We start from the raw sequence: 70,420 nt of genomic DNA on the forward strand, positions 1-70,420 counted from the left end.
GAGAGAAAAGTTCCTCAACAACCCACCTCACTATCACTGTCATCAGACAGAAGTGAGCTTCGCTGGCTCATCAAGTTGCATCAGACTCCTTTCACAAAGTCTCCTCCAGAGTCAATAGATGGAGACACGTAATAACAGTTGAGGTAAACAGTGGACTGGCAGCTAGTAGTGAGATGTTATACACTATAACTTTAAAAGGCACAGAACAAACCACTGCATGAACATGTGACTGAATTTGTTTAACATGTGGAAAGCAACAGAAGTGGAAAGTAATTAAGTACAAATACTTTGTTTCTGTACTTAGGTAGAATTTTCAGTTTTTTCTTCTGATAACTTTGTACTTTTAGTCCCTGCACTTTTAAACAAATATCTGTACTTTCTATTCCTTACATTTTCAGACTTGCTTCTTTAAGCTGCAGGAAGGCAGATGAGACAGGAGAGAAAGAAGACAGGTTATAATTCAATTTAAGGACTGCTCGTCGACACTTGATAAACTGCAGATTTAAAGGTTACATGAAATGTCATCATTTTTATCACATATTGGATTTGTACTTGATGTGTTTTGATAAATTATGTATTTTCATTTTGTGAAACATCCTGCAAAACAAACTAAGTATATCAACTTTTTGTTATTCAAGAGTTGCATGAAAGTACTGGGTAGTTCCCAGGTTGATTCAGCAGTAACATTTTAAAAGGTGATATCATAATCTAGTGTAATACTCTCCAAAGACATCTCTGTGAATACTTTACATGGGAAATGCTTACAGCAAAGTAATGCCTCTAAAATGTCTCCACTTTCCTGGGATCCCATTTTTGATGTTCCGTAATGCTAGGAAAGCATTAAGTGAACACCCATTTTAGCAACTCGCAATTTAACCAAAAAACACCTAAGTCACAAGACATTAACCTGGAAATGTGTGTGTCTTTGTGTGTATAGACATGCACCATAATGAGTAGCGTGGGGGAAGCTAGACAACAGCTTTCTGACAAGAAGGAAGAGGCCTAGCAAAACAAATGTCAGCCACACACACACACACACACTCTCCTCATCATCCTCTCCTTCCTCATCCTCCCATCAGCCCTCTCACTTCCTTGGTTCTCCCTTCCTCCTTCCCAACATCCCCTCCTCTTCACTGTCCTGCCAAGCTGACAGCTCCAAGCTCCGTGGAAAATGAGTCTCACTCGCATTACAATCGCGCGGGACAGATTCCATTAGCACTATCTGAAATTGAGCACGGGGAGCAGGGAGCGGGCGGCAGCGGCGCACGCCCCTTATCAGAGGGAGAGGGTGAGCTCCTCTGACGTCACTAATCCACTGGGTGGGATTGAGCAGACACACACACACACACACACACAGCATACAAGACAATTTGGGGAAGACAGGATTCTCACACGCACATTTTTTTTATATACTAAAAGACACCAGGCACAAACAGGTAGAGGAACAAATCCACACACATGCATGCACAAACACTAAAAAACCCACACACATGCAGGCGTGTGGCAAATAAAAGGAAAAACAGACATTAAAAAATTTGTACTGCAAATGCAACACCAGAGGAGCTTCAGTGTGTCTCTGCATTGACTTTACAAGCTCCTGGAACTTATATTTAATGGCGTAATGAAAAGCTGACATACATGATGAAATTGGAAGAAAACAAGCAACACATCAGCTCTCCGCCTCTGCGCTTGTGTGTGTGAGAGAGTGTGTGTCAGTGGTTTCCTGAGGAGTGCTGGCAGGTCTGTTTGGTGGTGCTGCTGGTGGGATTTGTAGCACGTCAGTCTCTTGGTCTAAGACGAAACTGAGCCTCTCTCACACTCACTGTGCGATCCCCACCTCTGCTGCCCGCTTCTTGTCCCGTCTTCCCCTCTCCACTTATTCATACAAATGCAAACACATTCCACATATACATGAACACACACGTGCATCTGCAGGAACGCCCCACACATACCCCCCAGTGTCCTCATCCCCGCAGTTATTAACCCTTGACACATAAATCCAAGGGTATGTGGGTGTGAGATATTAGCCCTGTGTGTGTGTGTGTGTGTGTGTGTGTGGGAGGGAGGGAGGATGGGGTTAATCTTTATGTAGTGGGGATCTTTCACACAAGATCACTCAATTTAAATAGAGTGGGAACACTTTGATGTCTCCAGCCCTCCCTTCTTCCTTCGTTCTCCAACTCTCATTCACCCCTCTAATTTGCTTCATGTTGCCCCCCTCTGTGCCCCTGCGATAAGGTGTAATGAGAAATGTTTTCGAAATGGCTCTCACCTACCATGCGACACTAATTGAGCATGTGCTTGATACAGCCAAAAAGGAGAGCGCTCATCTCTGACCGTTGACGTTGCTGAGGAGAAGAAAATGAGAAAAGGAGCATTTAGTTTTCCACAGTTTCCCCAGCCATGAGGCAACTGAATAAAACAAAATTGATGCACATGTTTGCATTAACCCTGCCCCCTCAAAGACACAAAGCAATGAGAGCCCGTACCATCTTCATTAGTTGTCATTTACAGGGAATTACAGAGATGCCTCCTCGGGGCTGTTATTGGTCACGCAGCCTGTATCAGGCAGGAAGAGAAGGAACTTTGGGAATATGTGAAAACAGAGAAATGTTTGGCCTATGTTCATTTAGCAGCAGAGGGAAGGTGCTACAGGAGCACTTAACACATTAAAAAAACAACATAACGTAAAATACAACAAATATTCAACAGCAAATTGAGCAGAACGCAAACTAAAAGATGAAAAAAGCTTGTGTGAATGTAAATAACTACATTTCTGTGCACCATGCTCACTTACAGCAGATTCACTCTTTGGCAACATTAGCTAGCTCCTGTAAAAATATGTAGCAGGATCTTTTTGGCATATTTGCACCAAAAAACTGATACTTTAAGAGATTTTAGTTAAAGTGGTCTGCAAGAAACCCTGTGATATTTAAATCATAGACAATATCAGACAACACTTTGTTTCCTAATTAAAAAACAGAACATTGCTACATTTAAACAAGAGGGCAAAGCTTTGACAATTAGAGGCTAAGCTAGCTCTGTTAGCTAAGTGCATCCATTTTTCACATACCAGTAAATTTATCATTTGAACAAAAAGGTGAGCATGGCATTAGCAGTATAATTATAACATATTTTTTCTTTGCTAAATAATTACCTAAGAAACATGTTTCTCATGTAGTACAGTCAACTTCTGCTCTTGTTCTAAACTTTAGAACAAGTACTTTAGAATCTAAAGTGCAGGTTAAACCATTTAGTAGCTCTTTAGTATACATTTTGTTGACACTGGTTGGCTGTGGTGCATGAATTAAAGAGAATTAAAGTCCACCGAGATGTCCAGGAGATCTATAAATAGTCATATCTAGGATATGTTAATCTTGTCGCTAAAATCTGACCAATAGAACAAGGGAGTCAAACTCACTTTAATTAATGGGCCGCATATGGCCTAATATAAGTAGGTGAGCTGGCCTAGTTTGTATGCAATTGCATAATAACCTGCCTTTCTATAACTGTAAAGAAATAAACACAGGTAAGTTTAATAATCCATCTATTTAAAAACGGCCTAATGTATTTTTGATCAACCTTATTTATATAAACCTAATGAATTTAAGGGGATTTTAAATGACTTGGATGCAGTTACTTCAGGCTGCAAATGTTGTGCCTGAATATTGTTACACTTGTTTCTAGCATTACTTTTACTAAAGTACTTATTCTTTATTGACAATGAAGCTTATAAATGTATGGTTGTTTCTGTGGGTTATTTGTAGTTTTATTGCTTGTTTGCACTGATGTACATGCTACTAATTTATGCAACTCCAACAATTGTACTGCTGTCTCTCTTGGCCAGGACACTCCTGTAAAAGACATTTTAATTCTCAAGAGTCTTATTTTTTCCTGGTTAAAAAAAATATATATAAAAAATAAGTAAAAATATAACATTTTCATTGCACATCACAGTGTAATAACAAAAAGAGTTTTTGGAACTAAACAACTTTTACTCTTTGTTACATAACAATTTTAGCTCTACGGACAGTTTTAAGTGTCCACACATACATTTTCACCCTTCCACTCGGCCGAATTGGACCCTTCAGTGGGGACACGGGATATGAGCGATATTGACAGCGAGGGATTTCTAGGTAATATGTAAAGGGTTATAGTGAATGCGTTATGACCATTGACTGTAGCATTGCTTTACAGGTAGTGTCATGACACATTTTGTTTAGATTCCCTTCTCTGTCATATGTTCATCCACCCACATCCAGTCTGGGCCTCCCTCTCTCACACTGTGATGTGTGAGGATTGCGCCCGTGGTGGTAGAGCGGGAGACCGCTTGGTGAGACAAAAACTGTGTGGATTACCAATCCACTGCCACAGCGTCACCTCCCTAACAGGATAACACAGCATAATAAACTCCATAAAATAATCAAACTTATTACAACTCTTAACCCCTGTTTAATACAGTCAGCTCAGCTTACGTGTGCTGGTATTCACCACTAGTCGAGCCACAAAAGAGAATAGTCTTATAAGACCAGAGAACACAGGACAGCATATTGTGATGCCTTAATATTGGCTTTAATTGGATTTGTAAATTATGTGGCTAAATTAGCACTTTTCGTTGCTTGGGGACTTAGTGAAATGTGTAGCAGGAAAGGAGAAAAAAAAAAGGTGAAAGTCTTAGAGTTAATTAATCATCTGTGGCTCCAGATTAATTAAAGTTTCCCAGTGTTTGTAGTTAATGGGGAGATTGATGGAACAATGGTTTGAACGCCCCCTGCCTCCTCGAGAGCAGAGAGCTGAGTCCACAGAGACGTACTTCAGAGCCTTTGATTATCACACATCCTCCACACACACACATACGCGCACATGCATGAAAACACACACAAACACACACACACACACATACACATATATATAAATACACAGAGACCAGAGAGTCCCCTTCAAACTTCCTAGTCACAGATATCATTACTCCCATTGAGGGATTCACATTAATTAGCTGGGATCAAAACCTACAAATCCCCCCACTGAGAATTCCTCTGTTCTCCTAAACTATAACTCCATCATTTATGCCACATCCCCTGACACACAACCACATACAGAATACAGCCAGATATCCCTGTTAGTGGGCCAGGGGTAAAAACAAGCTGTTGGGCACCCTTTTGCTGTCCCTATCCTTCCTTGTCCCGGTGCCCAAGTTCAGCCGTTTTAAACTTATTAGCCCATTCAAATCCAATGCAAGTTTAACCTGTACCATACACATTACCAGCAAACAGCTTTCTCCACCTAATAGCCAGCTCAGTACGCATTTAATGTATTCAAAGGTTGTAGTTTAGCAAAAATAAGAGGCAGTAGACTTAACTATGGAGAGAAAAGCATTATGGGAATCCTGCAGAGGCTAAGGAGGATGCATGTGAGTGCAGTCTAGGAAGCAGTGCATTGCCCAGTGATAACGATGCTATGTTTAGGATACTTGCTGGTTGAAAGGTTAGCTACATGAAAAGTATCTGCAAGCAATATGTTTGCATACTGGCAGACTGTATGTTTGTGTGTGTATCTTTTATATACAATCTGTGGCTGTTTCACATATTTTTGATACTGCCCCCAAAGTGGTACTAGACAGCTAGATAACATATTAGCACCTACATGCAGAACATACATACTACCATGCAGTACTATGCTGCGACTTTCACAGTGATCAGGTCACAATTTCAGGTCCTAACTTTCCAACATGAAATATTTTGCTTACATTTTGATAAGCACTAAGTTATGGTTAATCAAAAAAATAAAAAATGAAAGGATAAATAAATCTTGGCTACATTCAAATGATCATGTTTCGTCTAAAAGACACCATTTGACAACTTGAAGCACATGTTATGTAGCTCCTTTTTATAGCTTACCACATTTACCAGTCATAGACAGTGCAAAAGATAGATGCAGCTCCTGTGATGTCACCCATTGGTTTGTGAAGTCCTGGTCTGAAGACGAGAGTTGAGCATTTTCACCATCACAATCTTGATGTTTTGAAGCCATATACGATAGTGGCGGGTCAGAGGGCAGTTTTTTTTTTTTTTACACTTTATTTTTTATTGACAATTTTGTATAATTTTTTACAAAACACGCAGACCCCCAACATTCATAGAGCATCCAGGCTAGCAAAAAACAAAACAAAAAAACAAACAAACAAACAAACAAACAAAAAAAAAAAAAAAAAAAAAAAAAAAAAAAAAAAAAAAAAAAAAGGACATATCTCTTTATGGTACAATCAAATCAAATAGCTGAACAACAGCATTGAAACATGGTATCAGAAATTATAATATTTTTCCATTTGAGTAAAGGTCCCATTTTTTCCAGTATTTCTCAAATTTATCCGCAGCCAGTCTTAGTGAAAAAGTCAATCTCTCCATTGTGTAAATTTCCTTGATAATACCTATCCAGTCCAAGGATGACGGTGGATCCACGTTTAGCCATTTGCGAGTTATAGCTTTCTTTGCACCAGCCAATAATATCAATAAAAGATATTTGTCTGAATTCCTCAGTCCTTGTGGCAAATCACATAGATAAAACACAGTGAAATCAGGGGCCAAGTTCAAGCCCATCATGGTATTGATTTCTGTGATCACTACCAGCCAATAGGGGACAATCTTGGCACATTCCCAAAAAATATGAAAATGTCCTGCAGATACACTTCCACAGTTCCTCCAACACTGAGCCTTGTCGGGATCTTTACTTTGTTTACTCTTAGCATTCGGTGTGACAAAAAAACGCACTGTGTTTTTCCATGCAAATTCCCTCCATAGGCCTGAGCTCGAGGTCATTACCACAGCCTTACACATATTGAACCAGTTGTCGTCATGTATTATTATTTCAGCATCTTTTTCCCATCTAGTTTTGATATATGTTGTGTCATTATTCCTACTTGTTTGTAAACATTTGTATAATCTGGATATCTGTTTCTTTGGTGCATTCCCTTACAAGAGTCAAGGAAGATTTTAACCAAGCCCGTGTCCTCCTCTTCTAGGAATTTTATGTTTCTGTCGTAATGGTGCCTCAGCTGGAGGTATCTAAAGAAATCCTGTCTTTCCAAGTAAAAACTTCTCTGGAGTCGCTGGTAGTCTTTTAGTACATTTTTATCTGTAATCTTCCAGTAACCTGTTATACCCTTATGTAACCACTGTATAAATCTCTTATCCTTGTTTGCAGGTGCAAAATCTGAATCATAAGCAGGCCATCTTAAAGTCCGGGCACTTTTTTCAGTTTTCTCATATTTGAGTATCTTATGCCATATCTCTATGGGCACTTTCATTAGCGCCGGGAGCAAGTCTGCATATATATGTCTTTTAATGAGCGGTTGATCATTATATGCATTTATATGCATTACAGTGTTTTTGCGACCACATGTATCGCCCCCTGGTGGTTGCAAAAAAGAATCCAGGTTACAGGTACTTATGCACTGATCACTTTCAGACCCAAAGGTAACGTCCATCGTTTAATGATTTTATATGCTTTTTGTCACATGACCAACAGAGGTCTTACACATAGTTTGGCTTGTTTTCTTTTCATCGGTGGTAACTGTTTTGGATAAAAACTTCCAAATGAGGCTGTAGAGTGGATTACTTACTGGTTATACAGCTATAATAACAGCAACCACCTAGCTGAATGGGTCATCTGATGTGTAGACTGGGATATCATCTAGATGCCAGATCCCTCAAGCACATCTCTTACTTTGACTATTTTTTGCATCTGGTGCAAACATCGAACATTAAATGCATCACATTGATGTTCAATGGACAAAAAGAACTGGTAGTGAATTTCCTCTTTCTGCAAAGGAGTAGTGTGTTAGACAGTGATTATTAAAGAAGCTGCTGGAAATTGCCTTCTAAAAAATGTGCCTATGATTAAAATTAAGAACATATTGCAGCTCATGAGATGAAAACTGTAGTGCATGCACCCAAATTAAAACTGTGCATACTGTCTCTCGAGTTTTAGCAGTATTTGGGTTTTCTCTTTTCCTGCTCTGAAAGACTTTAAATGTAGCGTGTCGGCACGACACCCGTGAAAAAAGCGTATTCAAAAGCAGAAAGCCTCCTCCTCATGGTTGAAGTGACATAATTTCTGTACAAACTCCTGAATAACACCACTCCACGCAGGGCTTCGGGAGCCTTTCACCAGGCACCCTGAATTCTTTGCAAAGTCTTTTATATTTCTGCTTGAAATCAAGCCGCCTGTAATTTTGCCGGCATTTGCAGCTCGTTATCACATTTGCGCGGTGATGTACCGTACTCGACTGCCAAAAGTGCTCATAAAACAGATGATTATTTAAAACAGGTGATGCAACTCAAAGCAACCCTGCTCATGGTGTGGAGACCTCAGAGCTGGTAGAGGGCGCCCTCTGCTGGAGCCTTCTAGTTTCCCTTGATAAACAGAAAGGACAGCACGGCAAACTTTGAACTGGTTTATTGACATGTGTATAGCGATTGTCTGTGCACCGGACGATTACAGAAGAATATGTTATAAAATAATACAAAATAGCTGTACACAACACAGATTATAGTTAAAGGAATGCATTGTTAACTGTGAGGTTTTATGCTGTATAATACATATCAGCTACTCACTCACCTACGATGAGGCGAGCTCATAAGTTGAGGAAGTTGAGGTTTCGCCATCTGGTTATGAAGGTCAATTAATAGATATGATAACAAACAAAGTTAGGGAAGAGCTTATGATGTTACTGGTGGTATCAAACAACCTGATGCTGAGCTAAAGTACTTAGTTTGTATTTTTTTTTAACTAATACTAAAATCTAAAACTCAAAAAAAAGTTACATGATGTCCATAACCCGAAGCGAGTCATAGAATAAAGCAAAAAGAAAACTCAAACAAATATTGTACGTTAGTTCATAAACTAGAACCCAGTGGGGGTGCTGCAACTGTTCTCCATCCACATGCCAATGGTGTTACATGTTGTACTGTATATATGCATATCTATATATATATATATATCTTGTCAAAAGCAAGATTCACTGGATTTGGTGTGATTTGCAAAGGCCAGCTAATACACATGATTTCATTGCCTGTTTCACAAGACCCGTATGTGGTTGACCTGTGGTGATCTACCCAACTGTTTGCCCTCTAGAATTTGGACATAAGATGTGGCTGCTCTCACATCGAACACCTCAATCTGGAACTTTTTTTCACTCAAAGTGCCTTTTACCAGGCTTCTTCCAGCTGTGACTCTAAAATCCTTAATCCTGAGCAACAGTAACACAACCCTCATCCGCCACACTACAAATCTTATATTTAGACTTTAAAGGAGACCTATTATGCCTTTCCTCATGTTCTGTCATACACATGCTTATACAAAAGTGGATGTTGATATTAATAATGGTCGACCTTTCAAATAGAGAGGTTAAGCTTCAAACAACCACTACTACTACAACTACTTCTGTGCCCATATGATTACGGTCATCTCAGGAATTTAGCTCTAGCAATGAGACCAGGAGCCCCACTCACCCTCTGTTTAAACAGTCTTTGAGTGATGGGCAGCCAATCAGAATAAAGTTGGGGGGGGGGGGGGCAAAATGGCTTTTTTCACACAGTAAATGAACTGATGAACTGAGTGGGCTGTCAAGGTAAATAAAGATTATTCTGAACTCTGAACCATGCAAAGCTACTGAGAAGCATAAGAGGTCCCCTTCAAGTGGAAAACATGCTGACTTTCATTAGCTGTAAATTCTCCACAATGGGTCCAAATACAAAATGTAAACAAGTGTTGATGTGAACGTCTTTCTGTGATGAATTGGTGGAAAATATTGGCATAGTAGTACAAAGTGGGATTCAAGAGGTCTCATTCACAAAGATTGTGGATCTATCAAGTATGAGGATCTATTTAGGCGCTCGTTCTTTTTTTTTCTCTTGCTTTAAAGCCCCCCTCCCCCAAAAAACAACAAAAACAAAACAGAAATGCTGCAGTTTTTAACCAACCAAGGACTCGGAAGACAGCTCAAACGTTCTCAGCATGAATTGCAAGTTGGCGCTCCACCGTGCAAAGTTTTCGAGTACGTGTAGTGTACATACTGTATGTGTACGTTCAGCACATGCAAGCTAGACACAATTTTTTCACGTGAGCGTATTTCTTTCTTTTTTTTCTGTTTTTTAAATCAGTTATGTCTTTCATACTTGAGGCTATTATTGAATTTACTTGTTGAGCTAGTTCACCAAGCTACACCTAATATTCAGTTACAAAAATAGTATCACAATATAGACCATTCAATATGAGCACCAGGGAAGGCTAAATATAGCCCAAAGTATTTTGGCTACATTCATTGTCTGGGCAATGTTTTACGGTAGCAGAGTGTGTGTGAAAGTGTGTGTGTTCGTTAGACACAGTGTTGGCAATGTTTTCTCACTCACAAGCTCCCCTACATCTACCGCACGATTATATCTCGTAACATACACAACTTGCGTACACTGAGTAACAATAGTTAACTAAAACCAATTGTCAGATAGAAAAATAGTTGCTGTATTATTTTTTTAAACACTGAACATCTAAAAGAATTCCTCCCACTTCCCCAAATAAAGCCCTCCCCGTTTCCTAACAAAATAGTTTTCTTTGAAACAATAACCCAAAAAAAATGTTTTGAGGTTACACAAGGTCAAGCCTACTGACACTCCATCACACCACCAAACACCCTGTTTAACATAATTCAGAAACCAGAAGTGTGTTCAAATTAACAAAGAACAAGCTGGATAGTTTTGCAGCATTACCAGCACAGTAAAGAAATGACAGAATTAGTAATTAAATATGGATCAGGCATTAAGTCTTTCAAATCTGCAGCTTTGGTGGTATCACTCATATTCTCTGGTCTATGACCCCCAATTTGGAAATAAGTCACGGGATTGAACACGCCTCTGGTTGAGCCCTTTACCTGGAAACCATTTCAGCCACATTTGAATTGGACTGCTGACCTAACACTTGGCTAAAGATAGCATAACATCTAGCTTATCTATGGGAGTGCTATTATTGCTTCAGAGTTGGGAAGTGGAGTTCATACCCGGTTTTCATTCCAAGCCTTTGTTTATCCTCACTCTGCTTCATAATTAGGAAAAGATCTGCTGTTAAAGTACTGCAGTGTTCCCTCTGGCCCTTCAGAGCTAATCGAACAGTCTGCAGGTTACTGTCCAAAGAATTACAACACATTTACAACACTGTCATTAATGGGCAGTCTGTGCATAGATCTTACTCTACAGTGATATGTAAAGGACTCCAACAACATATGCTCCTAATACCTTAACTTTGGAAAGAGTTGTGAAGTTTTCCTTCATGGATCAGGAAGAGTGTTAAATGCTGTATGGAAGCACGAGCCACTGATCCCACATTATAATCTAGTACCTTTACCATCCGCAGTTAGCAAAGCCCACTGAGAACACAGCTAGAAATATAAAACGGTTGCTAGTTCATAAAGGAAAACCATTAATTATAATGCTGATGTCAGATAAGGTGTTTTTTTATGGAAGTTGATGCCAGAAGCATTAAGTTTTTTGTGATGAAAGTCCTGCCGCAGCCAATGAACTAATAAAAATATATATATATATATATTCCACAACAGCAGAAGTGGTCACGCTTCATGTGAAAGGGTAGAAGATGAGAAAATGGCCATTCTGTTCATAAGTGCAAAAGTTACTTGCATTTTATACAATGCATGGTGGTGAAGCCTGACGACAGTCATGTGGCTGTCATTTGATAATATAGTTAAAATGCAGCATCATAGTTTAAGCTGTGCACGTGCAGCATCACTTCTGAGAGCTGTGTCTCGCTGAAAGACGAGTAATGACTGAAATCAACTGGCACTGTATTTAGCTGGAATTAAAACCCTCTGACTCCTGCACGAGGGGGGCAGGAAATGGTTTAAAATTTAGAAAACACTTTGAATTGACAGCACTGATAATTCTGTCCCATTTTCCTGATCTTACACCAATCAGCAAGCACTAAAGGATAAACAAAGGGAAGGATTTGTCAGCACTGAGCTACATTCAGTAACAGAGAGTGTTATTGTACAGAACACACACGCTTATCATACTGATCAACATTTGAACGCATGAACGCAGCTCAGGTAGCGTCCTGTTATTGTGGTCGTTGCTGAGGAGTGGTGATTAGTCGATGGGGCCCTGGAAGATGAGCCGTGTCCAGCCGGGGGAGCTCAGGGCAGTGGAGCAGAAGGGGCAGACGGGTCTGAAGGCATGCGTCCCATGGGGCAGAGGAGTCTCGGCCCAGTACTTGGCTGTCCTCTCTGAGCAGACGTGGCCACATGGCACAAAACCGTGAGTGGGGGCTCCGGCATCCACATACACCGCAGGCTCACAGCCCAGCCACAGCGGCACGTAGGGACCCACGCTCCTGCACAGGGGACATTCTCGCCGGGTGGTGGAGCCTTCACCCTCTCCTGGTTCTTCCTCTCTCTCAGATCTCTGGCCCCAATCGTGGCGTCCGTGGACGTGGCCACAGGCGAGGTAGACCCAGGGCTGACGCTCTTCAAGGCTGAAGTTAGATAAAGTGTACCAATATTTTAAAGAACATTTTTTTTATGCATGCGTGTGTAACAAAATAGAAAAACCTGTGAAGAATTTTCTCCTAAAATTAGTAACTGGAAATAATCAGTTTTTAAATAAATAACAAGATCCTAATTTAACCATCATTGCTGCCCTGACCTGTGACTGCGTGGTAGGCTGGGGAACGCCAGTGTGCTGAGGCCTACGGGACACTGGGGCCGGGATGCGTTAAGCTCCTGACGAAGCGCCTCCAGGTGACGCAGAGTGGGAGAACGCATGAGCCCCTCACCGGTGCGCCACAGTAGAGTAGCACCACAGAGATCGACAAGCGACCCGTCACGTAGTGCGCTGCTCTCCCCCTCCGCCTGAAGGTGACGCACAGACAGACATTTGTGTGCAATAAAAGGAAAACACAGACCCCACAAGCTCACTGAAGAAATGTAAATATGGTAACCAAACCTGAGGCAACTCACCAGCGTCCCCCTGCTGGGTCCAGACCGTGTCTCCCGCAGCGCATAAACATCTCCACAGACGGAGATCTCCCTCCACAGGCCTTGCTTGGGATCCTCTGGGAAGCCCTGTGGGTGCATCACTAGCACCCCATTAGTGGTGAGGCCATCCATGTGCCCATCAGGATTTTTCCATTTGGTTGCTTTCTCCTGTGGCAGCAAAGACATTAAAACATAATATTGATATGTTTCAGAAAGTATTTTTATTGTGTCAATCATACTGTTGTTCCCAGCATGAAGAGTGCTGCTCTTGTCTTACTTTCAAATACAGGCAGTCCAAAAAACAGGGAAAAAACTTTGCAGTTAGATCTTCAGTGCATCACTTTCTACAACAGAAGTCCCACAGCACTGTGCAAAAGTCTTTGGCCACCGCACCATTTTGCAAGGAAAATGGGTGCAGCAATTTATTGAGGTGTGCAAATACACATGGAAACACATGGACAATGCACCCATTCCTTGAGTTAGGTGCTTTTCTATGCTTGAATGATTCATAGATCAGTGTTAAGTGGCGTAACATACAAAGCAACACTCTCAAAATGGTCAGGTACAAGGAATGGACTGAAAATGAGTGAAAGCTAGTCAAACACTGCAATTTTTATCAGATCATTTCATGGAAAGTTAAGCTCTCTTAAATCATCAGGATGTGTACAGTAGACAAGAAACTGGGACTCAGTTAGATTTTTCAATTACTTAAAATCTAAAATATTCTGTTATTAGAAACCTGTTGCTGGAGTATGAGTCTACTCACCCCTAAGAAGATATTTTTGGAGGAGTCAAAGCCTGCAGCATAGATGCGTGCAGTGTAAGGCGGGTTGCGCTCGCACACTATTCTGCAGGCAAAACGGGAAATGGTGCTGGGAGCAATGGAAGGATCTTCTCCTTCCTTTCCTCCTCCAGAGGTGTCTGTCACCACAAAGTCAATAGGACTCTCTGTGGAGCGTCCAATCTGCAGGGGACAGCACAGAGAAATACTATTTATTAACTGAAACAAATGTCTCATTAAAATGTTATTGGTAAGCAGAGCTATTTCTTTTAAAGCATCGGTGCTCATAGTTTTATGGCTTTGAGCTATCTGGGCAAGATGGTTCATTTTTATGTTTAAAAAAAATCTGTAAGAGCAATAGAAGAGCAGAAGCATGTGCATAAAAATAGATGTTCTTGGAGCTATGACATAAAACTCTTTATTTTTAATACTTAATGGTCCCAGTTCTGAACCAAAATAATCTACCGTCCTGTAGAAATGACTTTGATGAGATTACATAACAGTATATTTTGGGAGAAACTTGCACATGATCGCAGTTCTAGGAGTACATTTTTCTGTGAATCCTCTCATCACTCAATAAAAGAAAAAAAAAGTTGACTTTGGTTGCTTGCTGTGTTACCTGGAACATGTCTGTGTTGTTGTCATGGCAGTACTCCACCACCACGGTCTGGTTACGGGACAGTGTGAAAGAGATGCTGTGCTGCCCCCTGCTGTGCACCGCCTGCAACAACAGCAGCAACAACTTGTGGTAAAGCAGTCATTTTCTGGAAGTTTCTTTCTTTTCATTTAACCACCCATATTCTTAAGTAAAACACACAGTTATAAGAAAATAAAGTATATCTACATTTTTGTTTTTAAAGGCGTCTTTAAATTCAAACAGTTTGTGCAAAGGGACTGGCATTTATACAACACTTTTCCAGTCTTACCACTCCAAGCACTTTAAACCAAGAGTCCCCAACCCCCGGGCCATGGACCGGTACCTGCCCGTGAGTCGTTTGGTACCAGGCCACGAGAGTTGTGAAATTGATGGATTTTAGGGTTTTTGTGGGTTTTTATCGTTAACTCGGTTTTCCTGGGTCTTTTCCCAAGTGTTATGAATAAATCTTCTTTTTTTTTGCTACCGGTACTGGTTTTATTTTGTTGCGACACCTTAAAGGCCGGTCCATGAAAATATTGTTGGACATAAACTGGTCGTGGCACAAAAAAGGTTGGGGACCGCTGTTTTAGACTACAAGCCACATTTACCCATATAATCATCAACCTAACTTATGTCTTTGGATTGTGGGTAAAAGCCAGAGAACTCTGGCAGACACAGGGAGAACACACAAACTCCACCTCACCCTCATTCAGGAACCTTGTTGTGAAGCCAAAGTGCTAACCAGGGTATCATCATCCAACATTAAGAGCAGCATTTAGCAATGACGTGCTGGTCTTCTACTAAGCGCCAGACAAACAGATCAGCCGGTGGATGTTGATCTAATATAGATACTGGATGACGTGTCTGCTGATATAAAAGCCTTTCTTTGTTGTGTTGGAAATTGTTGAATAAGATGCTTGGAAGAGTCTAGACATGGTGTCATCACACAGATTCTCTTACAGAGTCTGCTCTCAGCACAGCACATGTAACAACACAGCAGAACAGATGGTGGTGTGGTGTGGGTTTCATGGTAAGTTGTTAACCAGTTTGTGTAATACAATCCCACAAATCTGATCACTCTCATGTTCAGCTTCATTAAGTACACCACTGAAATCAAATATAATACCACAGCTCTGACACAAATTCGACACTGTCAAAAATTCCCAGGTTTTGTGATAGTTCTGTGTTTTTTCAGGTCACATTAGGTGGTGGTGATGAACATGACAGCATTACTTTTAGGTGGTCCTGAATGTTTGCCTCGGTCCACAGGGATATTATTTAGTGTGGCTCTGTGGCTTATAGCAGACCCCCCAAAAACAGCAAGGATTACTGCTTTCAGTGGCAGTCTAAGACTGCTGGGCCAGGAACTTTCTAGTGGCCAGCTGAATGGTGTCAAGGACAGCCACAACACCAACTCTGCTAGTGAGCCAGGTTGGCCCTGCCACATGGTTTTGGCCCCAGTGTACTCGCCACATTGGTGCACTGTTGGTAACATTGTCACACAGCCCCTTCCATTTATGGTCCCTGTTACGGTGCAGATACCTGCTGCAATATTCTCCTGAACAACAGGTGTCACCATTCAGACAAAACTTCCACATCAGCACTCATATAGGAGAAAAAGAAGTCAAAACAAGAACCAAAGAACATGCCAAGTTTTTCTCCACAAGCTCTCATCTTTTCAGACTGTTGCAACGTCTCCCTCTGTAAACTCTGTGAATCTCTGAGCTTCTGTGCTAATGTATGATAAAAATGGCGGTACAACCAACACAATCTTACACTCGTCTCTTCAATTAAGCTGCAGCAACTGCTGCAACGGCGAATCTGAAGTTTGATGTTAATAATTTGTCATACAGTGCTTTTTGTCAAGTACTGCACAGATGTTATAATGGGATCTTAGCAGTGACTGAACTTTCAAAATAAAAGTAAGTGGCTTTTCAACTGGTATTCTGATCATAGGTGGTACTGTTAAAATAAATAAATAAACGATACCATTGGTTATTGTTCATATACTTGAAAGCCCACCCAAGCAAAGTCTCTGTGTGGGAAAAAAAATCCACCCAAAATAATATAAATTTATCAATATCTGAATTTTATACTAGCTAAAAACAGTATACAAGCAGTAATCAGTATCAATCATCTCTAGATAAAATCTTAATTCATCTCAAGTCTTTTTTACACTCAGCATCTTTCAGTACATCAAACAGCCTTATGTAGGATAGCACACAAACACAGACAGACCACATAAACCTGTCTTCATGATTAGTCATCCTTCCTCTGGCACACAACAGGGGTTACAGGAAGGAAAGTCATGTTACACAATGATGAAACTATAGCACACACACACATGCGCATGGACACGTACCTTGCTGTCCTGTGGTGTGTTGAGGATGTGCACAGCACTGGGCTTGACACCGTTGGCCTTGGCCCTTCGGTACAGAGCAAAGCGGCTCTTTCTGCGCCCACGGTCTCCGTTTGGAAGGGAGCCATTGTAGCTAGAGGAAGATAAACAAACACAAGAACATGACGAAAAATATCTACTGAAACAAACAAATGACGTTTAAGTAATTTAGTTTGGGCTGGAATACAAGTCAGGCAACATCTAGCTTTATTGAGAAAGCCTAATTGTGTTAAAAACACAGTTATCTTGTTTGCATACTTATCATAAGTCATCACTTAAATGACACTGAAGCTGCCAAGATGTCAGGAAAATAACAGCAATTAAAGTGCAAGCTCAATTAATTATGTGCATCTTTACAGCAATACTGCTGCACGCTCGTTTGAAATGAATTAGAGCAGCACATTCAGGCCACTCGTGATTCATGTTAAACTGCTGAACCTCAATGAGAAAGACAACCTGCACTTGATCTGACTCACTCGGCTTGTCCTTAAGGCCCACGTTCACTAAAGAGGAGCTCGCTCTTCATCTAACCTCTTACAATATAAAGCATCTTCAGCAAGACAGATTTATTTTCATCACACCATTGCCCAATTACATTAACCATAAAGAGTTGAGTAAGTGGTCTGGAGAGGATTCTGAATAATACTTTGAAGCTTTGTGTTCATTAATAGCAGGCAGATATGATAGGTTCTTCTTATGAGGGTGGTAAATAACATAGTCCAGCCCATGACTGTTTTATAACTCAATATAAGGCTTTTAAATGAAAATCCTTCTGACACCTTAACTAAGATATTGAATTTGTCCTCAATGTTTTCTGTAGCTGGGTCAATGTAATTTCTTTCACAGCTTGAGTTCACAAAAAAGGCAGTATGTAAGGCTTGTGACTAATGAGCAGGACATGTTTCTTATTAAAAGCATTCAGAGGAAGTCCTGCAGGCAAGAATCACAATTTTGACAATAACCATCTTCACTGGTCCCCACACTTGATGAGATGAGAAGCCATCTGGTCTGGTTTTCTTCTGACCTTTGGCCTTGCATTGTGTACAAAAGGAAGCACTGCCTACTTTTTGAGTGTCAGTAAAGTGTAGCTCTGACAAGGTGATGAATTTACAAAAGGAATGAAGAAAGATGATTTAGGTCACTTTGCAAGTGGCATGTGCTAGACGGGTGGGCTGAGTATTTCAGAAACTGTTGATCTACTTGGATGTTCCCACACAGATGTTCCCAAAAGGGAAATATCCGATGAGGGGCAGTTCTCTGGGATGAACAATGCCTTGTTGATACCAGTCACAGGAGTATGGCATAAATGTATTCAGACTGATTCAGTAACAGTAATTCAAATAAGCACTCAATACAACCAAGGTATGCAGAAGAGCATCTCTGAATGCACAACATATTAAACTTGAAGCAGTTGGAAGATCACATTGGGTGCCACTCCTGTGAGCTAAAGCCTTATTTAGACCTCAAGTGGAAATTTATGTCCTAACTTGCGTAATAATTGGGAACTCATTTCACCCCTACACCACAACCTTTCACGCCATGTAAGTCTTTCGTATTCATTGACCCAATGTGTAGTCACATTTCTCAGAGGTGCACATCAGGTTATGTAAAAGGTTGGTGCGTAGGGTTATAACAAGGTTCCAGTTATGGCGTAAGTTACAATATAAATCTGACGTATAAGTATACGGTAATTAACATGTAAGAATGGGAAACTGAGTGTATAATGTCCACAAGCTCACTGAAAGTGGAAAACAGAAGACTGGAAGATTCTACAGCGACATTTAGATGATAGGGTCAGAATCTGCCATTAACATGTTGGCAATGGATCCATCCTGCCTTGTATCGATGGTTCAGGTTAGTGGTGGTATAATTATGTGAGGGATACGTTCCTGGCCGATCAGTATCCCTGTTAAAATGCCACAATCTACCAGAATATTGCAGCTGACCATGTCCATCCCTTTATAATACAGTGTACCCATTTTCTAATGGCTGTTTCCAGCAGGATAAACAAACCATGCTAGAAAGGTAAAATCATCTCAAACTGCTTCCTTGAACTCGGAATGCACCGATCCAATATTTAGATCAGATACCACAAAAAAACTGGTCTGGTTACTGAGCTGGATATTGGTTATACTGAACTGATCTGTGGTCTGATACATTCATTTCAGTTCCCTATGGTTCTGTGTTTACTTCCTCACTAGACAGGAGCAGCTAGCAACAGAGCTAACGTAGCATGGAGGGAGCCAACAACAGAATGTCAGCAGTTTGGAGGCATTGCAACAGCTTCGGTCTCTATATTTGCAAAGTTGTTTTCTTTTACTTTGCTGCAAACTGGGCTCAAGGTGACATGACTGACAACACCTGACAATGAAGATGCTCTCAGTCTCTTCCTTCACTAGTTTACTTTCACTCTCATTATATTCTGTCACAGACCACATCTAAGAAGCTAGAAGGACACTGGATTAGTGTTACACTTGTTGGTAATCACTTATGGTAACGTGACATCTCCTGACAGCTCACAGCTGTGTGTGAGGATGAAAAGGGAAAACTGTTAATAACAGCAGTGTGCAGCAATCCAATGACTCTCACCTGAATCACTCTAATATCACTTTTGACATGAGCTCTCTGAAAATTAATTAGATGAACAACTTTAGCATATTTTACATAATTTTTCACTGTGTTTACCTCAGGCCTATTTTTATTTATTCTTTTACTATTTAATACTAACATTTCAATAAATTTGTATTCATGAAAAAATGTAAACTGTCTTTGATAGACAAGCTCACAGATTGAACCAAGAGCAAGTTGATATTGTGCATTTCAATTCCATGGATCTCAGAACATAAATTTTCTGTGGTTGACAATCCTCAGGATAGAGCGGGGAAGGAAGCTGGGATGATGATGCTGAACAGATCAAGTATGTCACCTGGAAATACTACAAACAGGGCACATTCAACTTTGATTTTTTTTTATGTGAAATCCAATTAAAGAGCATGACTCAATGCAAACCTGTACCCTTCCTGGCCTGCTCTGACAGTTCAAACTAAACTGTGACTAACAAGGAAAAGACTGGTGCAGGAATCACGGACACGCGAGCACAGAGCTTTCAGGGCTTTGGCCAAAAGTCAGAGCACATAAAATAGGGCAAAGGATAAGAGGCTGCAGGAGATAGAGAAAAGGGTAGCAGGTTGGTAGAAATGGAGGCAGAAAAACAGTCAGAAGCTATCACAAGTTTTAGGGAAATAAGTGAATAAAATGAAGGATGGGAGATGGAGAACAGGGACTGAAAGATCACGCAAAGCAGAGGATTGAGGGGGAAAGGCCAGAAGGAGAGCAGCTCTTTAAGATGCGTTTGTGGGCAGTTCAGGCCTGCATCACAAATGTGCACACATCATAAGGCACTATATGAAATATTCACTCCTTCTGCCCCCCAACACGGGGTTTATTTTCGTTGAGGGCAAGTCACCAAGGAGGCCTGCCTCTGTGAAAGTCAGCACTCAGCAAAACACTGAATGGTCGGCTAGAGAAGGGGCAGGGTGAGAGACAGAGGAATGCGAAAGAGACCATATTGAGATAAGTTATGGAGGAGAATAGAAAGGTGTGAGAAGACAAGAGGGTGTTCGCATAGGGATTAGAGGGGGTTGCTGGACGGGGCAGCATGGTACATGGTGTCCAGAATAACTAAGGTGACGAGAGATAGCAGGCAAGCAGCCTCTGCAAAGATCACATGGCCAGCAGTGAAGTAGACATTGACCACATGGGGCATGGGATCATCAAAGCTGACAGATGCAAAGCCAAACCACAGCTGCATAAAACATAGCCAGAAAATTATGAAATCTGACAGGAAGCAGTAAAAGATACAACCTGTTCTTACACTGCCTGCCTCCAGGCAAAATCACCTGCTGTATGTTTGAGAGCAATAAATCCCACAAATCCAGATGTAACATACCTATGATCACCCATATAATAAAAAAATTATTCACAATATTATTGTACCATGTACTACTACAACCAGGCTGTGGCATTGGAAGATAGTTAATCAGTTTTATCTCTTTATCCTTGTCTGTCAGCTCTTATTCAAAACCACAGACAGGTTACCAGTCTGGCAGGGCACGATCAAAACCGACACGAACAAAATGCATTTTTTTAGCCATCAAGGAGGCGCATTTCGGCACACACTGCAGAGCACACTGGTGTTCAAGTTCCACAGCCAAAAAAAGGAAAAAAATCTCAAAATAGGCATTCAGTTCTCACATCCTTACTCTGATGTGAGCGTGTAAAGGGCTGCTGTGTTCAAATGGACGTTAATCAGTATTCTGATGCAGGCGGGCTACAGCCTCCTCACTCCGTGTTCAGCTGGAGGGGAAGAGATAGGCCATTAGGTCAGTTATCTTTGGCATACACAGGAAGCTCTGCAGGGCAAAAGGGAGGCCTGTGTAAGGCTGTGTATGTATGATTGTGTATGTGTATATGTGTGTTGTAATTTCCTGGTCCTTGCAAACTGTGTATAGAGTGGAGCTGCAGGGCTGGAAATGCTGTGGAAGCTGGTGGCTGTCATCAGCACATCCTGCCCACTCCTGTACTTGTGTGCGCTGGTGATGTAGAAGGGCTTTTCTCCTCCTCCTCCTCCTCCTCCCTTCCTCCCTCACTCCCTCCCTCCCGCCCTGGCATGGACGGTCATCTGGCTGAGACGTTTTATTAAATAGTAATACCAAACGAGAGAGCGACTATGACTATGAATATAAGCAAAACGCATTTTTCAGACGATGCTGTTCTCCTCCGTGCTACTTTTAGCGAGCACCGATCCAGCAAAGTATGACATCATTGGGATTTTCAGGTCTGGGCAATCCAGCGCTGCCACTACAACCATTGATGAAAAAGCGGCTACATCCGTAGTAGCCTTATGTACTATGGCCAAGGCAGATGTTGCACCTTTACACTTAAACATGATGGAGAAACTATGCTGGGCTGTAGTTTGAGATAAAATGCCTTAAAAACTTACTTTTTAACATTACTACACAGCTACACCGGTGAGGGAAAACGACGGCAATGTAACATAAATGAGAAATAAGCTAAAATCCCTTACTACGATTGATTTAATAACCCTAAAACAACCGTAAGCGCGATATATTTTGTAAGAGCAGTGGATTAAAGCTGAACTCGAACGTCATTTGTTGGGTTATTTGTGCTGATGGAACCGCTACATATTTAAAGGTTAATTTGCCACTGGAGCTGTTCACCAAACGATATAATTTCACTCTAGCTTAAGGTTTTAAAAGACTTACCCCAAAATGACCAATTCGCCGTATTTTACCGGGTCTTTAACGGGCACATCATCACCTCCGTCTTTTTTCGGTGAATTCATCAGACTGGACTGGTCCAGATGGGGGGAAAAACGCGTCCAATTGCAATAGTGGTGAGATAAAACAATGCTAACACACTCGAAACTGTAGGGAAGTGGTTTTGGTTGTAGTCTACCAAAGTTTGGGCACTGTTGGGCAAAGTTTTTCCAGACTTCTATGTGTTTTTTTCATTGTTTTAATCCGGTGAAGGAGCATCTTTTCGTGGCTTTAATGCCAGTGTGTAGCTAGTTTGTATCGCGACAAATCTGTTCAGTAGCAGTGGGTACAACAACGGCTAACGGTAGGGAGTGGGCTGTACCATAAATTGCGGGAAGAGGGTGCCATTCACAGCATATGTCAAAAAAATTTGATAACATTTATGCCCGTTGGGAAAAACGTGCAACTTCTCGATTGAAAATACCGATAAACACTTCACGTGCGATTATTAGATAAATAAATACAGTTCAGCATTTAGAATGTAAAAGCGCCATGAACGTACACACCCGCGGAACACGAATGGATGTATCCGTGATGTGAAGCTGGCTCCCACCGATAGAATAAAATGAGCCATTTCGAAATTCACAGGAAGTACCCGCATCACCCTGCCATATAGAGGGATTCTACTGTATTTAAAGTAAAATACTACCTCACTGGATTTTTTTATTTATTTATTGGTATGGTCATAAGTGATGCTGATCTAACGGGCCATTATTCAGTCTGACGTAAGGAGGAGCTCCGGGGGGTGTGGTGGTGGAGCTAAGATGTGGGTCACCACTGCGCCCCAGACTACACCTTCCCCCCCGCTCCCTGGATTTCATGTGGGAGTCGGGAAACGGATATAGGCCGGCTGGAACCCACGCGTGCATCTCTCTCTCGCTCTTTTCTCTCACTCTGTAGTAAGGGATCATGTTGTGACCACACGAGGGCAGTGCACTTGCTAAGTACAACTTTCCAGTCAGTGAAGTCTGAAAGGTTTTTTTGTGACTAATTTTCCAGTTTAAATATCACTTCTATTTGTCTATTTACACGCACTGTCCAGTAATATGAACAGCTAAGGTTAGATATGACACCTCCACCCCCCCACCTCACACCAACACATGAAAGCAAAACCTTTGTTGCAGGGTTTTTGAACAGAAGCCAGTGACACACTGATCAGCATCGTTGTCTTCATGTGGAGCAGTCCCCTTTTTTCATGTTTTGGCTGACTGGTGTAACATGTAGTAGCTTGCAGACAGGGTTGCAAGGCGAAACGGTATAGCACTCTGCATGACTCTGCAGTGTGTGGCAGTGTCGGGCCTCTTGTTACTGGATATATGGGACGGTAGTAAAACATTTGCTTGTGCAAATTTACAGATGTTAACCTAATTGCTATGATAATACTTTCTAAAGGTAATTGACTGTGTCCTCAGTAACACATTGCAGTGATGACACTGTATGTGGGTAATGACTCATGAATCAGCTTCAGAATTAACCAAAGCAAACAGCCACACCCTTATTTCATAAGTGACTGCCCACAGCAGTCACAGAGTAACTGATCAACCAACCTGAGTAATCTTTTGTATACTGGATATCAGAAGGTTAACTTCCAACATACTTTTCTTCTGAGATACAAAGTAGAAACTGGATGGACCAGATGTGCATGCTTCTCTGTGTGTTTGTGTTTGTGCATGTTTCAGTGTGAGTTTCTTCCTTTTCCACTGTGAGATTAAGGTCACACCCTCCTCAGTCTTTCCTGCCATCTCTCCCATATTCCCTGCTTTTTTCCTTCTGCTTCTTTATTTCTGTCTGCCTGTCCTTGTTCGGCTTCAGTTTCAGTATTAAACTAGAAAATATTTTTGTACTAATCCTCACTGCTCCTTTTAATTTACATAGTTTATAGCCATAATAATCCACCAGCAGGACAAGGATCCAGTTTTTGCTGTCGGGATTATTTACTTGTCATGTCTAACCAGGAATTTAAGGAATGTTCTGAATGAATACAACCCCACTTCATGTCTGGTAATTGGCTGACTGTGTTTAATGATTATGTAGTGATCCCCATCTGAGTGTTTTATCGTTTTTACTGACGTTGCTGAACGATTGCAGCAACAGAACAGTAGGAGGGATTCATCTGCGTTTTAAAGGATACTGCAGAACAGATGGTTGTTGTCATGTAGAGAGCTGAAAAGGCACTCTATTAGTAAAGTGTCTCATTCACAGCATCATCCTGCTGCCACAAATAGAAGAGGAAACAGCAGAGGCCATGTTTCCATGACCTCATAGCCCTGTCATATTCAACGAAGACAAACTGAACTCATTTGACACATTGGACGTGGCACTTTGATTGGCAGCCACTTTGCATTGTCAGTCAGACACATTGTCATGGGCTTATCACAGCATGCAGTCTTTTTTTTATATTCACAGCTCAGAAAATGTACAGTAGAAGTCCATATTACAACATCGTTTTTGTCACCTACATTGGGACTATTTATCTGTATCACATGCGTAACAGGGTTAGCGGGCGAGTTATCCAGACACCATATTTGGTAAGCAAATTTCAGGTCAGCCTAATTGTGAACATGTGAAGTGTATTACTTCTGCTATCATTCTTCAGCTTTTGGCAGGCTGTATTTTCAAGTAAAGCAAAAAATAGAAAGGGGGTGGTAGCTGAATATTTTAGAAATGGATGTTTGTATAGAAGAAACACCAGCATGAACCATTTTGGAATAGCTCTACGTTACTGTGTTCCAAATATCAGTGACTCTCCTGTTATACACATATACCTCTAAAGTCACCAGAGCTCAATCCAGTAGAACATCTGACACTGACACCGCTGTCGGTGTTTCGAATTAGGAGCCTAACTCTCATAGCTCAGAATGTGACTTATGTTTCCATGATTTATAGCCAGAATCATGTTCTGATTTCAAAAATCTGCAGTGCCGATCTAAAAAGTAAACATGTAAGTAGAAGAATGGTAAGTAAGGGATGGGATTCAAGACAGTCAATTTGGACCACTTAGATGTGCTCCAGCCATCTGCTGCTGAGTCTTTGTCAATGTTGCCATAGTGATGTGAGCAAACAAAGAAAAGGTATTTCTGTCATTAAGCGACCCTGTCTTCCCTGTGTGTCGTAAAAACTTGTGAACTGGCGAAACAGAGCCTTAAGCATTTGGGAATAATGCACACTAAACACAATGATCCTAATGTTTAATACAACTACAGTAAATGATTTAGTTTGTAAGCTGTTAAATGCATTCATGTGTGCTGTGTGTGTCCTTTGGAACAGTCACCTACCTGTGATGCACAAGTGCACACATGCCTGCTGGGTATGCATGTATCTGTGTGAGAGAGAGAGACTGCACTGCCTTTACTTGATGAGGAGGCCATCTCCAGCACAGGGCTGACACGATAGTGCAGATGGCTCAGCATATTCTCATTCTCTATGACAGCACAAATACACACCAGGCAGGGCTGGTGATTTTGGCACCCCCCCCCCCGGAGCTAGACTAATTGCACACACAAGCAGGTTTGTTGCAAAATACTAAAAACTTACGTAATTATAAAGTGTGATATACTGTGTATGAAATAGATTTAACAAGGTGTTATACAGTCGTGCAATTTGTTTACAAATGCTTTTTTTTAAAGGCAGCTTGTTCAAAGCATTAAACTGAGTAAGACAAAGAAAGATTATATAGGATCATGTGATTAACAAGAGATAAGGAAGTCACTGAAGATCTCACAGAAACAAATCATAGCCGTAGATGGACCAAATAAACCTGCTGTGCATGTGACAGGATTAACCTTTGAAATCAGTGGGTTAGGCAATCTGCAATTCAGCATTTTAGTCTGAGAATTGTATTCAATCCCAACGTGCAAAAGGGATGAAATAAATGCAGCATTTACGACCATAAGGTTAACCTAAATGAACAGAGCAGTTGTACACATGCAAATTGCACAGTCAGCCACAACAATCAAACCACTGGCCTAATATTGCGTATGACCCCGTGTCCCTCGCCGATCTGTCGTTTCTGGTTCAATTTGTGCCTAAACCGTCGACAGTAAAATATTTGCATAGCTCTTTTCAACTCTGAATTGTACTTCAGTTGTAACAAAACTATTTTGGGAGACAAACTGTATCAGGTGCTCATCTGACACCTGATGCGTCCTTGCAACTTCACCGCGATTGTCTTGTTGCACTTCCTCTCATTTGAGTATGTGGTCCATATGTGTCATTTGACTAAAAAAGCAGAGATAACATCTGGTCACGTGTTGTGCCAACAGACCCAGCGGGCATGTGAACAGAAATTTGACACAAATGGAAGCACATCTGCCAGTGTCGGACAAAACTCAGGACCTTTGGAGTTACCCTGTGTTGCCTGTCTGTTGGACGTTTGCAACAGTTCCTTGCAGGTTGTACGTCGTGGCCTAGTGTACACATCGCATGCACGCTTGATCTAGGAGGTTTAGATGCAGGAGGCTATATTCTAAACCTGTGTAAAGCGCTTTCAGTGCTCACTTAGGGTAAAAAAAAGTGCTATATAAGAATCAGTCCATTTACCATCTGCGGCCATCAGGAAGTGATATTGCTATGTGGGGTGCGCTTTGGCCGCCACCTTGTTTAGATGCATGGTCATGCCCATCTGACAGTGATCAATGGCGCTCACTTACCTGTAAGCGGTTTTAATGTCGTGGCTGATCAGTGTACACGCTCAGTGTGTCAAGGATCTATGACACTGCACTTGTGCTCCAGCTTAAACACTGACAGGTGAGCTGAGACAGCAGCTTTCCGCACACCGACTCACGAACACCTGCCAGCAACCCGCCATACATGTACATGACCCGAGTACACAGACTAAACACACAGCTGCTGGTGTGTGAAGCTATATGCTGAGTGTCCTACATGAAAGAAGGTGGCTCTCCAGATTGGACATTAGTAAGAGCCAGTGGGTAGGCTGTGTGTGGTGAGTTTATTTTGGGATTTAGTGCTGTGTGTTATTTAGGGATGAACATTGTATTGGTGACTCCGCTTCTGTGTTTGCGTAAGTGGGAGGTTGACAACAGTCCCCAGAGAGAGAGAGGGGGACATTTAGCTTAATTGTCTCCCTCTTCAGAGTGCGACAGTGTAAATGGCAGCCTGTAACCTAGGATTATTATGTTTTATTACCACAGTTTTTAGAGGATGTGTGAAGGCGTAGTAACACTTGTTGACTGTTTTAGCACTAAAAAAGAAAAAGTAGTAGACGGGGAGATTTGAGTCAGAGGGAAACTAACATATGTTGGTTACGTTTCAGTGTCCAAACCCATATTCAAAACAATCAGGGTTTCACAATAGAAAACACAGCAGCAAGACAGTCAAGGTAATTACAGTGCTGTTTAGCAGACGCGTCATTTAGTCCATAATAACAATAATTTGACTCTGCTATTGTTATTGTCTCCACACTATTCTGCTAATCTTCTTTTGGTTATCTGAATTTGTCCATATGCTGCTGTGGTGTGCCATGTGTCACACAGGAAGGTTGCAGCATATGTCAGTTCCTGTCACAAACGAAAGCGCAACACTGCTTTTACCCATCAGTTTGTCTGCCTTAATATATAAAGGAAACGTGTGTTCTCTCTCTCTCTCTCTGTAATTAGAAAATCGTCTCGCTTCCTGTTATGTATTTGATATGGTTTCTTATGCTGACACAAGACAAGAGGTCATAATTCTCTTTGTGCTAGTCGTTATCAGTTATCAGATTTTCACTGATGTAGAAAAGACTTTGAGCACAATTGCAACAGTGACAGGTTTTTTTTTTTAAATCAAAAAAGACCTCAGAGTTGGTTAGTTAGGCTTTGGCATTTCATAATTTTAGTAAAAATAAGATTATCTGCATTTTTCTTATTTCTCTCTTTTACACGCTTCAGTTAGAAAAAAAAAAGCCTCCATTAATTACATCTTTGAGCCTGAATCTTTGCTGCAGCATGGGGTTTGTAGCAGCTCACATCCCTCCCACTGCAAAGCTTCTTTGCCAAATGCAAACACAGGCCCTGGGCTCCCTATAATTATTAGCACATTGTCCAAGGAGGGAAATGCAATGTGCAACAGACTCTGAAGAGCTTACAACTGCCTGGAAGCTGAATGTCACTCTGCATGCTGTTTTAACGGGGCTATTGAAACAGGCCCTATGACAACCAAGACGCTGAAACCTTCTAAGCTGGATCTCTGGCCGATGCAGCTTGCTGTGTCAGGAGTGTTCTGCTAAATAGAACTGCAGGTAATGATTCAATCAGAAGACAAGTATCCGGGCTTGATACTTATCCCTGACAAGCTAACAATCACTGGGTGGTAAAGTCGAAGAGACATGGGGATGTGACTGAATATAATGTCCTTGTTTAAGAGGGAAGCTTAAGGCTGAAAGCTCAAGCCTCAAAGGGTAGGACTGTTGCAGCAGTGAATTGAAAAGATGCATCATATTGTTTTTTTAATGTAAAACCTGATTTTTATTTCTTTTGTTTACATACATGAAAGTATAATTACCTCCTTTACACCCTACATTCCAATCTATACCCACACCAGCAAAGCACCACCTAAACATATCTGTATGAACATGAGGAGAAAACGGTGGAGTTCTTTACTTGGCCTCTGACTCTTTCAGCAAAGTGAGCACACTCTATGGAAACGGCTGTGGGAGGATTCAGACAGCGAGCGCCTGAGGTGTGAGAAAGGCAACGTGTCGGTTTGCGTAGCCTCCGAGTGTGTGTGTGTCACATGAAGTTAACTTAAACATAACCCCAGCCGGTGCTGCAGTTAGCAAGCAGAGCAAGGATTACAGCGGCACACAAAACACAGAATGCCGAATCAGCGCTGAACAAGCAGGTGAATGCTTCTTAGAAAGCGTGAGACGCTTCGTGGATCGTGCAAGTTCACGAGCTACAGACCTGTTATTGATGACACGTGCGCGTGAATGGTTTCCTGCCCTGCTGAATGAAGAACTGAAGACAGACTGAAATCAAAGAGGAACGCCTGAATAAACAAATGAGGACAGAGGAACTGCCAATGAGCTCGGTTTTAAAGTATTGTTTGAAACCACCCCCTTCTCAGGCGTACAATAGTCTAAGTCAACCCCCACCCTGACATATACAATGGCAGTGCTTCAGATGAAAAAAAAATATACTGAATGCACATAAAAATGAAACAGGGTTGAGTGTAGGAAGGCTGTGTGAGTGCAGCTGCTCTCACTGACGCAGGTATTTCCTAATGAAAACATGAAATTATATAATCTATTTAAATAACAGTCTTAAATCCTGCCCTTTAAGTGAGGGCCACAGGTGAGCCTGACAGCATTTGACACCAGCCAATATGTGCAGTGCATCTGCTGCCGAGTGCAGTGACAGCTGTACAAAAGGCCAACGACGTGCAGCACAATGAACTGGCTCGGCGCTGATGTAACATCAGGAACGGTTTCAAAATGCTCTCCCTTGCCACATTTCCTCTCATTGAACCCTCTTGAGAAAGGCATTCTGTGGGTTTCACTTTGATTGCATCCACAATGAGAGTCATGAATGGAAAGTCATGAGCAAACAAGATCACGCCTGGGCACGGCCCCTCGGACGTTCAATTAAAGTGGTTTCAGTACGAGAGAAAAATCCAGAGCACGGCGGCGGTTTCAGGAGAGATAGCCCGTCTCATTTGTGTGTCTATCTCAGTGTCCTTCATCACATGTGTGCTTTCCACACAGCAACAGGTCAAACTTCAAACCGACACACACTCACAGAGCAAACAGCTCGCGAGCAAACAGAGCAAATGCAGAGATAAACAGCAAGAATTCCTGGACTCTGACTCCTCTGAATATTTTTACATTAACATAGCTGGGGACACTGTCGTACCTTCAGCTATGTCAGCTTTTAAGGAACCACTATCCTCCTTAAGTTTAGAAAGTGTCAGAATATTTTTTGACAGGTGAAGCGCCAGGACTTCACCTGTCTGTTGCTGTAGTTCAACCTGTTTCTATTCAGGCATTCACTCCTCAACCACCAATTTCCATGACAACTATCTTCTTCCTTCAAAGCGTTTCCTGACTACACAGTGATGTCACTCCCTGCAATTCACACCCTCCTCTTTTTGGTAGAGAGAGGAACCTGACCTTCCAAACGCAGCCATGTCCCTACTTTTGTCATGCAGTGGAAACACACACGAAGGTCTGTGCTGCTCTGCGTGGTGCGGAGGTGAAAGCATGGCTTTCAAACGGTGGCCTGATCTCAGATGCGTGCCTCGGGGCAGCTCGCTTACTCAGGGCAAAATGCCAGGGCGGTAAAGATCTTTTGTGATGCTGACTAACCTCAGATGTTGCGCAAATGCAAAGAAAGGCACTGCCCAATTACTCAAAAGAAAAAAAAAAATCGATTGTACTTGTATTTTAGGCAGAATCTTCAGCAGAAAAATGTGTAATTTCCTCATTAAAGTTCTGATTCAGGTTCAGTATTGCTCACCATTACCAAGACAGTGAATTACGGTGCTGTTCCCTCTAGCTTTTAACCTACCATGGCTTACAGATCTGCAAAACTTGCTTTCTTTATGAATCCGGCACCCTGATGACCAGAGTGAAACGTTAAGACTTGAGGCAAAGTAGTTTACCTGACAATCACTTCTCTGAAACTAGAGATCTCATCATTTATTCACAGCAAATGACTCAGACACAGACACACACACACGCACGCACTCAACAGCAGAAAGGAAACGGGCTGACGCTCACTTCACTTTGCGTTCGTTTGAGTTTCTTTCAGTCATTATAACGCCCTGAAGCTCTCGTTTCCTCTTTTGGGAACTTTTGTGAAATACGACTTTTGCTACGGTAGCAGCTGCTCATTGAAAAGGCATCACTTCCGTACTGATCTGGATATATAATTTTTTTTATTATTTTATCAGCAATAGCAAAAGGGAAAAAAAAAGAGAAGAAATAAAACAGCGGCATCTATAAAGCGTTAACAGAATAGCCAGTTTGGTGTTTGCAGGACCATACAGGCTGATGATTTTAAAAATAATAATAATTAAAGAAAAGAGAAGGGGGTTGAAGTCACTGGAGCACCTGCATTAGAGGAGGAGGTGGTGGTGAATGGGGAGGGTTGGGTATTTGGTTAACATTTGCTGGGGTCCAAAAGTCAGTCACAGAGAGTAAAAATGTGCACAGCCAGCTTGTTGCTAACCAACCCCTCTCCCTCCCTCCCTCGCTCTGTCCTGCAGTGCAAACTCAGCAACTAAGAATACCTTCTGCTGTCTTGATTTTGGGAAGGGGGTGTGGGGACACCTGTAACCCGGGTCCCTCTTAAGGCAGCCGAAACTACAAACACTCAACAGTAACGGAAGCTCGAGAGGAAATGATAAGACTGGTTGTAACAGATTCAAACCCTGAAACAACAAAAAATATATATATATCCATATCACAGTGTGTATGTGTGTGTCAGAATATCGAGCGTCCACATAGTGTCTTTCAAACAAACCGCCACAGTAGACATTATGGATGGAATCACTGCACATGAAATAAGTAACTAACACATCCTCATTCATCCCAGTACAATCGAGTACAAAAGGAAGGTCCTAAACACGCATTCTTACATATTACAGCGATAACTTCGACCAATGAAGGTGATATGCGGTTGTGCTAGGCAATGTTTTTTTTTTTTTTTCCCCATTTGTTTTTTGTCTTTTTGGACTTTCCTCATCCTTTGGATATGTAGCTGGGTGATGACTGAGAATACTGAATGAGGGTTAAGCATGGGGCGAAAATATAAATGTGTCCCCCATAGTCCCCTGAAAAAAAATCACAAAAAACAAAAACAAAAACAGGGAGTTAAAAAATAAAGAATTTGCTGTAAAAGAAAGCGTACTGTATATTTAAACAGTGCTGGTTATACAGAGTGTGAACCAAAGCAAGCTACAAAGAAAAAAAAGCCAAGAAATATGTTGTTTTTTTGCTTAAATGAAATCTGTGATTATAGTGATGTCATCATTATCAAAAAAAAGAGAAAGAAAGAAAGAAAACTAGAAGTAAATGCTACCCTCTTTGATACATACTCAGCAGAGAGGTCATGGTATTAATTGCTTCAGATTGCATCTTTTTTTCTTTTTACTTATTATTTTTCATTCTCAGCTACTTCTTTTGCCTCCAAGTGTCCAGGCTGGTGAGAAAGGAGGAGGAAGGGAGGGAAACATTAAGACTTATAATTTGAGGTAAGCCAGGTCAGGCCCTCGTAGAGTCCGTCCCCTGTCGTCGCACATGAAGGCTGAACGTACCAATTCCTATCTCTGATCCGCGTCAGGCCCAGCTTCTCCTGGATCTCGTGTGGTTTCATGGCATCTGGCAGGTCCTGCTTGTTGGCAAAGATGAGGATGATGGCGTCCCGCATCTCCCGGTCGTTGATGATGCGGTGGAGCTCCTGCCTCGCCTCGTCGATCCTGTCCCTGTCGGCACAGTCCACCACAAAAATGAGCCCCTGGGTGCCCGTGTAGTAATGTCTCCAGAGCGGCCTGATCTTATCTTGTCCCCCCACGTCCCACACATTGAACTTCACATTCTTATAGGTGACAGTCTCCACGTTGAAACCAACAGTGGGGATGGTGGTGACTGACTGTCCCAGCTTCAGCTTGTACAGGATGGTAGTTTTCCCAGCAGCATCAAGTCCAAGCATCAATATTCTCATCTCCTTGTTGCCAAAGATCTTTGAAAGCATTTTCCCCATCTTGTTTTCTGTTCATAAATACTTCTTTAGAAGATATAGTGAAGCTTCTCCAATGAGAAGAAAATAGGGGGGGGGGATATATCACTGAGAAGTTACAGTTTCACTGTGTTGCTACTGAAAGTCCTCCACGTGATGGCAGCGGTGGGCTGACACAAGTGTCAATGTTCAAAAGGTGGTGGCTTGCAAGTTTGTACAGTACAGTTAGCTGGTTTGTGGTGATCTGACCTGAGCATTCAGTAGAAGCAGTGTGTATGGAGCCCTCACAGACTTGAGTGGGGGTCTGTTTTCATGATCCAATTGATTCCGATGTAAGAAGAAGAAGAAAAAAGCCCGATATGTTTCAAAGTCGCCTATGAGCATTGACTTCCGTCAAAAGCCACATTTCAAGTTCTTTTTCAACGCTCGAAATCCTGTTGCTCTCAGCGGAGCTGGAAACTGACACAAAGTAGTGCCTTCTCACCAGAAGCGGACTATACAAAAATCAGGCCCAGTTCAAGCCCGGGGGTTCCCACTTCCTCCTTGGCTGCCGGCTGTCCACAATTGGCCTTAGCTAATTCCAGTCGTTGAATTTTCAAAGCTCGGCGATTTTCTTGTCAAAAAGCCTAAATTAAACCTCTCCGGTCCGTTTCTGCGCCGGGACATCCAGAGGAAGAGCGCTCAAAAGGTCATTGATTCATCCGACTTTCTTCTCTTCCCCCTGTGACACAGGAGCGGTCCAGAGAAGGGAGGGGTGTTAGTACAGAGGACAACTTTGGAGCCGAAAAAAATACTCTTTTCACACACAGAAAAGCAACACGGTACAGATAAAACGAAGACCGCGGTAAATACTTACGTCTGCGGCAGTCATCCCCCTGTCCCCGGACCGTTTCTCCCCGCTCTTGCCGCTCTCTGTCTCTCTTCCTCCCTCTCTCTCTCTCTCCAGCCGTTCAGTCACAGCGGTGGCGGTGCTGTGTTACCGGAAAAGGTGCGGACCCAGATCAGCCGCCACTTCCTCTACACCGCTCACACACACTACTGATGCATTCAGGGGCTACCTCGGAGCTCAGAATTTTGGCTACATTGAAAACAAAAGAACACAAGGATGGTGCACGGAAACTCTCTAGAAATTAATTTTCATGTCTGTACTCCTCCTTAAACATATCAGCTACATCATTAGTAAATTAGGTAATTAATACTCAAATAATCTTAATTTACGATTTATTAGGCAGCCCAAAATCAAATCGTTCAACGAAATAAACAATCGTTTAAAGCTGCACCAGCTTATTGATTTAATAAAGTTATGCACTGACGTTGTAATTGTCTCAAAATCCACGCTCCCTAGAAACCACCGTAGACGTTGGGAAAACACACCCTTCATTTAGATTTTAAAAAACACGACTGCCCCTAAACGCACTCCACGCCATTTCGCATGCGCGCCCAGAAAAAAAGAACTGCAGACCGGTCCATTAGCCACTATTGCTGACGCCATTTGGGCGTTCATTATGGATGTAATCGGCTCTGGTTTAACGTACCGCAATGAAAACACAGAAGACCGCACACATGAAACACATGCCATGATTTAGTTGGTCGGTGGTCTCAGGAGACATTTTACCTTCGGGTCTTTCTGACATGTCTTATCATCCATTCAAACAGTTCCTGTATTATTAGTCTGTGACGTGGAGAATGTCAGTGAGTAGGGCGGGAGGAACTACAGTATTTCATTGGTGAAAGCATTACCTGACACCAGCTTATCAATTTAGGCTGCCTAAAGAAAGGCACGGTCAGTATAAATATAAGTGAACTCGTGTATATTGCCATAATAAATTATGAGAGGTGATTCTAATATCATAAAATAGTCATGCACTCATAAGCCGTATTCCAAAATAAGGCTATGAGAATAACCGTCCCAACTTTACTTTAGAAATGGGTTTAAATGTGAGATTTTACTAAGGGGCCTCACCCTGTTTTTCATTCTGTTGTGCCTGCCAGTTTAACTATTATTACTGTTCTTAGAAGTTTCTTGAAGTAAAAAAGATGTCACTGACTGTATAAAAGTAAAAAGACATAATTTTCATAGATTTAGTCAAATCTAGGATCTCAAATACCGCTCCACATTTTCAGGCACAAACATTCATGATAAGGATCTCTGAAATTGTTGTCTACTTGCAACTGAGGCGAGGCAGCTGAATAACAAACATGCCAGTGTGGTGCATAAACTTGCAACACATGCTGATCTGCCACAATAATATAACCACTGAGATATTAAATGCGTAATATTGTATTGTAACAGTGGCACTCAACAAAGTGTGGAATATATTCGGCAGCAAGTAAACAGTTTCTTGAAGTCAATATGGTGGAGAAATGTCAGGATTGTGATGAAGCGACGCTGACTAGGGACAAAGTCCAAATGAAAATATAGTAATAAAGCTGATAACACCTTTACTGGCACATAGCTGGGTTAGGTAGCTAGAAAGTTCCCACACAACACCAGACCTACTTGACTTTAACTGCTTGCTGCAGCTTGCAGAGTCCCAAGTGATGAATCAGATCAATAGTGGTTTATTTAATAAAACCAAATGCTCTAATAAATTTAATAACAGTGAAATACAAAATGTAATTCTGTACCTAGAGAGGTTGTTTTGGGGATTTAGTGTATGGGAGAATAAAGTGGTATAAAGCTTGTTTGATTGTAAATGTTTTTTTTTTTTTTTATTAATAAAAGTAAAGAGTGTTACTTTCAAAATTTTTAATGCAGTGTAATGTATTATACAAAAGGCACAGATTATTTAGAGCTCACATTTAATATTGCGTTTTGCGGTTTAAAAGTAGAAACAATCTGTAAATTCTTGTGTCAGTGTGTGTACACTAAAATATTTAGGGCTTATATGCAGCACTTTTAACAAACATTGCAACTGCAGGAAAAATTTATTTATTTATTTCATTACTTCTGGAAGAAATCACAAAGGCCATAGCCTGACTTCAAAATATTGTTTCTGCATTTTCAATTTCATCATAAAATGTAAACTGGCAAGACATCAAGAAAAAAAACCCAAACTGTTAACTACATGAACTGTTCATACCAATTTGTTGGTTTTCTTTTTCTTTTCTTTTTTTTCTTGATTAAGTCTTATGAGCATTGTTATTCTTACATTTCTTTTAAGAAAAAAAAAAGGGGGCTCTTATGACTTCACCCGTTCATATATATATATATATATATATATATATATATATATATATATATATATATCTATATCTATCTGTATCTATAAAAGTCTGGAAAAGCTTTCTCTGTAGCACGAATAGCGCGCCGCCGCTGGTGGGTGGTAGTTCGACTGGGCATGCGCACACTGTACCTCTCATCTTCCTCCAACTTAAGAATGGTGTGCGAAACGCGGCTGGTCGCAGTAGTGTAGATAAAGTAAATTCAAAAGCTGCACTCAAGTCCACGGGGGTAAGTAAATTGACGCAACAGATACTGATAAGATTCTTAAACGTATTTTTATTTGTGAAATTGGTTTTATCTGACTAGTAATGAATTTAACAATCGCTAGTGGCGAAATGGGTAACATTAGCCTGTTAGCTAACGTGCTGCTGTTAGCTAACTGGTACCGACTATTTCCTGGAGGCCTAAGCAAATGGTGTACATGTAAATGTTCTAGTTACGGTGTATGTAACAGTTTGTTAATTGGTATTCTGTAAACGTTGCCATCGACGTAAAGAATCGGTGGAAAATATAGATAGTTAGTTAAAGACGAATAGTTTGTATTGGACCGTATTAAGCAAGCGCGTACACGAAACATGCCTCGACCTTTGCTATTATAGTTATTTGAAATAGACGGGCGCCAGGCCTAACTTCTGATTGAACTTTGACCATGGAAAAAAACCTCCCGGCAACAACACGGCCTCAAGGAGCAAACAAAGCTAAAGCTACTCGTTTTGTAAAGGAAATGTGAAATTTAAAAATTAGAAACAAAAAAAAACTTTAGTATTAAGGTAGCTAAGCTAGAAGCTAAGCGTAAGCAACCGAGTACGCGGAATTATTTTTAGTAGTTAAATTAGGGCTGAAGCTTAAGCTGGCACTGGTTTAATGTTAGAACAAGGAAGTATCCTGTTGCATTAGCGGCTGTTTTTTACTAGGGTTGACATCTTAAGGCGTAAAGGAAGTAAAATTAAAAAAAAAAAAATCGTTTGAATGTTTGAAACGAAAAACATGCCTCGTGTTGCGTCAGATTTATAAAAGTATCATTTTAATTAGTGAAGGTTCATGGCAAGTTTAAAATACAGTTCGTTATTAACAATTTTGTGGAAATTTCCTTGTCAGAACTAAACTGGCTCAAATTGGGAGTTGAAAGTAATTTCTTGTCTGTAAATATTCTACCTATAACTGCAGTTCACACTTGGATATTTCTTACTTGTTTATTTTAGGCACCAGGTTCCTTATTATAATTGTACTTGACATTGGTTTTTGTGCTGTCCTGACTGGTATCATTGAGTGCTTATTTTTAAAGAAATTATTGGAAACTCCATGGATTTTTTTTTTTTTTTTAAATGGTGGGAATACTTTAGGTTATTTCAGAGCTAGTTTTCTTAGTTTCAGTTTTTCTAAATCTGTTAAGTTGTACAAACCATTAATATTTCAGTAAACTGTAATATAGTATTTGGTGTGTGGAGAAAATCTATTTTCTTTTTCTTGAGTGTGTCTTTACTTTTTTTTTCTTTTTCTTTCCCAACAGACCTGAAAATCTCAGAAGATACAGTTCCTGGAATGCTGGACACTGAGTCCCCTGCCATGGAGAGCAATGGGGATGCCTATCTTCCAGACCTTCCTGTCGTAGGCCAAGCGACTGACTGGTCACTAGACCAGGTTGCTCCAGAGCCTATCTCCAATGTCTTGCCTGAGGATTCAGATGTGTCTCAGGATGCCATGGGACAAGAGCAACAACCGGGTCAGCAAATGAATTCCACAGATCTGGGATCTGTGGAGAAGGCTGTGGAACAATTTCAACTTGCCAATGCTCAGCTCTTCCAAGAACAGCCGCCGCCACCACCACCTCCTCCTCCCCCTCCACAGCCCACAGAAGATGCACAGCAAGCAACAGAGCCTGTAGGGTCTGAGCCTTGCAGCCAGGACATGAATATTGAGTCTGAATCCACTGGACAGGCTGATAGTCAAGGTAACTTAAAACTTGGTTTTCAGTTGGTTCCATTGATTTTTAATAATAAATGCTTAGTCATGAAGCTGACTGTGGTCCAATTTTTAGTGTAACGTCATAAGATTTAGCTAGTTTACAACAAGTAACCAAAAAAGGTACTGTGTAGAATCAACATAGTATCTCTGTCAATTTTTCTGTTGGTGCTTACAGTAACTAATTTATTGAAAAGATAACTGTCAACAAATGACACATTATGCACAAATCATGAACTGTAATTTTGTAGTTAAACTCACTTGATGTGTCCTTGTCAACTTCTCTAGATGGGACAGAGGCTACACAGGTGGCAGAGGATGGCATGGAGCTAGAAGACCCATCCAAAGAAACAACAGAAGAATCAGCTGTTCCTACAGATCCTGAACTGCCCTCAGAGTTTGAAAAGCTTTTTAAGGGAGTTGAGGAAAACCCAGAAGATTTCAATGCATGGGTCTATCTGCTGCAGTATGTAGAACAAGAGGTAAACAAAAGGCACACAGATTTACAAAACTGAGGAAAAATTATAGTCTTGTCCAATAAATTTGAACAAAAATTACTTGTAATGCTAAAAAGTGGTTAAATTGTTGCTATTTGATCTTTCTGCTTCCTTACAGAATGTCCTTACAGCAGTGAGGAAGGCATTTGATGTGTTTTTCCTACGTTATCCCTACTGCTATGGCTACTGGAAGAAGTATGCAGATATTGAGAAAAAGCATGGCAATGTACAAGTTGCAGAAGAAGTAAGTATGCCTTTTATACTCACATGTGTTGCTTTCTTAGGTTTTTTTTTTTTTTTTTTTAACTTGGTGTGCCTGCTTTTCTGTGTCATCAATAACTGACCAGCTAGAATAATCTGTTAAGAACAAAAATTTGGGGGCATAAAAAGTCTTTTATGAACAAACTAATTTTATTTATTTATTTTTTACAAGGTGTACAGAAGAGGCTTGCAGGTCATCCCTCTCAGTGTCGACCTGTGGATCCACTATTTGACCTTCATCAAAGAGAATTCTGATCCTAATGACCCAGAGACTGAGGGGCGCATTCGAGCGTGAGTAAAATCTTTTTATATATGGCTATTTTAATATATATATATAGACTACTACTAATGTTTTACTTTTCTTTCTTCTCAAATGGTTGAACTTGTTTCTTTAAGTTAATGAGACATTTCATGAATCTTTTTTCCTTCTTTTTTTCGTTTTCCTATTAGCTCCTATGAGCATGCAGTGCTTGCAGCAGGCACTGACTTTCGCTCAGACCGTTTGTGGGAATCCTTCATAAACTGGGAGACGGAGCAGCAGAAGTTGGCTAACGTCACTGCCATCTATGACCGCATCTTGGGCATTCCAACCCAGCTGTATTCCCAGCACTTCCAGAGGTACAGTAAAAGAACAGTTTCCAGATTTGTTTGAAAGTTTGCATTCACTTGATGAGTGTGTTATAAAATCATCATAAAAGGCAAATGTAAAGTTTGAAAATTATAAAGCCCCAAACCCACTGATGGACATATCCTGTTCTGCAGTCTTGAAATGGTTGTTTTGGAGCTGCACAAATAATAGTTTATACCTCTGCCCATGGTGTGCTAGGTTGGTTTTGCTTAATCTTCCATCTTGAACAGCTTAACTGAAAGTTGATTTCATGCTTTGGTAAAGGAATAAATAGTCATGGTGCAAATCATTTTGAAAATTATATCATCATTGTATGAAAGAGCTGTGCACTGACATTTTCTTTTCTCTCTGCAGGTTCAAAGAACATGTGCAGACTAATCACCCCAGGCACTTCTTGTCAGAAGAGGAGTTTGTTCAGCTGAGGCTCGAGCTCTCTAAAGCCAGCCTGTCTGGAATGGTTGGTGACAGTGGAGAGTCACAAGTTGCTCAGGAGGAGCTTCCACCTGGTACAGAGGATCTTGCGGATCCTGCTAAGGTAAAAACTTCTCTGCTGATGCCGTAGGGGAAACAAATTTACAAAATTACTGCTTGCAGGGTTAGCAGGAGCTTGGATGTTATCCATAATGAAAGGGAAAAGATAATTTGCAGAGGTTTGAAGAGGTGTCTTTATGTCAGCAGCCAGGCCAATCAATGCCAGGTGGGATTCACGTTGGTATCCACTCAGGGACTCGCCCTAAAACTTACAGGATCACCCGGGGCCCGTTGATCCCAGCACCTATACCCAGTGGCTGATATGCAGGGTGCATAAATACTTCTCCCCTCTGCAGGCTTCTTATCTCTGGTGATGTAAATCGTTGGCTGCAGGAATAGAAGTTTTTACATCAAGTGGAGAGTGATACGGAGAAGCACAAATAAGGGTGCTAACCTTGTTTTTGTCTGTGTGTTTGTATGTAGAGAGTGACGGAGATTGAGAACATGCGCCACAAGGTGATTGAGGTGCGGCAGGAAGTTTTCAACCACAATGAACACGAAGTCAGCAAGCGCTGGGCCTTTGAGGAAGGGGTGGGTCTTGTTTTTTTTCCTTACTGATGTTTTATTCTTTCAGTCCCCCCCACCCCCCCACCCTCATTATTATCAAACTAATCAATTTATGTTTCTTTAGATTAAGAGACCGTACTTCCACGTCAAAGCCTTGGAGAAGACGCAACTGAACAACTGGAAGGAGTACCTGGACTTCGAAATTGAGAATGGGACTCCGGAGCGTGTGGTGGTTCTCTTCGAAAGATGCCTCATCGCCTGCGCTCTCTACGAGGAGTTTTGGATCAAGGTAAAGTGACCTTGAGCCTCTCCGACACTCCTGCTACCTCCCTGCACTTCCCCCATCAACGATGATATCACATCGACACAGTCCTGCACTCTCTTTGCGTGTAACGTTGATATGTGACTGTATCTGTTGTATTAGGGGATGGCCAGCTTGCCACACAAGATTTGACTGCAGCATATGCCAACTACTACGTTGCATCTTCTTCGTCTCCCACTACCTTACAGAAACTTATCTAATTGGTTCCATGAAGGTGCTGATGGGTTTACACAGAAAATTTCTAAAAACGATCTTGTCAATGAAGAAATTGCCTTTCTGTGAACTCAAAATGTAGTTTAAAAATGTCTTGTCTCTTTTGCCTTTCTTTCTTTTCTTTTCTTTTTTTTTTTTTTTTTTTTTTTTCCTCTGTCCTCTCCTGGCTTTCTTCCAACTTGCTTTCTCTTTTTCACTCTGAAGTATGCAAAATATCTAGAGGGCTACAGCACTGAGGGTGTGAGACATGTCTACAAGAAGGCGTGTACCGTCCATCTGCCCAAGAAACCAGCCATCCACCTGCTGTGGGCAGCCTTTGAGGAGCAGCAGGGTGAGTACCTCAGTCAAAGCAGCATGCAAATTGAATGCAACAGCAAAAGAAAGCATGGAGATCATGAATAAGAAACAAATGTGGAAAACTGCTCAGCTGACATTCCCTTTTTCTTTTTTCTTCTTCTTCTTTTTTTTTTTTTTTTTAAACCCAGGCAGCGTAGAGGAGGCTCGGAGCATCCTGAAGTCCCTGGAGGCATCGATCCCAGGTCTCGCCATGGTGCGTCTTCGGAGGGTCAGCCTGGAGCGTCGCCACGGAAACTTGGAGGAAGCTGAGGCGCTGTTGAGGGAGGCGATGGAGTCTGCGAAGAATGCTACTGAGACATCGTTCTATGCTGTGAAGCTGGCCAGGCAGCTGATGAAGGTGCAGAGGAGTCTGGGCAAGGCGAGGAAGGTGCTTCTGGATGCTATTGAAAAAGACCAGGTGAGAGAAGGTTGATTACCTCAGATGGTCAACACATTATAGCATTGGTTGTGTTTCTCATGCAATGAATTCTGTTCACATGATAATATAACTGTTTTGCACTAGTTGTGAACTAAACTTTGTGTTTTGTGGGTTGTTGTTTTTTTTTGTTTTTTTGTTTTTTTTGTAGACGAGTCCAAAACTGTATCTAAACCTGCTTGAGCTGGAATACAATCGAGATGTGACGCAGAATGAGGCAGAGATCTTGGCTTGTTTTGACCGAGCCCTGAATAGCCCATTGCCTCTTGAATCACGGCTCCTCTTTGCCCAACGCAAAGTCGAGTTTCTTGAAGACTTTGGCAGCGATATTAATGCGTAAGTTGTTTTTAGTGGTAAAGGGAGAGATTAAAAAAAAAAGAAAAAAAGAATGAATGTATTAAAGAGTCATGTTTATTCTTTTACATCTTTCAGCCTTGTTGCTGCCTATGAAGAACAACAGAAACTACAAAAAGAAAATGAATCAACAAAGAGGAAGGCCGAGAACGGGTATGACAGGTGGTTAATGAAACGCAGCATCCATCACATCAACACAAACATTTTCAGAAGATTTACACACACCTTTCTAACAAGGTGTTAGAAAGACACTAGAAAATAGAGACTAGTAGTCAAACATGAGTGTCTTGTATTCCTTGATATCTCAGTGAAGGGCAGATGCATATTCTACATATTGAAAATCTACAAATTGGTTAGAACAACCGTAAAACCATCAGACTTGGCTGTAACTGCTGTTTTATTTGTCAGCTATAAGCTGGATCTTACTAATTTAAACTTTACCTCTCCAGCTCTCAGGAACCTGATGCTAAGAGGCAGCGTGTGGACGACGGCTCTGGTGCTGTAGCAAACATGACTGACATGCAGGCAAATGCCTCTGCCTACAACTATAACTGGTACCAGGTGGGTTACACATCTGATACATTTACAGCACTGAGAAATTAGTTTGTCACAAGAAGTATATGTGGTCATTTACAGCCCTTCTAACTTCCCCCCCCACTTTTTTCTTTAGCAACAGTACGGTGGTTGGGGACAAAACTCCTGGGGGCAATACAACCAGTATGCCCAGTATAACCAGTACTACCCCCCTCCTTCTACATGATGGACAACATTTTGATCTGAAGATAGTGGCCTGACCATCCCATTTGACCTTCTTACATCTTGGGACAAGGCTTCTTACCAAGGTGTCATGGAGATTTCAAAGAGCTTTGTTTTTTTGTTTATTTCTTACCCTTTTCTCTGGTTCACAGTGGGCTAATCAACTCTACCACATATTGTAGCTCTTGATAGGAGTATATTTGGCCCTCTTTAGCAGTTATCAGTTGTTTAATTGCTACAGTCATCCTCTCAGCACTGGCTTCCTTTTGGGGTTCTTGAATGCATGTTATTTGTGAAGGCAGATTTATCTTTTCCCTGTGTGACAAAGGCTTTTTAATTTCTAGACCAGATGACTTAGTTTGCTCTCTTTCTTTGTGTTAAAGATTTGAATTTGTAAGAGGAAGCTTTCATTAATGTATCTGTCATCATTCTTCCCCCCAATCACAAAGATTTGTAATAACTCATGGTTATGTTTCCCTAAAGAGCAACAAAGAGTTCCTTGTTTTTTATTTTGACTTGATTTCATAATAAAGAGATTGATATCCTGAAATGCCTTTTATTTAAAAAAAAAAAAAATCCATAAAGGGCTAGAATGAATATTGTCATTAGCTTTTTAGTTTACACTTTTACTATCATTCAACGTGAAACAACTTTTCCTTTCCAATATTCAATAGCAAGCAAAACTTGTTGGCAGGAATGTAGTTAAAATAATAAATATATTTGAATAATGGATTTCCATCAAAGCTGAAATCCCTGCCAAGCATTTCTAAATGCTGCACTGAGCCACGGCAACTGAAGCTGTGCCTTTAAAAAAAACAAACAAAAAAAACCCCCTTAATTAAAACTTTGTTGTTCATTGGCAACTCATTCAATAATTAGAGTACATTTTATATGAAAAAATTTTCCCCCCCACAACATCCCCAATAATGTGCAGAAAGCATTGCTAGTAAAGCTGAAGCTCTAATGGTTTTTGAAGGATTGAAATGAAACTATACTTTTTTTTTTTTTTTTTTTTTTTTTTTTTTTTGTTTTTGTTTTTGTTTTTGTCCCAGCTGTGTTTCAGACAACTGTCATAGAAGACAAAAATAAAGTTCAGGGGTTTTAGGTTTGCTCTGACTGATATGAACATACAAAGTCAGCTTTTAGATTTTCTGTGGACAGATATCAAGAATGATAAATCCACATTACATTTAGATATATGACATAAAATTAACATGTAGAACAAGATGTAGTAGGATAAAGAATTAAATTAGAATAAATTTTGTGCTAAATATGAGCTCAAAGATAAATGAGATGTTTTCATGCCACTTTTGTGTTTCTGTAAAAATGAAGCTCTCCTCAGCATCGCATGAGCCCTTTACTGGTGCTGCTTCACAGCAAAAAAACAAAACAAAAAACCTTCTCAAAAAGTATATCACTGTTTAGCAGTTGGCTCAAATTATACAAATGAACTATCGTTTTGATCCTTATATGAAAATGAGCAACACTTCAAACCACTGAAATCATTGCTGAAGGTAACAGAATATTGTTATTGGCATGGGAGTCACATACTGACATGCCACCTCAGGACCATTATCAACTCGTATTGAAACAAACTTTGTTGGTATTTTTGTAAAAAATAAACAAGAATATGATGAGTATATAACCCTCTCCATCTGCAGTCAGTAATACTGAAGAAATACTGAAGTGTAGGAGAAAAAATGAATTAAATAAAATGACATAATTTGATGTTGGTTGTGGGATTTTGGTGTAAACCACAAGGACCAGGATTTTGTGAATAATTTTGTGTATATTAATGAGTCAAACAGTTTTAAAAACATAAAAAATATATTTGCTAATGTTAGTTTCAATAACGAAACTTAATCCTTAGCAAACAGGACACCATGAGAACAAACAAACAAAATGTAATATAATAAAATAAAATAAAATACAAATATCAATAGAGCAGGCATTTCTGCAAAACATCAAGGAAAAACAGATAAATACAACCTATGAAGATCACATGAATCCGTAAATATAACTGTTCTATACTAGAACAGATTGAGTCTGCGACACTACAGTACAAGAGGCGTGGCCACCGCGTCCGACGAGCATTACGTAAATCCGCACATGCGCTGTGCAGACCCTTAAACAGTCCTTTTTATGCCTAGCGTTGAACGACTAGCATCAAACGAGGTGAGAGCTGTGTATTTTTATCAAAATTTTGCCAGTTTGTCATTATCGTTACACGTTTTATCTTGCGATTGGTGCACATATGTCATCCGTAACCATAAGTTAGGCTTTTTATTGACGAGTGAAGGTGTATTTCATATGTTTTTACTAGACTTTTATGAAACGCGTGCCTCATGTGGCTAGCTAAGCTAGCATAGCTTTTGCTAGGACCCAGGAGAAGCTTCAGTTCAGCTCCCGGCGGCTGGTAGTGCATTAGTTCTCTACAATTTTAATAAGTTGCAGGTTTACCACCGGAGATACTTACTTTGAGGATCATATGTGGCTTTCATATTCTGAAGTATAAAGGCAAAGTGAAGGTTTGGTAGTCGGGATTTGATATAATAAATTTTAATGCCGCAAGTATGTTTCCGCAATGATCGTCACGGTAGACATTTTAACTTGTCACACCAAGTAAAGCACACAGCATTTTCAAGGGATGCCAGCGTTTTATCAGATGTCCTAATTAGCAGTTTTTGTAATTGATGTCAAAGTCCTTGTTATATAATCAAGTCCAGTAAACATAAAATAGCTGTGGTGGTAGTTGGACGTTAGTTATGCTTTTATATGAAAACTAATAAAAGTTTCATCCATGACTAAAGATGCTTGGCCCTTCCTTTTTTTCCCAGCATCAAGATGCAGCTCTTCTTACGTGGCCAGAACACTCACACCCTTGAGGTGACTGGAGAGGAGACTGTTGGCCAGATCAAGGTAAAAGTTGTACCAGTGTAAAAGTTGTACCTTATTAATGGCAATATTGCATAAAGGATTATTCTGAGAAAACTTGTTTGTGTCTCAGGCTCATGTCCAGGCTCTGGAAGGTCTCCTGGTTGAGGATCAGGTGCTGCTGCTTGCTGGGTGCCCTCTGGAGAACGATGCCTCTCTGGCGTCTTGTGGTGTCTCTGAGCACTGCACCCTGGAGGTAGCTGGCAGACTCCTGGGAGGTATGTGTGCATGGGCATGACATGTAGTTATTCACATATTTGAATGTTTGTTTGTTTTCTTTGGGACTTCAAAACTTGGCACACTGAGGATGGCACCAATATAGTTTGCCTTAACAAAACCTCCTTGATAGCATGATTGATCTTTGTTTCTCTCTTTCACTCTACCAGGTAAGGTTCACGGCTCTCTGGCCCGTGCTGGAAAAGTGCGGGGACAGACTCCCAAAGTAAGTGTAACTTCACCTCTTCTTCTTCAAAAACATTCTGGGGGGACTCTACCTTCAGCTATACTACAGACTACATCTGCTTTTACTTCACTTTACAATGATGCCATTCCACTTCTTTTTCTTCAGGTCGATAAGCAGGAGAAGAAGAAGAAGAAGACTGGCCGTGCTAAGCGCCGCATCCAGTACAACAGGCGCTTTGTGAATGTTGTTCCCACCTTCGGAAAGAAGAAGGGACCCAATGCCAACTCCTAAGTGGTTCACTGCCCCAAAGGAGAAACGGCATCATCACCTGTCAGTTTTTACCAAGTTAAATGTCATCCTGTACAAAATAAAAACAATTTTGACTTGGTCTAGATGAGTGATTTGTCCTGCAATGTAAATCTAAATCTTTAGCAAATAATCTTTGCAGTTTCTTAATAAAGACAATTGTCCTGTATTTGAGCCAAACTTCATTCTGTCTCTAGGGATTAATGCAAGCTAAAATTGGTAAATTTAGCTTTGAGGCTAAACCAGCTCCTCCTGTGTGCAAACACTGGATGCTTAGACCCTAAAGACGTGCATCACTGTACATGTAATACCTTAGTTTTTATTTCCCTGCATATTTAGACTAGTCTTGCACCTTATGGGTATATTCCTACTGAATCATCTTGTATTTATAACTTATTCAAATCTTCCAGGAACAATTAGTAGTTGGCATAAAACTGTACTGGGAGGTCTTAGTACCTCCTACACCACACGAACTAGTTCTCTTAATACAATTGATTTCAGGCTAAAGAACACGATGTAGACAGGTGTCATCTGTACCGTGACCGGTTAACTGAAATGAACACCTACATAATTTGGGGAAAAGATTTATTTCTGACATTGTACATGCAAAAGAACAAAAAGATAACATTTCACAGTCCCTTGTATGTACATTATTAACAAGCCATTCCACTTTGTCCAAATCAAACTACTTTTTTTTTTTTTTAAATCCAGTTGGTATATGTGTAATGTTATACTAAAGGAAAGGCATCCCAGGAATATTGCAATCCAAGACGCATGCTGATGTCCCCCTCTACCTCAAGGCCTTTAAGTGTGAATTCTTGAAATGTAGTGCATGCTTTGGGCTAATCCACAGACACCAGCTCAACCTCAAAAATCAGCTTTGCGTTGGGTGGAATTCTGGTAGAGGTGGAGTTAAGGAAATTTGGCTTTCATTTAATTACATTAGCGTAAAACAATAAAGGAGGAGGACAGTTATAAACAAGAATCAAGCCACATTAGAACCTGAGCTCTGAACTTATGTGCAGAAAGCTCATGTAGTTTCATCACATCCCTTTAGAAATATGGAGATATTTATGAAAAATGCACGCAAAGTACAAAATACCAAAGAGGGGAAAAGAAAGGATACTTGGACTCTGGGAGGCCTTTCTTTCCGTAAGCCCATTCAGGCTCAATCTCCAATCGAGCTGTTTCACCCTTGCTCATTGTCAGTAAGGCCTCATCCCACTGTGATGATTACAGACATTAGACATAGAAAAAAAAAGTTAAGAAACTAAATGACAACAGCAGAGCAACTTACTCCTCTGATGACTTTGCCCAAGCCGACTTTGAAGCTGAGTGGTTTGGCCTGTTTCTTCTTTCTCGCCGCTGTAGATTGAAGAGAACAAGGACAGATTCTTCATAGCTACATAGAGATTTGATCTACATAACTAAGAAGTACAAATTACTTAGTTTAACATTTTCTGGTAATGCAAAAGCACGACTAGTGACAGAGCATCACCTTAAGGGTGCGGCACAGTCATACCTGTGGGAACATTGGTGTCAAAAACAGTCCCATCCTCTAAGGTTCCGGTGTACCAGCAGCTCACAGTGTCACCCTTCTTTGGGAAGTTTGTCTTGTCGCCTTTCTTCAGCACTGATTTGGTGTACTTTGGAGGACCCTGAGAGAAGTAATGAAGCAGTGGTCAATAAATGTGAATAATCGCTGGGTGCTCATCAGAATCGGCTTTTTGTACAATGACTTTAGTATACAATGAAACTGTTTACCTTTCTATTGAAAATATTTCCCAATTTACATTATTTTTACAGCATTTCTGAGTCTTCATGAGTACCCCTGAATTTTATATTCACTCCAGCAACCACAATCTACAGAACCAAAATCTGCACCCCCCCCCCTCCTCCATTAACCAACGTTGAGCATCAGTATCATGGACTGTATTGCACTGGGTTATAATGCACTTATCCCCATGTGGGAAAAGTGGATGGACAAAATAAATTACAGCATCTCATAGGTCTCCTTTTTTATATAAATGATGATGTAAAAAAGTTGATATCTGATGGTGTGCACCAGTACCTCATCCACAACTTCTGTCTTGACTTCTTTGGGTTTTTCTTCGACTTTCACAGCTTTAACCTTCTCGGTCACTTCTTCCACTGCTTCTGTGCCTTTAAACCTCTGCAAATCACACGTTGACACATTTTATGTTCATTATCAAGGTTCATCATCGAGGCGGGTGACAATCGTGACTTACTTTACTCTCGAAGAGCTGATCGTAGGCGATAATCAGTTGCTCTTTCTTTGCAGTTTTGGCAACATTTTTGATGTTTCCGAGCAGCTTGTGCTCGTTGAGGAACTGAAATAACAACAAGCGAACAGAAGGAGAAAGTTTAACTCGCTTGGGCTCAAGCCACGAGGAGCTGCACAGGTCAAACCCTAAGAGAAGCTGTTTCTATTCGTATTAATGTGCAGATAGTGCTCAACATTGTGCTCTGCTGTGCTGAGCTGAAGCACAGCATCCCATCGGAGCTAGCCATGCTGCATGCTGCACTTCACAGTGAGAATTCAAACCGGTAACCAGCAGATATCCCAACCGGAATCCCGAGGAGACTAAAGGGAGAAACATACCGAGTGGGCCGCATTGTCCTGCAGGAACTTTATTATGTCTTTTTTGGGCAAATCATCACTTTTGAGCTGCTCATCGCTCCATTCCCGTGTGGGCTCAGCCGCCATTTTGAGAGGCGAACTAGTGAACTTTGACCTCCGTGCGCAATATAAAACCGCAAATTCTGACGTTTTAATACAAAATTACAATGAAAATTTTTAAATTCTATTTTTAAATGTATTTTTACTTTTTTCCCGGATGACCTTTATTGCGAGTGCACGATAAGACACACGTTTCTACACATTTTACCGTGAACGCGGAATAAAAGTTTAATGAAGAAATATAAGATACATTTGTATCGCTTATATTATCATCATATATATTAATATATATAATATATAGCGCTATATTGAATTAACTGTCTGATGTGTATACCGCCGCCTAGTGGACAACTAGTTGTCCAATAGATATGACAGCAGTTACACACGTGCCCCTGACTTCTATCAAGATAACTAAAGCACTTATCTAATATATCCAGTTACACCGAGAACAAACTGTGTCTCCTCCAATAATAACATTAACAAGAGAATGCACACAGATCACGTCCTGCATGCATAGTTTCTTTGGGCGTGTTAAGCATTTCTTTTTTTTATGTTTTGACCGTCTGCAGTGGAAGAGGTGCATCACAGTCTACAGAGCAACACATCTATTGAATATCCTACTTAAACTTCCTGTGCATTGCGACTCTTCTTCCTCCGTATTTTTTTTTCAGGGGGGTTGATGTAATTTATGTTCCATTTTCAAAGTATCTCCCCCCGAATAGCTGGAGCCACTAAATGTAGGCTTGTGGGAAACAGGTTTCCTTTATCTGTTTATCTGTATCCATATTGGCTACTTTAAAGACAACAACTGCTCTTCCTGCTGTCTCATTACAGTGTTATGCTCCTGGGAGCATTTTACCGGCATGGTTCAGGTCACCTGTCCCTGTAGAGAGAATGGCCACTACAAGTCAATGTAAAGTTGTTCTGAATGGTCCCTGTTATCCTGTAATGATGGAAGTGTTCTTTCATTTCAGGATGACCAGTTTGACAAGTATGAAAATGATGTATATTTCATACTGTGGTCTTTCATGGCTGGCCATCCATGGTTGGACAGCACTCGCCATGAAAACATCAAATGAGGAGTGTTCTGTTTTTTGGAAGACTGGTCCTCCTTATCTTATGTGTTCACGTTTCACAGGTTAAACTAATGTAATTAAGATGAGTGCAGCAATGTAAACGAGATAAGAATGGCCACAAGTAAAGAACATTTGATATGTTCCGGTTATGGTCTTTATCTTGTAGGTGCTCTCAGTCTAACTACACACTTCCCAACCAGGCACAGGGTTATCCCACATAAGGACTTAGATGTGGACGACTTACAGCAAAGACCCCCCTCTCGTGTTTGTGATGTCTCTCTCAGAGCGAACACGCCGACCTCATCTATTACACCCTGCCGTAGGCCTCGAAATCACCTTCACCGACAGTGAGAGCGCAGCTTCAAAAGGCCTCACATGTGTCCCGTAACTGTCCTCGCTATCTCCTATTTATCAACAGCCTCGAAAAGCAGCGAGATGTTAACGATTTGCCACCGCTACATTCAGCTGGAGAGCAGGGTTGCGCAGAGTCTTTACCCTGGTTGGTTTCCTGGCAACAAGAGGGACACTGGATGAAAAGCTCACAAGGAAGAGGAGAGGGATAATTATCTCTTTAGAGGAAATCTCTCAGGTCTCATTGCTTCTCCTTTATTGCCCGGGAGGGAAGGATTGTTACAATAGCGCAAACTGCAGAGATAAATTGGCATAAAGAAAAAGAAAGGAAATCTATAAAAAGGGGGGGAAATCTAGAATAATTGATCTTACTTGCCTCCTGATACAGTGTGTTTTTTAAATTTTTTTTATTTTATTTTACAGGTGACATCCTGAATATCTGTCATGTGCAGGTCTCACTTGGCCACTCTCTGTTTTTCATCCTCAGATACGGTTTATTTTTTGCATTATTCAATAATCTTTTCTTTAAGAGTTCAGAAGTGTGTGGATGAAACTTTTATTGCAGGAAGTTTGGGGAGAAAAAAAGAAAGAAAAAACACCTGAGGTTCACGTCTGGCGCGCTGCTTTGCGATAAAGCATGTTTTTTAAAATTATTTATTTATTTGATTTTTTTGCACAAGCAGAGCGAGAAGCTTAAATGAGCTCACATATCAAGCGAGGGAGGAATTTAATTTGATGCAGCTCCTGAGAGCTCTTCACATCTACAGGTTATAGAGACAAGTGATACACATTCTTTTAGATGTGCCCCTCAGCATGGAGATTACAAACAATATAATCCTGCAGTAATATTTGCAGAAGTGTGTCCTTAGTTAAACTCCCTCTAACACTTGTTCTGTCAGATTTGGAACAGCTTTATCTTTGAATGTCGCCTCTTTTCTTTTCTTTTCTATTTTTTTTTTGTCTAATATGACATGAAATTGATTAGAAATGCTGCAAACAATGATTGATTAATTAATTATTTTCATTATTTTGAATGTAAGAGCTACATGAGCTTAAAGGCCCATTTTCAGGATCCACTACCATCCTATAATGGCTACACAGCAGTGGCATGGTGTGCAATGCCACTTAGTCGTATTACAAGGTGCACTACTCAGTGAAGCCTTTGTGAGCTCAGTTATATCCTCAAAAACCTTTTTTCTGAACTTGTCAGAGTGTTCTTGTTTTAAGAAATAAAAGCTTTTCGATGCTGGAAATTGCTGAAAAATGGAAGATGTCATTCAACTGTGCGTTATATTCCCTTACAGAACAACGCGAACCGGCTCGTACAGGTGTTATTTAATAAAGGTGACAGCCGGGGACCTGTGAGATGTCTGTTTCCTAAACTAGAGATTAATATATGCTTGTCCTCCTGCTCAGGTTTCGTTCCAGGGTCTAACATTTTCCGTTTGAGTCTGAACTGGAGCAAGTTTACACTTGTTCTCCTAGAGGGAGTAGAACACACTATTGTGTGATTTTTTTTCTCCTTTTTTGACAGTTTCCTACAGAGAAAAGCCTTTGTTTCTGGGAACAAGTACATTCTGACGAGTTTTAGAAGGAAGTTCCTTTTTTGTTGGTTTTATTGAGAGTACAACCCAAAGCATAAAGACTGGAGCAGACGCTCAACTAACTGAATTTTTGCTTCTTTCATCAGACTAGTTTTCAGCTATCTTAATTTTTTTTTAAAGGATGTCATATGGGATGCTTTCTTTCACTTTAGTTAACACAAAAAAATCTACTATCCCAACAGAGCACTTCACTCTAAGACTGCAGGCTTACTTGGAGTTCCAAGAGTTTCCAAACGTGGAATGAGAGCCAGAGCATTGAGTTTATTTGCAAAATAAAGGTACAGTTTTTGATTGTTTTGGGGGTGGCTGTGGCTCAGGAGGTAGAGCAGTCCGTCCGTCTGTTATCTTCCACTCATGTAATTCAAGGTCACTTGAGGGCTGGAGCCTGTCCTACCTACTATAGGGCGAGAGAGAGGTACAGCAGGTCATCTGCTAATTAAAAGGTTGGTGGTTGGATCACTGGCTGCTCTAGTATGCACTCCCAAAGCATCTTTGGTCATGATGGTGAACCCTGAGTCGCTCCCTAAGCATTCACTGGAGTGTGAATGTTAGATAGAAAGCTTGTATAAAGTGCTTATGAGTGCTTGTTAGTTATTATTAATCCCTGGCTCTTTTCCACAGTGTATCCTCTGTCCTTCCCTCAAGCCCAACTGCTTGTGGCAGATGGCCACCACTCCTTGAGCCTGGTTCTGCTGCAGGTTTCTTCCTATTAAAAAAGGGAGTTTTTCCTTCCCACTGTTGCCAAGTGCTTGTTTGAGGGTACTATTGTTGTAATTTGGGACTATATGAATAAAACTGAACTAAACTGATTGAATTGCTCAAGCAGAGTAGAAAAGCTATATATGAACCAGCCCATCTACCATTTACCAAAATTATTAGATATGATAGAGAGCCAGGGAGTTTGAAGGCATTTTGAAAAGTAGAGAGATTCTAACATATTGTAGGTTCACATTTTAAATACAATTATAGTGGAGTTAAGTTAACTCTATGGCCACAGAGACACTTAAATGGGTCGGTGGCACATGCGCCTTATCTGCTAGGACAAGATGCAAAACACCAAATCTGTCTAACTGCGTTCAGTCTGACTGTAGTTCCAGCATTGAACCTCAAGGGGTCACTATGGATACAGTGTTGATATGGTGAAGCAGATTTAGCTCCACATTTACAAAAAAAAAAAAAAAAGGTAGTTTCTGGATATAAGGTTTATAATGAGGCTTGGCAGGAGGGAAAATGATTCAGCCAGTTGAAAAGCACAACAATAATAAGTGCCATAAAAAAGTGTAAATAAGTAACATAGTGAGGGGAAAACAGTGCAACAGAGTCAACAAATCACTGTCTGGCTGGATGGTGTTCATTCTCTGTTTGTGTTATAAATGCCTGATGTTGATGTTTTGCTTTTCTTGTTTTATCACGGGGTCAGTTTAATATGTGGAATTATTTTGAGTAATAATGCGATGAGAGAGAGAGGAGAGGAGTTAGGTCGAGCAGGGAGTCATTTGTTTGTATCTACAATGTAATAACTTACATAAGTGCGCTCAGATAATTAATCACACTTCACCTTCGCTGCCAGTCATCCATCCCTGCACGAGCCAAGCGGCCAGAGTGCAGCTCCTCTGCTAAAGTATTACTTTTCTCTCCCCCCCTTTTCTCCTACTCATACCAACAGAATTAAAGGCTTTCATAATGGAAATCATCCCTAGGTGGCCTTGGTCCACTGTGGATAATGTGTTTTTTGCCTCAGAGCCTAATAAGCTCCCTCTAAGCCATATGGCGAGCTGAGTTCACCTGCCTCACTCTGGGCTGCGAGAGCATGTCTTTAAGCTTCATATAGAACATGATTCATATGCTGCTCCTGCTGCTGCAGCTCGCAGCGCTTGTGAGGTCGGCGGTGCTCCTCTGGGCTGCTCTGTCTGAGTGGAAGGTGGGCTAGGTTAGCAGTCAAAACTTCCACCAACATCTGGTGGTGAGAAAGTTGAACCAGTAAAACAAACAAACAGAAAAAACCCCTCTAAAAACTATAACTGCATCTCTTGGGAGATGAGTAAAAAGTATAGGCGGTTCCTCAATAGAGAGCAAGGGCTTTCTCCTAGTCATGCTTCTGGTATCATCGTGCAACAGAAAGCTCTCCATTCAACTGGCTGCTCCATGCTTTGGAACATTTCCAATCCAGAGCTTAGGCTGCAGATCTGTAGTCTCAGTACTAACCCACGCCTGCCCTGTCAGATCTAATCTCTTGGCCGCATGCCGTGAAATGGGTCTTATTAAGAGTTTAACTGAGATCAGCCCAACCCTGATCTGAGCCATGCAAAAAGCAAGGCAGGGGGTGGGGGGTGAGGGGTGAGGGGGAGTGTTAAGAGATTTCCCACTTCTATTCATATGTTATTGAAAGTTTATCTTTAATTTTAGTGTTAATAGTTGTTTACCCATTTATTCTTTCCATTTAATTGTATTTTATGGTTTTACTGTTTCGCTGAAGTGAAGCTTAAATGAAAGACAAAAGCATAGTGTTCTCAGACATGATTCACTCAGTACATTTCCTCTGTACCTGGCTCTCTACGAGCCGTTTCACTCCCAGGAAGGGGAGAGCAGGACGTTCTTATCTATACACTCCCAAATAGCAAGAGGGGCCCATTCTTCAGAATCACACACACACACTCTGAGATCATAAACTTCACACACACACACATACTCTGAAACGCTATAAATAAAGAACTGCCGCATACGCTGGTTGTGAGCCTGAGACAGCAGCGCTCACCCAGCGTGCGCACGTTGTTACCATCTAAACTGTCTTGAGTGTCTTTATTTCGCCTGAAGAATGTCTTGTTTAAATATTTACTCCTTACATTTATTTGGTCCTCCGAGCCGGATTCTGGACATTGAATTTTAACTAATTTTGTGCTCCAACAGAGTGACCTCGTCGTTTCCTGGATTCGTGAACCCACGCTGCAAAGTCTGTCGCGACAGCCTGTTTCTAGTGAAACAGTAAAGACCAACTACGTGAATTCGCCGTTGGCCAGCGTTTTTAGCAAGAGGTCCACGATCCCAGGGAGCGAGGAGGATTCTCTCTGACCGGCATTTTCGTCCGAACCAGGTGAATATAAACACTCAAGAACACATTGCGGCTAAAATCGGTTTTTAGGTTGACACGGTTCTTAAAAGACTCGTCCTTTAGGGACTGGAGGTCAGGGATCTCACTCTCACGAGTGAAAGGACTCGCCTGTAAGACGGAGTTTGACGGTCCTGTGTGGGGTCACTCCGCAGTTTAAAAGGTTGGAAGTCAGGGATCTCACTCTCACGAGTGAATGAAAATAAAGGGATCTCACTCTCACGAGTGAATGAAAATAAAGAACGTGTCAACTAAAATAGGATTGTAGTACCGCGTGTGAAGTTTGTGTGTTGTTGAGGAGTGAGTGACCTTTTGAATAGAAACAACAGGTTTCTGCACCACTCTTACTGTTTCCTGTGTTGACCGATGTACTGGTGAGAAGGGGTCAAAGGTTGCGCTTCAACGCATAAAATTAAGGCCGCCCTGGGTCTAGACCAGGGTAGAAGGCTGCCTTAATAACCTCCCCCGACTCTAATATCAGCGAAGGTCACACAGAGTGTATGTTGGCAGTATTAATACATAAAAGCAAAACAAGGTGTTTCCAAATACAATAAATAAAAATAAAATTATAAGCAATTTACAATAAAATATTATTGATAACTCTAAGCCCAAAAAATGGGAAATAAACCCGTAAAGCCTGAATTGACTGCAGATGAACTATGGTTAGAAAAGAAATGCCCCGGTGCAGGACAAATAAGCGCAAACAGATGGAGAAATCCTAAAAAAACCTAAATGTCCCACGTGGGAGGGAAAATGTATAACTAAATTATAAGAAACCCTCCAAGCAGAAATAAATACTGAAAAGGAAGCTAAAAAGAAATCAAAACATACACAAGAGTTGTAATGTTTTAAAGCATGGAAAGAGGAATGAAGTGGAATAAACAAAAGGTTAAATTAAAATAGAGCCTATCTAATGTATTCAAATTGATAATAGAAGGATAACAACCTGTAAACTGGTATTAACAATGAAATATAGTTGGCAGGACGACCGTGCCTAGAATGGATAGAATGCATGAAACCAGATAACTCACACAAACACATATTAAATGAAATAGAGAGATGCATAAGGTATATTAAGGTTGTGTCATTGTTCAGCCAAAGAAAGTGTGTGAAAAGGAAAATGTCTCCAGCTTGGGAAAGGGTGAGACTGCAGCTCATCCTCAGCCCTTGGTGGACACAAATAAAATATAAATAAATATTGTAATATACTATTGCATAATAACATTAATAATGAAATAATATTAAATATGAAGAGGCACCTCAGTCAGTTGTGATGTGGAGGTGGATAATTGTTAAAAGTAGTCTGCATCAAGCTTAAGGTTTGCTCAAATTCAGTATAATGACATATGAGATGAAGAAAATAAAGAAAATATGTAAACTAATTAAGTGCATAGAGACACTTGACCCGCTTGTAAACCTGTCATCCTAGATGAGATTTTGTTAAGATGAAGAGCAAACCTATACTACCAAGCTAATGAGCAAGATACACACTTTTTATTTTGTATTAATTTTTTTTTTTTTTTTTTTTTTTTAGAGCAGGAGCTACATGAGGACACATCAGAGGGAGGGAAACAGCTATTAAAGCTCGAACATGCAGCTGTCTGTGAACCCAGTTTTCACCCTCACACCCTGATCTGTTTTTAACAGCAGCTTTTTGCATCCTGTCTCATGTGTGTAAAGCGTTCATGCCATCAGCAACTTGTTTTTGTTTTTGTTTGTTTCTTGATGTTGCTTGAGTGAGGAATACTGTGACTTCTGAAACAGCTCTCTTCATGCAACTTCATGCTTGATGATGATAATTTCAGAGCCAGCTGAGAGCTGGGTTGAGAGCGATGCTTTGTTTTAAGTGACAAAGCAGAAAAGTTAAACTTAGTTTGTTTTTGTTTGTTTGTTTGTTTTTAATACGAGAGAATGGTAATGGATAAGAAGTGATATTTTGTTTAAGTGTTGAAGAAAGCTAAATACTGCAACATACGTCTAGTGCATGATCTCATGAGCAATGAATGGATCATCTTATTTATCTTTAAATAAACTCCGATTATGGAGACCTGAGTCACATACTTAGGGTACACCCTTAGGTGAAGGCAGAAAGCTATTAAACAAAGAAAAGAAGCTATATACAATGCGCGATAGCCACAAGACTAAGCATTCACATTCTTTCTGACTCTTAATGAGCCTGAGTTATGACCTTGGCTCCCTATTTTCTGCCTCCACCAGAGATGGGAGTGAAGCTCCCGTGGAATGTGCTCTGTTCTCCTTACTGCATCTATAAAAATAGCATTCAGTAACTTGGATATAACCTTTCTACTTACATTTAGGTGGAAGTGCAGACTAGATGAAAACAGTTAAATTCAACAAAGAGTTCGATTACTCTGGAGAAACGGGAAATGTGTCTGTAACAGGAAAACGTGTAACAGGAACTACATGCCCATACAAAGGAGCTGACTGTGTCAAGACGCAGACAGACAGAGAGACACAGAGACAGCCAATATGTTTACTCTAACTGTTTTAATAGTTTTGCAATTTTCATTAGTTTTATTTTTCTTTAGTTTTGACTTAAGATTTTAAAACTAAACACATTTTTTGCTACAAAATCAGTTAATTTTGTGACCACTCATTGCAGTTTTAGATAGTTTTACTTTTGTTTTTATTTTTATTTCTGTTAACGAAAGAATATTTTTTTTTTAACTTCTAGTTTTTGTTTTTTCGTTGGTTTGACTTATCAATAATGAATTTGATCTGCAGTACGCCATTTTGAAAATATGGCATAACAGAGGGCAACAATTTTGCAGACCAAGCAGCAAAATCAGTAGCAGTACAAACAGTAGACGCACTTATGGTGACAACACCTCTATGCAAATTCTACTGGATATCTTGAGAAATGAACCACACATTTGTGCCATTACTAGAGCGAAAGAAATGGTTGAGGTGCGGAGCAATTCTGCAGGATGATCTGATCATATGTGATGGGAAACCGTTACAACCGAAGTCTTTATACAAAAACAGTAGCTCTTGTGACACATGAAGTTGTTCATGCGTCAACAGGAGGGAGTCTAATTAGTTAAAGACACTTCTATACATTAAATTTCAAACAAGTCAATAAGAGAAACAACTCTAGCAGAGTGGATGACAGAGTTGCTGGAAAACAGAGAAATAGTTTTGAACAATCAACTGCCGAGTGATTCTCTTCCAGTTTCTTGCAGGTTGAAAAAGGGTTGAACCAATCCAAGAACCACAATCTCCCGAATAGAAAAGTGAGCAGTAAAGTCTAGACTGCAGACCGCTCTAACCTCTGGTGTTCACTCGGTGGGGAGAAGGGCTATCAGTGGCAACACTGAGACACTCGCTCCTCTTGCTGGGTGTCTACTCATTGGAGGCCAAGGGTGTGTCCACGGTCGAGAAGAGGAGAAACGCTCACAGAGGAGACCTGATGGAGATGGAAATACTAAATGCAAACCAGGATGCCCCTGAGGGTGAGAAACCGCACAGACGACGTCGATGCTGGACAAGAGGATGCCAACTGACCACTGTCACAACGATGTGTTCCATGCTCGTGTTCACAGTATTCTTATCACTGGCCCTGGTAGGCATGAACACGGCCTGCACCAGCAGCCCATGTGACCCACACTGCCCGAGGATTTACCGGCAGGCTCCAAATGTGACGTGTCCTGAAAGGGGAACCATTTTTAAGCTGCAGCCTATGCCCAGAAGAACGCGCAGCGCAACGAGAAACAAAGAAGTGGAGAACAATGCTGCACCTTCATACCTAACAACACTGCAGCTGACGGCAGTCTGACCAGAGCCCTGGAAAGACTGAAGACCCTGAATGAGAGAATGAAAGAACATTCTGGAGTGGACACTTCCATGTGGGACAGCTGGATGGACATGTTTGGAAAGTACTGCAGCCTAGTGTCATCAATCCTAGTGTCAATAGCTGTTTTTGCAGCCATATTGACCCTATGTGGCTGTTGTTGTATTCCCTGCATAAGATCCATGATCAACAGACTGATAGCCACAGCTATTACACCGGACCCTGTCGGCCAAAAAGAAATTATGACACTGCTGGAGCACGCCGACACTGACTCAAACACCGACGACGAAGATGAAGAAACAACCTGTAACTAAAAGAAAAAAGACACTCCTGTTAATAATGAAGCAACAGTTAAAAATGCACTGTCAAGAGACTGTATGCTGATAAAAGTTAAAATGTGTAAAACAAATTAACAACAGGAGGGATATGTTAAGAGATTTCCCACTTCTATTCATATGTTATTGAAAGTTTATCTTTAATTTTAGTGTTAATAGTTGTTTACCCATTTATTCTTTCCATTTAATTGTATTTTATGGTTTTACTGTTTCGCTGAAGTGAAGCTTAAATGAAAGACAAAAGCATAGTGTTCTCAGACATGATTCACTCAGTACATTTCCTCTGTACCTGGCTCTCTACGAGCCGTTTCACTCCCAGGAAGGGGAGAGCAGGACGTTCTTATCTATACACTCCCAAATAGCAAGAGGGGCCCATTCTTCAGAATCACACACACACACTCTGAGATCATAAACTTCACACACACACACATACTCTGAAACGCTATAAATAAAGAACTGCCGCATACGCTGGTTGTGAGCCTGAGACAGCAGCGCTCACCCAGCGTGCGCACGTTGTTACCATCTAAACTGTCTTGAGTGTCTTTATTTCGCCTGAAGAATGTCTTGTTTAAATATTTACTCCTTACAGGGAGGATCACTCACCTGAAAACAATCCCCCCAAATCACAAGAACCGGGTGGCATAAGAGGTTGATAGCAGTCACCAGAAGCTTTGGTGTACGCCACAGCGCGTGCTCTCCCTTCTGTCTCCGGGATGCATCATCTGTTCTTCCGCTAATTAGAAACCAAAGAGAAAAGATGGATTTGAAGTTTTAGTTGGAACCCATCCCGGTATGATATCACACCGGGCTTAAAGGGACAGACTTCTGAGCCACATGGTCTCCCGACAACTCTTGTCTCCTCACATTACTCTCACGCTGTGCGTTTGCATCGAAACACAGAGATTCATGACTGCATGCTTGGTGCAAAATCACTGCGTCACAGTTTCTGGGACAACACGAGGCTCATACTTTTCCTTTTTGCATCTCAAGAAATGTGATTTATTATAACTGCCGTGTAAGTGGAAGGTTGGCCGTGACATTTTTTTCCCCTCTTTTTTTCCAGCTTTAGACGAACACTTGCACGATGGAGCTATTAGCCTCTACCCTCTACAAAATCACACTTTTATAGTTTTAGTTTGCAAAAAGGCAGCACAGGGGTACTGTGGTTGGCGGTGTAGTCTCAGAACCAGGAGGATCTGGTTATTTGTGGCCTTTCTGTGTGGATTTCCTGAGGTGGTTTCCTCTGGGTAATCTGGTTGATATTCCAACAGTCCAAAGATATGCAGGTGGGGTTTATGACAATTCTAATCAGTTTTGTTGTTATTTCCAGAATCCCATCTTGGGCTGTTGGTACCTACAGCACTGATAAATGTTGTGTGGGCCAGATGTGGCCCATGACTGACTGATTAGGTGGACCTGTGGCCGAGCTGGAGCGGCAGGACTCACCTGGAGATTTAGTCGAGGAGAACTGCAGATGTGCTCTGTGGGTCCACCGTTCCTGATTTCAAAATGCCTGCAGTAAAAATGCATGCTGCGAAACAGGTCTGTGTTGTGCTCTTTGTGTATTTTCAGTCATTTTGCCAGTGTAGATAAACACTCACTCGACAAAAGGAAAAGAAAAATACAGGGAATACCTGTACTTGTATGTCTCAACATAATATAAGTGCACAAACTTACATTTGAAACTATGTTTACATCCAATTCAAACAAGCCCCCTGCTCTTATATTAACAATTACACTGCTTGAAAAATTAAAGGAACACTTTGGAAATACATCAGATCTTAATGGGGAAAAATCATGCTGGATATTTATACTTATGTGGACTGGGTAATGTGTTAGGAAGGAAATGATGCCACAACGTTCAGGGGCTGAATCTTTGACAACATTTCATGGCAGCAACTGAAAATGATTTTAGGCCAGGTGAGTGTCTTCTATCTTCATCTTCTATCCTGTCTGCAGACATTCGTCACATGCGGCCGAGCATTGTTGTACACTTGCAGGAGCCCAGGACTCACTGCACCAGTGCAGGGCCTGAGAATGCAAGGATTTCATCCAGATTCCTAATGGCAGTCAGAGTGCAGTTGCCTAAGCTGTAGAGGTCTGTGTGTCCTGTGGTTTGATCCCTGGCTGCTCCAGGCTGCATGCCAAATATCCTTGGGCAAGATACTAACCCCAAGTTGTGGTCGGGTGCAGCTATTGGAGTATGAATGTGTGTGATTGGTAGACAGAAAGCACTTAAGCATAGAAGAAAATGTTGTGTGAAGGGGTGAATGTGGGATGTTGTATAAAGCGCTTTGAGTGCTCTAGGGAAGTAGAAAAGCACTATATAAGAATCAGTCTATTTATCATCTAGTAGTATTCATTCTGTTCCTCCTTGCACAAAGGAGCAGATACCGGTCTGCTGATGAGCTAAGGACCTTCTACGGCCCTGTCCAGCTCTCCTAGCATAACTGTCTCCTGGAATCTCCTCCATGCTTTTGAGACTGTGCTGGAAGAAACAGCCAACCTTCTGGCAATGGCATGTACTGCTGTGCCATCCTGAAGTGCTACCAGTAGTGATTTTGACCCTATCCAAATGCAAAAATAGCAAAAAAACGCAAAATATTACCTCCACCTGTAAAACCATTCCTGTTTTGGGGGTTGTCTCATACTGTAGATGTTGTTAATTTCATTAACACCAAAGCAGCTAAAACTGATTAACAACCCCCTCTGATACTTAACTGACCAGATCAATATCTCAGAAGTAATACTCCACTATACTCTGATTAAAAAGTATCCCTTTAAGTTTTTTTGAGCAGTGTACATTAAACACACCATCGTTTTGCTTTCTCACTCAGCCGGGGGAAAAAACCTGACATCAAGGCCCTGTCTTATCCAGACACACATCATCCAGTCTCTTCGCCTTTGCCCTAAACACCCATCAATAAACAGAGCTTTAATATCTATTTACCAACCTTGAGATGAGGTACGTCGGCTGTGTGTGCGTTTCATGCTGCAATTCTCAATACAAATCCACACAGTGGAGACGTTCGATGGATCGTGATGGTGAAGGGAATGCTGATTGCAGAAGGATTTTGAGTCAGAAGCAGAACTAAGTGACAGTGAAAGGCACATGTCAAGACCGTGGGGTTTGGATGATAAGCTTTATTTTCCACAGCTTAATTAAATTTCAATGTGATGTGTGTGCATCATGAAAGTGGCTGTTTTTTGTTTTGTTTTTTCTGGTTTTTAATTTCAGGAAACATGAAATGAGGAGCACCATTCATTACAGCGAGTCACTGAAATCATTGCTTGATTTTCAATAACAGTTTTGTGGCTAACTATATTTTTAAAGATAGAGACCGACTCATTGGCAACACCCGGTTTGTTCTAGAGGTGCTTGTCCAAAAGTGATTCACTACCTGTATCAGCCTCTATTAAATCCATGCGCGGGTACTCAGCTTGGCCTGGCGCTAACCTCCTGTTGCACTCATAAAACATTCAAACCTTGAGATAACGTTCGAACAAAATATATATTTTTCCCACTCTCTGTTTTAAAAACAGATGGTATACCTTTCCTTATCACAACGTTGAGTAAAACACACAGCGATTTTACTCGACTTACTAAGTGGAATGTGCTCCCAAACTTGGGATGTAGCAACTTCTTTTTCTCATTTGTTCAAAGATTGGATTGCATTTTAGAACAATCCCTTTCTTTTAGTGCGAACACACTAACAGACACACACACAGACACACACTGAGGGGTTTTTTGTGTAATTGAAAATGGGGTTGCGTTCAGTAGATGGAATTCCATCTTCCTCCTTTCAGCTCCATCACCAGGATGAAGCAGGTCTCACTGTGCCTGCCATGTAAAATGCATCATGCCTGTGGAGACGAGACGACTTACTGATAGCACCGAGAACACGTTTCCAGTGCTTAGTATGTATGAAACACCTCCTATGGGTTATTTTCCGAGGCTGATCTTTTCTCTTTTAGGACCGAGCATAAATAGGAAAGACGGGCGAACATGAGACAAAAGCTATTACAGTGTTTGCAAATAAAATCACTACCCTCCACGGGCGGCTCAGTCCTTCGAACATCACCTCTTCTTTCTGTTTTTTTTTTAACCTCACGCTTCCATCCACAGGCTCCAGCACACTTGGAGGAAGATGAGACGATGTGGGGCAGAAAGGGCATGTGACATATGAAGTGCTGTATGCCAAATCCACCGCATGGTCAGGGTATGCACCTGCAGCAGAAAAAAAAGGACATTAAAGCACAAGAGCAATAAAAGCGGTGACCAGTCCTTTTTTTATGTGCAGCTTTCCTGCTCTCTCCCTTGCAGCCAGCTGAGCCACTCAGGCTCAGAGTTTGATCAGTATGTGGAGCCTGACATGGACAAGGCACCACGCAGTGAACATGAAAGGCTATGCAAACACCCAGGCACTAAGTCGTGCACGCTCTCTCTCTCACACACACACGCACTCATCCACGATGCACTTGTTCTTTTATGTCTGTCTCTCATGTACTTATTGCTCCATTTTGTCCAAAAAAGGGCTCGAAACACAAAAACTAACAATCCGCACGCCGCAGCTCCCTCCCACGCCGCACTCCTTCTCTGCTCTAAGAACTCAATTCATCTCAATAATGGAGAAGAGGAAAAGTGCCAGCACTAGGATTGTCTGTGGTACCTCTACCAACTTGCCCCCCCCTTCTTTTTTTTTTTTTTGCTGAAGGTGCCAACCAGACTGCCTGTCTGACAAAATTCATGCAGGTACCACTTTTGAAGAGGAAGAGGAAGAAGAAAGGTCATGTTTGAATAATGAATCTGTGCAGGGAATGAACTTCAGTCTCGGTGTCTCTCTCGATCTTTTTCTTTTTTTAAAGTAAGATTATTCTTTTTCCAGGCAGTGACCATGGGATCAGCGCCTGTCAGGGATAGCTTAAAATGTCCATCTTGGAAAAAATACTTTGCTGAAACAAGGAACGAGGTAGAGTCCGAATCAAAAAACGAAACGCAGCACAAACCTAAAAAACATACTATTTATGTCCTCCCGATGCCGACGATGCTAAATAAAGAGATGGGAGTAATGATAATGATGATGACGATGATGACTGTGATATTATAGCATTGTTCTCCTGCATGAGCAGAAGGTCAGATTCTGTTCTGACAAAAAAAGCCATTATCGGGAAGGGTGAGGTGGTCCACTGGGGTTTTGGGCTCATAATTGTAAAGGACAGAGAGGGAGGCTGCAGACAGCAGATACAGTAGGCACAGCAAGGCAGCCAAGGATGGTAATAATAACCCATACAGGTGGAAATAAATGTCATTAGGAGCCGGGAGTGCTATCTGGCATCCTGTTTTCCGACACTGAGTGGGACCATACTATTAAATAAGTCCTGTGTCAGACGTTGGCCCTTAAAATCTTTGACTGAAGCAACAGGGAAGTGAGTTTAATGGTATATAACCCATTTGCAAACTTTAAGTAACTTTAAAAGTACTGAATTATACTTGTGTTTAGTGTTTTCTTTCTTTCCAGAAAACACTACTGGGTAATTACAAAATAAATAAATATAATAGTGACTCAGCTTCGCCCCCTTAAGTTTTCTTTCCGGCGCTCTGTGCCTCTTGTTCGTGAGCCACACAGGTATGTTGGACTTTAATAAACAGCGAACGCTTGAGGGATATAAGTATGGAAATGGATTTAATCAGCAATCTGCAGAATTGAGTGCTGGCCTCCAGTGGACAAGAGCATCTGCCGAGGAGTGAGCGATTCTCCGCGAAATGAATGAAAGAGGGAAGCAGAGGGAAGGTGAAAATGTGTGCGTGATGATGCCTTCGGGCTTAAAACTGAACACGGTGACAGGAGTTATATATTGTGTGGATTTTCTGTGATGTTATGTTTGATCAAGATGAGGGCTGAACGCAGATTTAGCTGGAAACGACTGCTTAATACAGTTTCCGTGAAGCAGAAGCAGGTTAAAAGCAGGTTTTTGACTTGAACTGCTTGTCTTCGCCTGCGCAGAGGTATCAGAGAAATAAAGCAGAATGACACAATCGAATGCACGTATCCCCCCCCACCACCACCACCACCACACTTAGGAATATAAAGTAAAAGCTGGTTGGAGTTCTGCTTTTAAGGCTTGACCCTGCTCGCTTGTAATACTGCATTCAGCAAGACAAGACTACAGCTCATCCTAATTATTTCTAACTGATGGGCTAATCCATCAAGACAGACAGCCTGAAAGAGTGGAGGAGGAGGTGGAGGGAAACAGGGAAGGACGGTAAGTACTCATGCTGAGTACTATTCCCATGTAGGATGTCTCCTTTGTGTGTGTGTGTGCATGCATAATTGTGTGTTTTTCCCTCTCGTTCTTCCTTTTTAAACCTTTCACATCTCTCATATCACTCCTTGGTCTTTCCTGCTTTCGCACAAGCAAAACGTGCCCTTCCTTTATTTGGCAGACTTGGGTGCAGGGTAAGTCAATAACACAAGTACACGGGGCTGTCATAGTCATAGTTTATAATGCACAAGCAAACAATCTCCTGTCAGAATGAGTCAATGCGAATTCAGGGAACCTATTTAGCTTGATTCCTCATATGAGGAATGCATGACAAATGTCCGCAGTCCAGGCACATCGGGTCATTAAATTCAGATTTATAAGATTGATATCAATACTTATCAAAACACTAACCCCCCCATCCCCCACCCCCTTACACCATCAAAGGCCCCAGGCACCTATTCTGCACTCATGAAGAGAGGGAGATGGATAGGCAGAGAGAATGGGGCAAGAGAGCAAGAAACTGAGAGCGGAGAGATAGAGAGAAACATTTCCTCAGCCACAGCAGCAGCAGCAGCAGCAGCGGCGCGATTCACAGCATTAGCTGACATCTCCTGATAACAATAGTAAGGGATTAATCAGTATTCTGTGCATAGCTTAGGGCTGCACTAGTCCTTTATCACAGCGGTAACTGCGGCCTTCCTCTAAAGGTAAGGTTAAAATGGAGATTACGCTTTGTTCCCGCGCACCTCCTCTAATGAACCTTATCTCCCTTCACTACCCATCTCTTCATTCTGTCTCACTCACACAGAATAACACACCTTCTGCCCTCTTTTCTCCTCTCTGGAGGAAATTGGTGGGGAAAAAAAGAAAAAGACGCTCTCTGTTTTCTGTGTCTCTTTTCAAGTGCAATGGGCCAGTCACCCTGTTGTCTACTTCATTTCTGCACCGAGTCATTCACGAGGTGGTGTTTATCCTCCCTGACTGCATGTCCACGGAAATAAGTCTGAATTCTGTTTAGGTACTCAATGGAAAAAAAAATGCAATGAAATGTGCATGTGCACAGCAATGAAAAAAGCGCCCCCCGTTTTTTTCCTCAAACCCAACATATTTATGCAATGTAGCAGTCATACCACATGATATGAAAAATCACACAGGAACGCTTAAAGGTGAGGATGTAATAAACTCAGGTCTAAAAGAAGAAATCTGATATTCCTCTGAGCTGATGTGATTTTGACGAATCGGGAGTGTGCACGTTTACACATTAAAATGTACATATATTATTTTATTAGGCGAAGAAGCGGCAGCTGAGCTGAAAGATGAATGAAAACTTATGTGAACTTCAGATGCTTGTGAGGTTTGAGGTCTGTTTTTGGTGTGCACCTCCACTGTTTTTCCTTTGTAGCTACATTTCCCAGTTAGCTGTATTTGCTAGCAGTGACTATGAAAAAGCTGTCAGAAAGAGAGGGCAGACGAGGAAGATGACAGATTATTTTTAAGTGTAAATGACATTTGATAAACCAGAAGATGTTTAAAACTTGCAGGCATCACATTGTGTATTTTTAAAAAAAAGACATGGATTAGTACATGACGTGTCTTTGAAGTTATATGAATAATTCATCATTTAAACTGTCTTTAACTGTGATAAAATAATCTTAGTTTTTGTGCTAAACAGCTGGAAACATTTATGGAAGGTTGAAACAATTGCAGGCTATGGAGCAGGAAAGCTTGTGGTATTGGTCTGCCTCAAGGTTAGGAATAGCAGTCATCAGTCTGAGTTTAAGATGATGATGATTTTCAGTATCGCATGCCAAATTTCGCGTTCATAGCCTACTGTGGCTCGATAGTTGGAAAGCTGCTACAGTATATGATAGAGTGTGTGTCATGTGTTGTAGAACATAGCTGGAAAACTCCACTAAGAGCCACAGAAGTAGCACAGGTCAGCTGATCACATGGCGTACACACAAAGAAAATGGTCCCGGACCTCACTGTCTGAATCAATTTTTGGATTTATTTCAAAGTGAGTCTCCTTGGTGGTCTGTTTCTTTGGGTTCGCTACCCTGCCAAATCCCATTTGAACTCCTGTTTTTTTTTGTCTTTTAACATGTTTTTATTCAACGTAGCATCATGGCCGTTTAACCATTCGGTCATGGAACTTTACAGAAGTGTAACCGAGATAGAAATGGAAGCTGAGTCTGATGATTAGCATCATCTGGGGCCTGTACTATGAAGTGAGGTCAACATACCCATGGTATCTTTCAGTTATCTGGATTCACATACTCTAACACTGACAATCTAGATAAGCGGTCACACAAGCTAACCCTGGTGTGTTGACACGAAAGGTGATGCACAGGAAGCATCAGACCAAATAGTGTGTAATGGCAACGGAGCGACTGATTTTACAAAAGGAGAAAAAGCTACTATGTTAATTAAGTTAAGTCTATTTGAAGCCGGAAAAAGGCTGACTGTGTAAGTTAAGAGGGTTATCAATATCATAACTTTATCATTAAGACAGAGGAGACTCTAAAAGATTATGATCGAGTATTTTATTAAATTAGTGATTAAAAGACAGTTTTAGCTTTTATTCTTTCAGCTACAGTCTTGGTGTTGAAGGGTCTGAGAGTGTGTAAAGACAAAACAAATGTAAATTCAGAATTTAAACAAGGCTTTGACTTGATATACGGTAAGCTGGTAGAAACGGGGGTATTTATCAGTACGACCTATTAATGCTTTGCTATTAATTCTTTGCAGCCAAGAGGAAAAAAATAAATCAGTGAATAAAGTTGCATTTAAGAGCCTGTATTTATCACTGATGCTCATCAGGTAATCACAAAGGCATTAGATGCTATATCTATGCTGTATCTATGCACAGAAGTCTGAGGGAAATTGAGTGCAGATTCAAATTTCTTGAGAACTGATTGGTCATTAGGTGGATAATCTGTAATCTGGAAAATAACTTGTTCCAAAGCAGGTTAGGTCTGCAGCACAAGTTACTCTGGTGATTTCACTCACTTAGAAGTAGGGATGGGTATCAAAACCCGGTTCTAGTTGAGAACCGGTTCCCAGTGTTTCAATTCCTTGGAATTGTTTGCCATTTTTGCAAACGATTCCCTTATTGATTCCAGTCGCCCCGAATGATGTCACCACGTTGCGGAGCGTCATTTACCTGGCAGGAAACATGGCGCCTAAGCGGCTGAAACGCTCAAAAGTTTGGTTATACTTTACGAGAACGGATGACAACAGGGCAACTTGCAATACTTGCAAAGTAGATATTTCATTTAAGGGAGGAAACACTACGAATATGCAAAAGCATTTGCTCACAAAACACGAGATGACCTCAAATGAATGTCGTGTTTTTAATTCCACTCCGGACTCGTGAATCTCAACCCAGCAGCAGCGGTAACGCTTTGCGCCCTCTCCCGTTAATCACGGCAGGTAAATAATCAACTAACAGTGCATGTTATGTTAGCGCGATCTGCCTTATTACAAAACCTGCCATTACTGTGCATTTAGGTGACCATGATGAGAGAGACAGACAGAGTCTGGCTGGCTCAGATGCTGGCAGTTCTCGCTGCAGTCTACCGGTAGTGTCTCCTTTCAGGCCAGGATAGACGAATGTCACCGAGCAGTGACTAAGTTTGTGGTCAAAGGCTTGCACCCATTTGCCACAGCAGATGCCCCCGATTTTCGGTAAGTGAATGTGTTTAATTGTAGGCAGAGACATTACTGGATATTCTTGTGTAATTGCTACAGAATAATTTATGTTATACTTTGTTATTGCTACAGAAGAATATTTATTTTATTATTTTACATTTACAATTTTTTTTTCCTGGGGACCCTGTGACACCCCATTGAAGAGCCGTAGGCTGTGGATCTCTTAAGATCTCACTGTTGGGTTTATAAGGCCATGTTACTCCTAAATTTCTATCTTGTTCAAAGAGAAGATATAAAACAAAGTTCTAAGCTAATCAACCTTAGTGTTCTCTTTTAAAAAAAATAAGAATCGATAAAGAATTGAATCGTTAAACAGAATCGAAAATGGAATCGGAATCGTGAAAATCTTATCAATACCCATCCCTATTTAGAAGTGATCCCCTGCATAGTACTGAAAACCAAAGATTAACTCTGAAGTTACCTGGATAAGACAAAATCCTGCTTTGTAGTACGGGCCTTCTTATTGGGGTAAATCACCATGGTAACATACCTATCCTGGAGCAGGATAGGGTCTGGATTAGAGATCAACAGGTATGAAATCAGCACGTATATATCAAGACTCTTGGAATATCCAAACAATTTGACAGCAATTTTATTTCATAAGCATTACTAGAATTAATCGTAAAAAAGGAGACAACTGTTTTGAAATGTGTCCATAGGCTAAGCCTTCGTTTGAAATGTACTTTTCTATTTGTTCTTTACTCCTTCTCTCACCCTTAAACAACACCAGGGTTGCAGCTGAAAGAATAAAAACTGAAACTGTTCTTTGAACGTGAAATAAGCTAAACGTTATTAATATACTTTTCTAGTCTTACTGACTAAAGCGTTTAAAGTGCACACACGTTCATACAGCGCTTTTAATACTGAACTGCTGTACAGTGCTTTTCCTCTCTCTCACACACAGCGCTGCTTTATCTGCTGTAGC

At 41.1% G+C, this 70,420-nt stretch overlaps 5 protein-coding genes and 2 long non-coding RNA genes across 8 annotated transcripts; 3 read left to right on the forward strand and 4 right to left on the reverse strand.

Annotated features, from left to right (window-relative positions):
* Positions 1-1,743: 1,743 nt before the first annotated feature.
* Positions 1,744-2,537, reverse strand: LOC120433159. The gene is made up of 3 exons (XR_005608369.1): positions 2,490-2,537; positions 2,277-2,348; positions 1,744-1,875 (listed from the first exon to the last, which is right to left on the reverse strand). It is a non-coding gene; the product is annotated as an uncharacterized LOC120433159 (long non-coding RNA).
* A 5,901-nt stretch (positions 2,538-8,438) lies between these two features.
* LOC116332254 (E3 ubiquitin-protein ligase pellino homolog 2) lies at positions 8,439-22,505 on the reverse strand. The gene is made up of 7 exons (XM_031755135.2): positions 22,138-22,505; positions 16,817-16,946; positions 14,437-14,538; positions 13,803-14,000; positions 13,019-13,204; positions 12,705-12,910; positions 8,439-12,534 (listed from the first exon to the last, which is right to left on the reverse strand). The coding sequence occupies exons 1-7, from the start codon at positions 22,215-22,217 to the stop codon at positions 12,150-12,152; spliced, it is 1,287 nt and encodes a 428-aa protein (XP_031610995.1). The 5' UTR covers positions 22,218-22,505; the 3' UTR covers positions 8,439-12,149.
* An 8,303-nt stretch (positions 22,506-30,808) lies between these two features.
* arf6a (ADP-ribosylation factor 6a) lies at positions 30,809-33,885 on the reverse strand. The gene is made up of 2 exons (XM_031755218.2): positions 33,721-33,885; positions 30,809-33,585 (listed from the first exon to the last, which is right to left on the reverse strand). Exon 2 carries the CDS (start codon positions 32,886-32,888, stop codon positions 32,361-32,363), a length of 528 nt encoding a protein of 175 aa, XP_031611078.1. The 5' UTR covers positions 32,889-33,585; positions 33,721-33,885; the 3' UTR covers positions 30,809-32,360.
* Positions 33,886-36,181: 2,296 nt separating this feature from the next.
* On the forward strand, positions 36,182-43,443 carry prpf39 (PRP39 pre-mRNA processing factor 39 homolog (yeast)). Of its 2 annotated transcripts, none has more exons than XM_031755215.2 (15): positions 36,182-36,318; positions 37,601-38,041; positions 38,341-38,534; positions 38,668-38,793; positions 38,983-39,101; positions 39,261-39,428; positions 39,793-39,973; positions 40,393-40,500; positions 40,601-40,765; positions 41,216-41,342; positions 41,497-41,765; positions 41,935-42,119; positions 42,216-42,299; positions 42,587-42,698; positions 42,808-43,443. In XM_031755215.2, the coding sequence occupies exons 2-15, from the start codon at positions 37,633-37,635 to the stop codon at positions 42,895-42,897; spliced, it is 2,337 nt and encodes a 778-aa protein (XP_031611075.2). In that variant the 5' UTR covers positions 36,182-36,318; positions 37,601-37,632; the 3' UTR covers positions 42,898-43,443. The 2 variants fall into 2 exon arrangements, with proteins under 2 accessions (XP_031611075.2, XP_031611076.2); XM_031755216.2 differs by having other exon boundaries at positions 42,216-42,290.
* A 1,500-nt stretch (positions 43,444-44,943) lies between these two features.
* Positions 44,944-46,705, forward strand: faua (FAU ubiquitin like and ribosomal protein S30 fusion a). The gene is made up of 5 exons (XM_031755127.2): positions 44,944-45,068; positions 45,731-45,812; positions 45,901-46,045; positions 46,214-46,269; positions 46,396-46,705. Exons 2-5 carry the CDS (start codon positions 45,738-45,740, stop codon positions 46,519-46,521), a joined length of 402 nt encoding a protein of 133 aa, XP_031610987.1. The 5' UTR covers positions 44,944-45,068; positions 45,731-45,737; the 3' UTR covers positions 46,522-46,705.
* A 399-nt stretch (positions 46,706-47,104) lies between these two features.
* Positions 47,105-49,300, reverse strand: fkbp3 (FKBP prolyl isomerase 3). The gene is made up of 7 exons (XM_031755132.2): positions 49,160-49,300; positions 48,786-48,887; positions 48,608-48,709; positions 48,059-48,194; positions 47,834-47,901; positions 47,663-47,760; positions 47,105-47,433 (listed from the first exon to the last, which is right to left on the reverse strand). Exons 1-7 carry the CDS (start codon positions 49,262-49,264, stop codon positions 47,379-47,381), a joined length of 666 nt encoding a protein of 221 aa, XP_031610992.1. The 5' UTR covers positions 49,265-49,300; the 3' UTR covers positions 47,105-47,378.
* A 5,322-nt stretch (positions 49,301-54,622) lies between these two features.
* On the forward strand, positions 54,623-57,224 carry LOC120433230. The gene is made up of 2 exons (XR_005608406.1): positions 54,623-55,359; positions 56,909-57,224. It is a non-coding gene; the product is annotated as an uncharacterized LOC120433230 (long non-coding RNA).
* The last annotated feature ends 13,196 nt before the right edge of the window (positions 57,225-70,420 follow it).

The sequence above is a fragment of the Oreochromis aureus genome, linkage group 15 (assembly GCF_013358895.1).
Source record: "Oreochromis aureus strain Israel breed Guangdong linkage group 15, ZZ_aureus, whole genome shotgun sequence".
Taxonomy (NCBI): domain Eukaryota; kingdom Metazoa; phylum Chordata; class Actinopteri; order Cichliformes; family Cichlidae; genus Oreochromis; species Oreochromis aureus.

Bases quoted from the DNA above. Each gene is read 5' to 3' on its own strand.
- LOC116332254 (XM_031755135.2), bottom strand. From the start codon at position 22,217: ATGAATTCACCGAAAAAAGACGGAGGTGATGATGTGCCCGTTAAAGAC. The intron at 14,539-16,816 runs GTACGTGTCCAT...CTGTTGTTGCAG, and splicing joins ACACACCACAGGACAGCAAG to GCGGTGCACAGCAGGGGGCA. The intron at 12,535-12,704 runs GTCAGGGCAGCA...ATCTAACTTCAG, and splicing joins AGCCTACCACGCAGTCACAG to CCTTGAAGAGCGTCAGCCCT.
- arf6a (XM_031755218.2), bottom strand. From the start codon at position 32,888: ATGGGGAAAATGCTTTCAAAGATCTTTGGCAACAAGGAGATGAGAATA.
- prpf39 (XM_031755215.2), top strand. From the start codon at position 37,633: ATGCTGGACACTGAGTCCCCTGCCATGGAGAGCAATGGGGATGCCTAT. The intron at 40,501-40,600 runs GTGGGTCTTGTT...ATGTTTCTTTAG, and splicing joins GCTGGGCCTTTGAGGAAGGG to ATTAAGAGACCGTACTTCCA. The intron at 42,300-42,586 runs GTGGTTAATGAA...TTACCTCTCCAG, and splicing joins GCCGAGAACGGGTATGACAG to CTCTCAGGAACCTGATGCTA.
- faua (XM_031755127.2), top strand. From the start codon at position 45,738: ATGCAGCTCTTCTTACGTGGCCAGAACACTCACACCCTTGAGGTGACT. The intron at 46,046-46,213 runs GTATGTGTGCAT...TCACTCTACCAG, and splicing joins AGCTGGCAGACTCCTGGGAG to GTAAGGTTCACGGCTCTCTG. The intron at 46,270-46,395 runs GTAAGTGTAACT...CTTTTTCTTCAG, and splicing joins TGCGGGGACAGACTCCCAAA to GTCGATAAGCAGGAGAAGAA.
- fkbp3 (XM_031755132.2), bottom strand. From the start codon at position 49,264: ATGGCGGCTGAGCCCACACGGGAATGGAGCGATGAGCAGCTCAAAAGT. The intron at 47,761-47,833 runs GTAAGTTGCTCT...TAATCATCACAG, and splicing joins TGGGCAAAGTCATCAGAGGA to TGGGATGAGGCCTTACTGAC. The intron at 47,434-47,662 runs GTATCCTTTCTT...CACCTCTACCAG, and splicing joins AAAGGCCTCCCAGAGTCCAA to AATTCCACCCAACGCAAAGC.